The sequence below is a fragment of the Bufo gargarizans genome, chromosome 8, assembly GCF_014858855.1.
Source record: "Bufo gargarizans isolate SCDJY-AF-19 chromosome 8, ASM1485885v1, whole genome shotgun sequence".
Classification (NCBI taxonomy): domain Eukaryota; kingdom Metazoa; phylum Chordata; class Amphibia; order Anura; family Bufonidae; genus Bufo; species Bufo gargarizans.
The window spans coordinates 47,589,683-47,661,026 of NC_058087.1; the positions used below are offsets into that span (position 1 = coordinate 47,589,683).

General features: G+C 44.4%; 1 long non-coding RNA gene across 1 annotated transcript; it reads right to left on the reverse strand.

Annotated features, from left to right (window-relative positions):
- Positions 1–25,458: 25,458 nt before the first annotated feature.
- LOC122945810 lies at positions 25,459–47,041 on the reverse strand. The gene is made up of 4 exons (XR_006391151.1): positions 46,938–47,041; positions 33,979–34,007; positions 29,218–29,528; positions 25,459–25,795 (listed from the first exon to the last, which is right to left on the reverse strand). It is a non-coding gene; the product is annotated as an uncharacterized LOC122945810 (long non-coding RNA).
- Positions 47,042–71,344: the final 24,303 nt, after the last annotated feature.

Sequence of the window (71,344 nt, forward strand, 5' to 3'; positions counted from 1 at the left end):
GAACGCCATACCATTTTAATTTTGCTATGATCAAACAGGAGTGAATCAAGAGATCAAATAAATTCTATGCATTCTATTAAAAATAAACCAACATGCTATGTGTTCAGCACTGTACATTCATTAAGAATCAGGAAAATAGTAAAAATTGTCAGTGCCAGGATTTAACACCAAAATATTTTTTACTATGAAGCACTTTAATAAAAACACCCACATAGGGTAAAAAGAACATGGCACTCACCTCCGGAACTCTTATTAAAGGATCTGTCGAAGATAATAAAAAATCTGGGACAAGTCTTGCAATAGACTAAAATAAAAAGTAACATTATACTCACCCGTTTCTCCAAGCCTATTCTTTGCGGCTTTGGTTCAGTCCTCCTGCCACTGCTTGTTTACAAACTGCAGTAATGATATGGCAAGATACAGCACGTGACCACTGCAGCCATCACTATTCTCAAGGGTCTAACACTGAGGACAATGATTGGCTGCTGTGGTCACGTGTAATACACTAGCACATCCCTGTGCATGTCACCAACAAACACTGTGACATGACCAATGATGATGGTTTTGTTGTTTTAGAGTAGTGACCACTGAGTGTAGTGATTGGCTGCAGTGGCGGTGTGCTCGTTCCCACTGCAGTTTGTAAACAAGCGGCGGCAGGAGGTCCAGACCAGAGCCACAGAGAATGTGCTCAGCGAAAAGGGTGTATAAGATGAATTTTTATTTCAGACTATTGCAGGGCTTGTGTGAAATTTTTCATTATCTCAGACAACCCCTTTAAGGCATTCAAATATCCACTTAGTGGGTACAGACAGTGAGGTAAAAGGCGACGGCCGTTACGCATTATTGCACAATTCCTTGTGTGCTGTAACAGAAACCTTTTTGCACATTGAGCACCCCCCAGGAAGGGAGGGACATTAAAGGATCCCATACAAATAAGTGCAGCAGCAGCCAAACCTGCCGTCGGCAGTCTAATGTGTATCAAGAGTTCCTGATTCTCCCATGGCAGGTGATGTTGGGGGGAGAGAAGTTTTGGGCGAAGTAAATATTTTCACCCGATTCCTTTGCTCCCCCAGAAATGTCTGGCAGTGGCTTTCTTCCCTCTCCCTGTTAACAACACATACACACTTGGTCAAAAAGAGTATGTATGTGTATGGTTGAATCAGGGGGGGTGGCTGTTGGCTAAATGATCGTCCAGATGATGGCTATTAAATTTGCATGGCCATTGGCAAGCTATAGTTCCAGGCCAGTGCCAACCTGCTGTGATCTACAGTATTCCACTCAAATAAGAGACCAACCATTGCTAGAGGAAAGTGTTGAAAAATGCAGATGCTTTTTATGTTTTTTTTTACACAGCCACTGGCTTTGCAAATAATTGCAACACAGCCTTGTTTATCCTTCATTCTCAGATTAAGTGGGGTTACTAACAGTTGTACCCCCACAGTTCAGAAAGGATAACCTACCCAAGGAATGTATCATCACCTTGGAGGATGGGCAAACCGTGAATGCAGTTTTGTTCTGGTATCAGGGTATGCAGCGGTTACAGGTGAAGCACATTATTTAACATGTTTTAAATGTTAAAAATGCAATCACATTACAAACCACAGCAAAATGCATACATTCTGCCACCAATGTACATGACAGAAGTCTCTGATGAGTGTGGATGGCAATGTCTTGTACAAGCAATTAAAGATAATAAACTCGCTACACTCATTACCCTATCGACACCAGTTGCACGTAGAAATACAATGAGGAAGATGCAAAGAATATGCCTTTGGAAATTTATTGAATGTACCTTGAGAAATGATGATAGAGGGCAAAGGAAAATCCTCTCTCCAGCTCTGTGATGCATGTCTGACAAACAGAAAAAGACTGCAGGGCACAGGATATGAGCTCACAGAAAAGGAAGAGTTACGGGGGGGCGTCGCCTGACCGAGCTCGATGGCGGCAGCTTGAGGAAAGAGCTCCTGCCACTAGATCCAGTAATAGCACTTTTCAAAGCATCACCCAGCTTCAGGGATGAAGATTCAACCCAAAGACCCTCCTAGACTCGCTTCTGACCACAAGAAAGACCCGCCACAACAGTCTGATATGGAGAAATTTCTTCAGAAGCCGGCTCCCCAGGCACCCGCGCGCTTGAACAAGATGGCGCTGAAACACGGTGAGGGAGATGTGGCTGAACGAGACGCATGTGGTGCGGCGGCACAGAGCGAAACTGCCGAGGTAAGCAGATCGCATTTGGAGGACGAATCAGCGGTGCTCACCAGAGACTTTTTTGAAAGTGCCCTGCATAGAGCTTTAGCCCCGTTGGCAGCTGACCTCGCTACCATAAAGGAAGAGGTCCGCCATATTGGGGACAGAGTGGAGTCTTTAGAGCAGACCCAGGAAGCTATAATAGCCTTCAATACAGCAGTCAAGAGCTCACTAGGCTCCCATACCAGAGCCATGAACAGCTTACTTCTGCAAATGGAAGATCAAGAAAATAGGAATCGGAGGCGTAATATTAGAATCAGGGGTCTTCCTGAAGCTGAAAACGGAGAAAACCTGTTTGAAGTGATGGACTCGCTATTTGCATCCCTACTAGGCTCAGATAGAGCTAAGGGTATTGTGATTGAGAGAGTTCACCGAGCACTGAGACCAAAACCCGGGCCATCTGAAAACCCGAGAGACATTATTTGTGGCTTACTAAGTTATCGAGACACAGAAGACACCCTACAAGCAGCGAGAGAGAGAAAGGAGGTACTGCTTCATGGCAAGAACATACAGATTTTTCAAGACCTGGCTGCCTCCACACTCCAGAAGCGCAGGTTGCTTAAGCCATTGACTGACCTGCTGCGTTCCTCAAAGATGCCATACAAATGGCTGTTTCCGTTTGGCTTGTTGATCTCTGCGGGCAACCGTCGGTTCACAGTCCGCTCACCTGCTGACCTGATACCCTTTTGGGATATGACTGACCTGCCGCCGGTGGAAGTTCCTTCGTGGCTACCTGTCGCACCAGAGGAAGAGCTGCCACCGCTACCCAAGATTTCGTCCTGGGTGAAGCCGAAGCAACAGAGGCTGGGGCGCAACAGGAAAGCAGCCCACAGAGGACTGGACACTTGAACTCCTGATGGCGTGCTGTTAAGTATGGTTTGAGCATTTCCCAAACAGTTTTGTTGTATACAGTGAATAACTGCTGTTTGGGCTGTTGCTTGGACATCTATGCGAATTGCGGACAGTATTATTGTTCCTCATTGCTTTGTTTAATGTTCCATCCGGTCATTAGTTACCAGATAATGCTCCTTTTTGGAATCTCACCCACTGTCATAGGCACGATCCTCAGGAGAATATGGGTGGTTGACAGACGTGATGGTTTATCCGTCAGGCTAATGGAGGATCTAGGCCGATCAGGATTTACTATTCATCGACCTACCACCCCCCAAATCACTGTACGGTATTATAGCTATGGTGCAGTTATACCTACAATGTCTTGTAGTTCTAAGTTGGTTTCTTGTTCCTTCTCCTTTTATAATTTTAATATTTATTTCTTTTGAAGTACCTGCGGTATGTGCCCTGCCTTTGGGTAGCACCTGTCACCTGCATAACTGTTACCAATGTCTGTCGCATGAATGGCTCCACTAGTACTTAATATTGCAACCTTTAATGTACATGGCTGCAAAGGTCCCGTGAAACGGAACCGTGTATTTCAGTTAATTAAGAAAGCAGCAATAGATATAATAATGCTACAGGAGACACACTTCTCGTCCAGTTGTATACCTAATCTAAACAATTCTTCATTTAGCTACTGGTTTCATTCATGTTTAGACAAGTCGGCTAGTAATGGGGTTAGTATTGGATTAAAAAAGAGTGTACCATTCACATTCCATTCCCAGCTGATAGATCCAGAGGGTAGGTTCTTACTGGTGAATTGTGAGATAGGCTGCACGAAAATTACGTTATGTAACTTATATGCCCCGAATGTTAAACCGGTGGGTTGGATTTTGGAGACTCTGGACAAGATAGCCGCCTTCTCCTTTGGTATGATAGTAATTGGAGGGGATCTTAATTTGACATTAAACCCACTGTTGGACTCCTCATCTCAGAGGTCGGCTATCTCGTTCAGGGCATTGAAGTCTCTGAAAACGCGACTAGGAGATCTCTGTGTGGTGGACGTGTGGCGAGCGGTACATGGAGATAAGAAGGATTTTACCTTCTATTCAAACCCTCATAGGTCTTACCAGAGACTTGATTATCTTTTTATTCCAGAACAACACTTAACCTCAATCAAGTCCGCTGATATCGACAATATAACGGTCTCTGACCACGCCATGATGAGATGTGCCATAATATTCCCTGCTGTAACTGGGAAAAAGTGGTCGTGGAGACTGAACCACACATTATTAGATACACAATCACATGTCGAGGCTATCTCTAAAAAGCTCAGAGATTATTTTGAACTAAATGTAGACACTGCCACGTCACCCACTATCACATGGGAGGCGCACAAAGCGGTGATTCGTGGGGAATTTATAGCACTTGGGTCGCATCTCAAAAAAGTGAGAACAGCCAGAATGACGGAGTTACTGACCAAAATTTCGCAGATAGAGAAGACACACAAAAAATCCCAAGCAGAAAAAGATCTTGAATCTCTGGTAAACCTTAGGCAGGAGCTTAAGTCCTTACTTAACATTAAATCTGCTAATGCATATTTAAGGGTGAAACAAAAACATTATGTTCATGGAAATAGGGGAGGGAAAATAATGTCTGCAATGATTAAAAAGAGGACAGAACAATCCTTTATCAAGCAAATGAAGTCATCTAGTGGCGATTTGACATCTGACCCAGAGGAGATATCTAAGGTATTCACTTCTTACTACCATGATTTATATAATTTAAGGAAGACAGAAACTAGCAGAGATGAGCAGGACAGGAGTAGTATGATAGTGTCTTACTTGGAAAAGCTCACTCTACCTAAATTGTCCGGAGCGGAAAAAGACTCATTATTGACTCCTATAACAATAAGTGAAATAGACAAAGTCCTAAAATCTATTCCTAAGGGCAAAAGCCCGGGCCCAGATGGGCTAACTATAGCTTACTATAAGAAATTCCTTCCCATATTAGGCCCCCAGCTAGTCTCCCTTTTTAACTCCCTACTTCAAGGAGTTCCTCTGCCTAAACAATCACTAGAGGCGCATATCACGGTGCTGCCCAAACCAGGCAAGGATCCGGCCTTACCAGCTAGTTATAGGCCAATCTCACTGCTTAACGCAGACGTTAAACTGTGGGCTAAAATTTTGGCTCAAAGAGTCGCGTCCTTACTCAAGGACTTGATTTCCCCAGAACAATCTGGCTTTGTGGGGGGCAGGGAGTGTAGGGACAGTACATTTAGAGTGATACAAGCTCAACAGTATGCTTTGTCACAGGGTAAAGGGCTCACCCTTCTGAGCACAGATGCCGAAAAGGCATTCGATAGAGTTGATTGGCAGTATATGAAGGCCACTCTATACAAGTTTGGTTTCCCCACACAATTTGTTACCGCTGTACTGTCTCTATACTCCTCACCCACAGCGAAGATACGCACCAATGGCAATCTCACACCATGCTTTGAGATTAAGAACGGGACTCGTCAGGGTTTCCCACTGTCCCCCACCCTATTCATTTTATGCCTAGAAACTTTCCTACAAGCCATCAGACAAGATAAGGACATCAAAGGACTTAGCGTAGGCCCTCAGATACACAAAGTGGCTGCGTTTGCTGATGACATGCTTCTTTTACTGTCTAACCCTCTGGAAGCATTCCCTGCGCTCCTGAGACAATTGGACGCGTTTGGGGCTGTGTCCAATTTTAGAATTAACTTATCTAAATGTGTGGCAATGGGAACTAACACTTCTCAAGCTACCATAGCCTATCTAAAAGCAAACTTTCCCTTTCAATGGGCACAAGATAGTATAGGGTATCTGGGAGTTCGCATAACCAAAGATCCTTCCTAATTGTTCTCATTGAATTATCCCAAACTGTTAGAAGATATCAAAACTCAACTGAGAGAGTTAAAGATCCCCTTTTTGACTTTACTGGGACGGAAGAATGTGCTGAAAACATATATCCTACCTAAATTACTGTATTTAATGCAGACTTTACCGGTAGCCCTGCCCCAACAATACCTGAGTCAAATAGGGAAGACTTTCTCCACGTTTGTTTGGAATAACGCAAAACCTAGACTGGCGTATAAGAGACTGACACTACCTAAACGTAATACTGGAAATAGATTCCGATATGAAGCCGTCGAATATTGAACGGTGGGAAAAAGAGTTGGGTCAATGTATAGACGAAGATAATATAGGCAGGGTTCTTGCCCATTCACATGGATATTCACGGTGTATTAAAATTCAGGAAAATTCCTTTAAAATAGTCACAGGATGGTATAAAACTCCTGATAAGTTGCATGCTATTAACCCATCAATAACAGCAGATTGCTGGATATACAGTGAGGCTAATGGTACAATGTATCATGTGTAGTGGTCGTGTCCGAAGATCACAGAATTCTGGGACCTCATCTCGAAGGAAGTCCAAAAGATATGTAGAACTGGCTCCCCCATCACACCCTTAGTAGCACTCTTAAATTTACCTGACAGCAATTACAAATTAACTAGAAATTCTCTACCTGCTCAACTAATTGCTGCAGCAAAATTACTCATCCCAAAATATTGGCTATCCAAAGAAGTACCCAGTTTGAGAGAATGGGTCAATAAAGTTAGGGAGATCTATCTTTTAGAAGAACTGACTAGTTGGGAAACCATGTCGCATGATAAGTTTCTTCTGACATGGGATAAATGGTCCGAATGGTATAAGAGTGTGACAGATCCATCTGTATAGACCTATATTGCTGGTTCGTCTGTTTGCCCTCATTTCGCTGGATTTCCTGTCCATATGCCCCTGTTCGTGTGTTTCCCCACATACCGATTGGAACTACTGAACAGACGGCCACCCAGGAGAGGAGTGTGTTGCTAGTTAACCCAAATGGCCTCCTTGTTCACAAAGGACTTGAACCAACTTGACCTCCTGGACTAATTTGTGCCATTGTGGGATATGTTAAATGTCTGTGTATTGAAAAGGGTTGTGACATTGTGTGTTTAAATGGTGATGTCTGTTCTGTTGTCCCCACATGTGTATTGGTGATTTCCCTCTGTCTTGGGAGATAATTGGATTATTCCTCGGGTGTCGCCAGGGCAGAGAGGAGAAAACCATAATGCATTGTGGGGATGTATTGTCTCTGTAGTGCTACATGTCTGTCCTGTGTCCCAGTCTCCATTCTGGGCCCCTAGGGGCGTGTCCACCAGATGGGGACCTGCATAAAAATGGGCGGGTAGCCCTCAATAAAACATTCCCTGTTTGACTTTCAAGACGGAGCTTGGTCTCGTTTATGGAGGGATTTATTATGGGGACAGCGCTTTCGTATTTTGCTAGCTGTGGAAGGAGTTCGACTGAATTACTGATCGGGAGTTGCCACGTTCGTATGCTCCATTCGGGGGTTTGATGATCGGCTGGATTAAAAACTGCATTCCTGGAGAAAGGGGTTTATTCCCTAACCAGCGGCGTCATCTACCTGGCGGTGAGTGTCGTAACAATTGGTGGCAAGCAACGGGATGAATCCTACCGCCCAGAAGGCCAGCTACAAATCCCAGGGTGGAGATGCAGTATGAGGAATTAAGGCGTGCTACCCTTAAAGATATATTGGAACGCAGAGGACGATCAGCGAATAATCTCAAGAAGAGAGAGATTATTTCTATATTATTGGAGATGGATGCAGCACAGGGAACGGAGAGCGCTAATGTGCCTGGCATACTGGATTTAACACCCGAGGAGGTACAATTTAACCGGGCAGTCCAGATAAGGCTGGCACACTTTGGCCCCAACCCTGCAGCAGATATTGTGGTCCAGGTGCAAGCAGCAGTAGCAGCACAACAGGGAAGAGGAGCTGCAGCAGCAGAGGTACCCCATAGTAACAATGGAAGGAGAAAGGTACCTTTTGCTGCATTTAGACATTTTGTGGAAGCGGAGGGAGAGATTGACGGGTTCCTGGCCGATTTTGAAAGGCAGTGTGCCTTACACCAGGTACCCGCAGAGGAATGGGTCCCTATCCTCTCTGGGAAATTATCCGGCCGGGCCAGGGAGGCTTTTCGGGCCATCCCAGAGGAGGAACTTACAAGTTACCGGGCAGTAAAAGATGCCCTTTTGGCCAGATATGCTGTCACCCCTGAGGCGTATCGGCGGCGATTCCGGGACACTAACAAGCAGGCTGGTGATTCTTATGTGGAGTGGGCATGCAGGGTACACCGCACCGCAGCCCACTGGATGGCAGGGTGCCAAGCGGTAACTGGGGAAGAGGTGCTGCAAGTATTTTTGTTGGAGCACTGCTTTGATCGGTTACCTGCAGGAGTCAGAGAGTGGGTTAGGGACCGCAAACCCGCTACCTTACCTGAAGCTGCTCGTCTGGCCGATGAATACACAGATGCACGAAGGCTAGACCAGACAGCAGCCAAGGTCCCTACCCGAGTGGAGTACAAACCGGCAGCACCTCCAACCACTACTGTGTATCACCCCCCAGTGCAACGCACCCCCACAATACCACCAGCGAACAATTATGTTCAGCCAGCTCGGTTCAACGCCCGGAATTACTCTCAGCCTATCCGGTGCTATGGGTGCAAACAGTTGGGGCACAAGAGACCGGAGTGCCCATTGAACAATTCCAACCCAGCGCAGTCGTGGAGAAAACCAGCCGGCGGAAATCAGCAGCCACCCCAGCCTTCCGCTCACTGTCTTGAGCAGGAGGAATTTTGGGGTATACTACATGAGGCGGATCCAGTACAAGCCGCCCAGCAGGATAACCGGCAGCAGCACAGGCAGACCGTTAGACTAAACGGTAAAGTGGTCACTGGTCTGAGAGACACCGGGGCCACTATGACCCTGCTCCAAAAGAACCTTGTTTCGGAACACCAACACACTGGAAATACTGTGGCAGTGAGGGTAGCAGGAGGCGCCGTGTTCCGTCTACCTGTTGCCCGGGTTCATTTGGATTGGGGAGTGGGCTCTGGACATGTGAATGTGGGGGTTATGAAAGACTTGCCTGCTGATGTCTTGCTCGGGAATGACCTGGCCCCTTTGGTTTCTGCTTATGCTCCAATGGGACCTGCTGATGTCCACCCAGTGACTACCCGGGCCCAGACCCGTGTTGCTGGAACCAGCCCACCTGCCACCGAGACCCAGGTAAGACCCGATTCCCCGACTGATACCCTAGGAAAGACCTTTGCTAGCTGGGATTCCCCAGAGGAGTTTGGGAGGGAAACTCAGGCAGATCCGACTCTCCAGAAGTATAGAGACAGAGCAGATACTGGAGAGGAAGGAGTAGATGGGGAGCGGTATGAATGGGTGGGGGACAGGTTATATAGGATCCCTAAACCGTCCCAGAAAAGTGTTGCCCATCCGCCGAATCGACAGCTGGTGGTGCCCGCAAAATACCGGCAGGAGATTCTGCGGATAGGGCATGACGTTCCATTAGCCGGACATCTAGGGTCCCGCCGCACAGCCTATAGGATCATGCAGAACTTCTTTTGGCCAAATTTTAATCAGGCTGTGCGGATACATTGTAGTACGTGTGACACTTGTCAACGGGTAGGAAAGCGGGGGGACCACCCAAGAGCTAGGCTTATGTCTATGCCTATCATTGGGGAGCCCTTTGCCCGCATAGCCGTTGACATTGTGGGTCCACTGGCCAGGGCTAGTCCATCCGGTAAGAAGTATATTCTCACCGTGGTGGACTATGCCACTCGCTATCCAGAGGCAGCAGCGCTGTCTAATATAGAGGCAGAGACAGTTGCTGATGCCCTGGTTAGAATTTTTACTAGGGTCGGGTTCCCTAAGGAGATTCTCTCTGACCAGGGAACCCAATTTACCGCTGTGCTCACCCAGCAACTGTGGAGGGTGTGCGGCATTAAACCAATACTTAGTTCCCCGTACCATCCACAGACTAACGGCCTCTGCGAGCGATTTAATGGCACCCTCAAACAGATGTTGAGGACCTTTTCTGACACTTGCAGAGACTGGGAGCGATTCCTGCCTCATCTGTTGTTTTCTTACAGAGAGGTGCCCCAGGAATCTACTGGGTTCTCCCCTTTTGAGTTGCTCTATGGGAGGAGGGTCCGCGGACCCCTAGATCTCATTAGAGGCCACTGGGAGGGGGAGACAGAGCAGGAAGGGACCCCCATAGTACCGTATGTCCTGGAACTCCGGGACCGCATGGAGAAACTGTCCCTGATGGTAAGAGAGAATCTCCAGGTGGCCCAGGGGAGACAGAAGAGATGGTACGATCGGGGTGCCCGGCAGCGAGTCTTCCAGGTTGGGCAGAAAGTGCTAGTGCTCAAACCTGTGAAAGCGAACAAGATGCAAGCATCTTGGCAGGGCCCATATAAGGTGGTAGCTCAGGTGTGTGATACTACCTACCTTATAGCCAGCTGTTCAGATGAAAGGATCCAGCGATCCTTTCATGTGAACATGCTAAAGGAGTATCAGGAGAGACCGGAGGATGTCGCTGCAGTATGTGCCCCTGCTGCAGATGATACAGAGAGTTTACCCTTACCGGATTTGTTAGAGAGGGACTCCCAGACTGACCTTACTAGTCTTGTACAGCTAGGGGATAGATTAAGCCCCACAGAGAAGGGACAGGCAAGACAGCTTCTGTGGGAGAAGCAGGCGACGTTCTCCCAAGAGCCTGGCTACACTACCCTAGCTGTACATAAGGTAGAGACCCCTGGACAGAACCCTCTACGACAGCCCCCGTACCGTATCCCTGAAGCAGTCCGAGAAGGAATGCGGAAGGAGATACAGGAGATGACCCAGCTTGGGGTCATCGAACACTCCGATAGCCCTTGGGCTTCGCCTGTAGTCCTGGTGCCTAAGAAAGATGGGACCACCCGGTTCTGTGTAGACTACAGGCGGCTCAATGAGCGGACCACCACTGACGCCTACCCGATGCCCCGGGTAGACGAATTGTTAGATCGTATTGCCAGGGGACGCTATCTGACCACCATAGACCTGTGTAAAGGTTATTGGCAGATCCCCCTGGCCGAGGATGCTATCCCCAAGTCGGCCTTCGTCACCCCATTTGGCTTGTACCAATTTAAGGTCATGCCATTTGGGATGAAGAATGCCCCGGCTACCTTTCAGCGTATGGTGGATAGACTTCTCGATGGATTCCAGGAATTTGCTTGTGCATACCTGGATGACATTGCGATCTACAGTGGGTCCTGGGAGGAACACCTAGTACATGTAGGGGTAGTTTTGGATAAAATTCGGGCTGCTGGCCTGACATTGAAGCCAGAGAAGTGCCATCTAGGCATGGCTGAAGTGCAATACCTGGGTCACAGAGTGGGGTGTGGGAGCCAGAGACCGGAGCCGGCTAAGATAGAGGCAGTAGCTAACTGGCCCACACCTATCACTAAGACCCAGGTGTTAGCCTTCCTAGGGACAGCAGGGTATTACAGACGCTTTGTCCCAGACTACAGCACTATTGCTAAGCCCCTGACTGACCTGACCAAGAAAAACCTCCCTAAGCAGGTCCTGTGGTCTCCGGCTTGTGAAGCTGCGTTTCAAGCACTCAAACAGGCTCTTGTAAATGCCCCTGTCCTGGCTGCCCCAGTCCCTAACAAACGTTTTCTCGTCCATACGGATGCTTCCATGTATGGACTGGGGGCTGTGCTGAGCCAGGTCGGGGAAGATGGAGGAGAGCACCCTGTCGCATATCTCAGTAGAAAGCTGTTACCCCGAGAAGTGAGTTATGCGGCAGTGGAGAAGGAATGCTTGGCCCTGGTCTGGGCATTGAAAAAGTTAAGCCCTTATTTGTATGGACAGGAATTTTCCCTTGTGACGGACCACAATCCCCTTGTCTGGCTTAACCGGGTCTCAGGAGACAATGGGAGACTGCTGCGGTGGAGTTTAGCTTTACAACCGTATAACTTCACCATCAGCTACCGACCCGGTAAGCAGAATGGGAATGCAGATGGATTGTCCCGGCAAACCGACGTTCTTGCTACCTCCTAGTCCGGTCATCCCCAAGTTGACCCGCTAAAGGGTCAAGCCGGGTCTGCCGGAGTGTCCCACAAGGGGGGAGCCGTGTGACAGATCCATCTGTATAGACCTATATTGCTGGTTCGTCTGTTTGCCCTCATTTCGCTGGATTTCCTGTCCATATGCCCCTGTTCGTGTGTTTCCCCACATACCGATTGGAACTACTGAACAGACGGCCACCCAGGAGAGGAGTGTGTTGCTAGTTAACCCAAATGGCCTCCTTGTTCACAAAGGACTTGAACCAACTTGACCTCCTGGACTAATTTGTGCCATTGTGGGATATGTTAAATGTCTGTGTATTGAAAAGGGTTGTGACATTGTGTGTTTAAATGGTGATGTCTGTTCTGTTGTCCCCACATGTGTATTGGTGATTTCCCTCTGTCTTGGGAGATAATTGGATTATTCCTCGGGTGTCGCCAGGGCAGAGAGGAGAAAACCATAATGCATTGTGGGGATGTATTGTCTCTGTAGTGCTACATGTCTGTCCTGTGTCCCAGTCTCCATTCTGGGCCCCTAGGGGCGTGTCCACCAGATGGGGACCTGCATAAAAATGGGCGGGTAGCCCTCAATAAAACATTCCCTGTTTGACTTTCAAGACGGAGCTTGGTCTCGTTTATGGAGGGATTTATTATGGGGACAGCGCTTTCGTATTTTGCTAGCTGTGGAAGGAGTTCGACTGAATTACTGATCGGGAGTTGCCACGTTCGTATGCTCCATTCGGGGGTTTGATGATCGGCTGGATTAAAAACTGCATTCCTGGAGAAAGGGGTTTATTCCCTAACCAGCGGCGTCATCTACCTGGCGGTGAGTGTCGTAACAAAGAGTTATACAACCGGTTGAGTACAAATCATGCACTGTGCTCTGAATCATCTTCTAACTTGTCATTATTGGTAGCATTCTACATGTTATGTTTGTCATTCTCATAGCTGATTTTTCGAGTCTTTAGATAGTTATGTGACAGATGTTATCGTGATATATGCTTTCCGCAGACTATGGTACTTCTTGATGTTGATAGTTTATTCTACCTGCAACTGTCATGTTGTTTAATGGAAATATTTGCTAAATATTCTGAAAATAAAGATTTTACAAAAAAAAAGAAAAGGAAGAGTTACAAGATGAATGACATAATGAAATACAACTATAGATAACCTACATAAAACCAAATATAACAATGGCCACTAGATGGCAGAAAAAAATAGTGGATAACATGTAACAGGGAATACAGTAAGGAACTATGATTGAACGATATAGATGGGACTATAAGGCATGCATTTTTTCCAGTTCAGTTTTGATTGCGTCTCGACCAGGGTCAGTCTTGAGTTCCTTGGGCCCACCAGAGGAAATTATTCTTGGGGCCTAAACTCCATGTTATTAATAAAATATAATAGGTTTTGATTCAAAGAAATAGACCCTAGTGGCAATTTCCTGGAAGTATTATTTTTTCCTGGATCTTAAGGGCCCACTGGAGGATCCGTTGATCTCCACCACTACATGTGAATCAACCCTGGGGGTATGGCCACACATTCAGGTTTGTTGATGCAGTTTTAGAAGCCAATCCAGGAGGGAATTCAAAAATAGAAAAAGTATCTGTCCTTTATACTTTCTCTACTTTTGAGTCACTCCTGATTTTGGATTCCAAAACTAAATCAAGAAACCTCTTCATTTGGCCATAACCTGAGGAACTTGGGTGGAATGGTGACTCCAATGCTCCATCCTCAGTATTGGAGTACGACCACACGGCTCGTGACCGAGAACGTTTTTGAGATTTAACAAAGGGCCTTCAAGCAGGAGATTGAGAACTAGAGGATCCTGGAAGGTAAAAAAAAATTACAAAGTTTAATACTTTAACATGAACTTCTGATTTACGCAATGAAAATTATAATAATAGGTACATTATGTTTCAAGTTGGTGTTGGCAACCCTACAAGAGGTTATCATGCAACAGGTGAATATTCACAAAGAGACTTTACAGACTGTAGTGCAGTCAGCACTAAGCAGCAACACACTGATAATGAGGCTTTGAAAGCACAGCAAGAGACCAAAAACCTCCCAAAAGATTAGTGTATGCTTTAGGCCTCATGCACACGACCGTGCCGTTTTTTGCGGTACGTAAACCGCAGATCCGCAAAGAACGGAAGCCGCCCGTGTTGCCTTGTGCAATTTGCGGAACGGAACGGGCGCCGGCAATATAAATGCCTATTCTTGTCCGCAAAGCGTGGATAAGAATAGCACGTTATATTTTTTTAGCGGGGCCGCAGAACGGAGCCACAGATGCGGACTGCACACGGAGTGCTGTCCGCATCTTTTGCGGCCCCATTGAAGTGAATGGGTCTGCTTTCGAACCGCCAAAACGGCCGTGTGCATGAGGCCTTAGTCTTTTGCCCACTGTGACGTACTATGACGTCACTTCGCACAATTAGTTAACGTTGAGTACCGAAATAGTGCGACACATCAATAGCTCAGGAGCTGGGTCAGAGAATTCACTTGCTGTGCAAACGGTTTTATACAGATGGCGCCCAGCACTAACTGTCATGGTTGGTGATTACTCTGATCCTAGAAGTTTTACCATCAGATACTGAAGTCAATAGCAAAAGCATCTGAGCAGTGTACTATAGTGTACTCTCTCTGTCCTCCAGCAAGCACCCTGCAAACACAATCACAAGGTGCATATAAGTTGCCATGGCAAGACCCCCCTGCCATGTTCTGACAGCTGTTCCATCCTGCCTGTAAAAATCCTTTTACACCATAATGCAGAAGTATTACGATCGATGTACTATAAATCATAGGTTCAAGCATCTAAAGGGGTCACGGAAAAAAATATATAAAACACCCTGCACGATATGATAATGAATGTTGCGGATGTACATGGCTACATTTATACAGTCACAGAAAATAATGCACTATAATAATACTGTAGATGCAAGCATAACATATGGATTAAGCCCTCACACTGATAAAATCTGAGACACTTGGTCAATACATTTTGATCAAAACACAGTTCAGGTGGGTCCTACGCTAAACCTGCCTATGTTGTTATGCATTTATGTTCAGGAGCGCAGACCCCACACATAGTGCCCCACCTATCTAATAGGCGACCTTGCCCCACCTATCTAATAGGCGACCTTGCCCCACCTATCTAATAGGCGACCTTGCCCCACCTATCTAATAGGCGACCTTGAAGAAGGTGGTACATATAGGTGTGTGTGCTCCTCCTCCCACCGGTTGCTGCTGCACATGGAGGTAACTAGGAGCAACACACTATATGTGTGGGGTCTGCGCTTCTGAACATAAATGCATAACGGCATAGGCAGGTTTAGCGTAGGACCCGCCTTAACTGAGACCACCTTGTCGCTTGGTAGGTGGGCTTAGATGTGTTTTGTCCATATGTTATGCTTGCATCTATTATTATAGTGCATTATTTTCTGTGATTGTATAATTGCAGCCATGTACATCCGCGACATTCATTATCATATCGTGCAGGATGTTTTATATATTTTTTTCCGTGATTTGTTTAACTTGTCTTGAAGGAGTGGCACCTTCATTTGTGAATACGCTTTTATCTTGGGAGTAGTATTCATTTGCACTTTTGCCCCTCCTATCTAATAGACGACCTTGATTAAGATAGTACATATAGTTGTGTGTGCTCCTCCTCCCACCGGTTGCTGCTGCACATGGGGCTAATTAGGAGCAACACACTATATGTGTGGGGTCTGCGTTCCTGAACATAAATGCATAACGGCATAGGGAGGTTTAGCGTAGGACCCGCCTGAACTGAGACCACCTTGTCGCTTGGTAGGTGGGCTTAGATTTGTTTTGATCAAAATGTATTGACCAACTGTCTCAGATTTTATCAATAGAGTAAGGGATCAGTCCATATGTTATGCTTGCATCCATTATTTTCTGTTCAAGCATCTAAAGAGACCGAAAAAAATTAAAGTTGAAAAATATGTAAAAAAAAAAAAGTTAAATATTTAAAAAACCTTTTTCCATTTTGCATATATAGAAAACTAAGCATACCTGGTATAGCTGTTTCTGTAACAACTCAATATATTAAATTATCTTTATTTAACTTGTGCAGTGAATACCATTAAAAAAATCCCCTATGACAGAACTGTCATGTTTTTGTGAACTCGCTAGAATATAGCAATATATGCAGTAAACAATTAGGTGAATATGATAGCCACAATGGCAGAAACCCGACAGACTCTATTAGTATCATATGTTAGTATCGTATGACAGACAGTTGAGCACCATGGCTTCTATTTATAAGAGAACCTGAAGAGTAACAGTAACTTAAAAAAATGTAAAGACCAATACCATAAGGCTATGGTCACATGGTCATGTTTTCTGATGCTGTTTTCGAAGCCAAAACCAGGAGTGAATTCCTTTATACTTTATCTACTTTTTTCTTCTAGCCTCTCAGATTCAGCCACTATTGCCACTGTTTGTTTGGGCACCCGATAGCAGTGAAGTGTTAGGTGGGTGGTTCCCAGCACTGGAACATCATCTCAATGACTGACTTTAAGCACAAAGGATCACCCACCTGATAATTCACTACTATCAGGCACCAAAAATAAGGGTTTATAAGCAGTATATCTGTCAGCATCTGAAGGGCATCTGGGACCAACACAGATGCCTTCACCCACCAAGTGCACCTGCAACAGGTCAGCCAGTTTCATAGGTACAAATCTGCTGACAGATGGCCTTTAACAAAAATCTCTGCTTTTATTGTGATCATTTTGTGTGATTACTTAAGCTTTAGGAGACATGTTGTTCCTACAATTGCTATGTATAGATAGACTTGTAGAGTTTGTCCTCTGGCCTAGCAATATTTCTCTTTCCTGGAGAACATTTTCACACCGCCATGAAAAAATTATATAGATTACTAAAACACATCATATGGCACACATCCCATAGCATACAGTAAAATCACAATCACTTATCTGAGGCAAATGTCACCCATTGTTCACTCTCATTCTGTAATGGAGATACGCACAGGGAACACACCCTGTTCACACAGAGCAGCGGTACACACCCAAGTTTCTAATCTGTCTACTTGTTCATGCTAGAAATATTTTAGACTTTTGAAACACATTCACAAAATGTGTGACATCTTGGGGCATTGGCAAACTTTCAGCAATGCTGCTAACATAATGTCATAGCACCTGCAGAGCACCATGGGGGAGTATGTGGAGGTAAAAGGGAGCGGTAGCGATGGCTTTGAGGGTGGTGGTAGTACTCACAGTTCACAGTAGCATTCTCCCCCCGCCAGCTCTCCCTATGTCTGGGCAGTGACCGGAGAGTACACCATTTCTTCACCCTAGGGCACTCCTTGGAGTTAGGGCTCCTGTGGTAGCTGGGGTGCCCTCGGTCAGGGGCGTAGCTATAGAGGGTGCAGAGGTAGCAGTCGCTACCGGGCCCAGGAGCCTGAGGGGCCCCAAAGACCCTTGTACCACATGAGAAGACACCTGTTTTATAGAAGGTGCATGCTGGTCAAGTTGTACCTCTGGCTGGAGGGAAGGTGTTAGGTCAAGAATTTGGCATGGGGGGGGTGCCGTTTCAATTTTTGCCTCAGGCAGCAGGAAGGCAATGTGCTTCCCTGCCCCTGGCCACAAAGCAATGAGGGAAGGGGGGCCCAAGCATAACTCTTGCACCAGGGCCCATTAACCTTTAGCTACGCCCCTGCCCTCGGTGGTAGATGATTGGCAGGGTAAAAGGCAGGAGTGTGGATGCATGGGCCTGCAGATGCTAAAGTCAATAACCAAGCCGTTGCTTGCAAAGTATAAAGTCTCTTTACTGAAGTTGAGGATAGGGATTGTAATACAAGCAGCAGCAAGGCACAGTTCCAAAGTATATCACAGTGCAATATTCTCTCAATAGCAGCATATGTACAGTGACAATGATGGAGGTTGCAGTACTCCTATCTTTCTATCTAAAGTACCTCAGCAGAACCACAGGTATGCAATGAGATTCTTTTTGAATCGCTCTGCACTTCCCGGACTGAAGGATGCAGAAATGTTATATTCAGATTATATAAAGTTATCCCCACCTACAAGATAGGGGATAGCTATTTCATTGGTGGGGGTCTAATTGCTGTGACCTCACTGATCATGACAATGGGGGCCTCATACCCCATCATGGAGTCCCCATAAATTAACGGAGCAGCTGGTTGGGCATGCTGAGCACTGTGCTCATGTTTCTCCAGAACTCCCATAGAACTGAATAGAGTAGCCATGCCTGACCAGCTACTCAGTTTATTACAGGGGTGTCACCGTCAGTTCTGTGAGGAGATTTGGCAGACGTTCTTCTCTACCTCTTTCATGACATTCTTTGTTTTGGTTTCACTTTGTCATCTCCTTTCCTTCTCCCAGGTGTCACCTATTTAGACTAATTGTCTCCCTTTATATTCCCTCCCATACTGCCTCACTTTGCGGTTTATACTACTTCCTGGATGAGGTGTTCACTGCTGGAGGCTGCTGCTGCTGTTTGCTAAGTTAAGTCTTTTTCTTTATTTGTGTTTCCTTGCTGGCGTGATTCTAGGTGACCCTGACTCCGTCCGTATTAAGTGCAGGGAGCCGGTGGTCGTGTCCCCTCACTATTATAGGGTCTTCAGGTGTCACACAGTCTTAGGTACGTGGGCATGCAATCGTCTACCATTCAGACCCTTGCATGGGCATAGCAGTCAGGGAGAGCTCTTAGGGTTTTATACGGCTCACCCATATGCTCCTTAGTTTGGGATCAAGCCAGTCGGATGTTTATTTATAAGTTCCAGCTATCTGAAACATCATCCGTGACAAGGGGTTTCCATGGGGGGTAGCAGAATGCCAATGTACATAGAGAAGTTTCTGATGAGTGTGAGTGGCAATCTCTTTTACAAGCAATAGAAGATAGTGAACTCGCTACACAAGGCATCCATTTAGTCTTGTTATGCTCCTCTTTTGTTTTAATGACCAAATATAACTAATACGTCTTTATCTATTATTTTGTCTGTGTTTGCAAGTAAGGCACTTCCAACATAGGCAAGATATTAAATTTAGAAATGTAATATTTAATCATAACAGATAAATCACCTCTTTAGCTATACATCTCTGATTGGTCACTTGGATATATGCTTTGATTAGTTATTTTGATGTTTATTAATTTACTAATTTGAATCCTACAGACAAGACAAGCTTAAGTCTTAAAGTTTGGGACTTGTCCTAAAGTTGCAGCAACACCTAGAGACACTAGTCGCATGTAGAATTCCAGTAAGGGTGATGCAATGAATATGCCTTTAGCAGTGGCGTACATACCAGGGTCGCAGGGGTCGCAGTTGCGACCGGGCCCGGCACTCCAGGGGGCCCGGCCGCCTGTGGACCCCCCCCCCCAGGCCGCTGGCAGGGCTCCCGCTGTACTCACATGTAATGGAGCGCTCTGGTGGGGCCCGGCGTGAAGTACAGTGGCAATTTCGGGCCCCATCAGAGCGCTCCATGCCACCATTACATGTATAATATGGGGGGTGGGGGGGCCGGAGGGTCAAGTAAGGGGAGGGGGGGGAGCACGCACTCACACACACACGGCCGGCAGTTCCGTTTCTATAGTGAAGCAGGGAAACCTCTCTGCTCCCTGCTTCACTGATCTTCAGAGCTCAGGAGCTCCCCCTGCTGGCCCCAGATCGCGCTGCTGCCTGTGGGAGGAGACCTAAAAACCCGGCAATCTGCCTACTCTCATCAGGGAAGAAGGTAAGTATGTAAGAATTTTTTTTTCTAACGCTGCAGACTGGGGGCAGGGGGGCAAAGGGGCAGAGGGGGATGGTTGATGGGAACAACTAGAGTGAGGGGGCACAAAAGTTGGCATCTCTACTGAGGGGCACATAATCTGCCATAACTAATTTGAGGGGGCACCTAATCTGCCATAACTACTGTGAGGGGGCACATATAAAGGCATAACTATGAGGGGGCACATATGAAGGCATAACTACTGTGACGGGGCATGTAATCTGGCATAACCAATGTGGGGGCACATATGTGGGCATATCTAATGTGAGGGGCACATAATCTGGCATAACCACTCTGAAGGGACACATATCTGGGCAAATTTACTTTGAGGGGGCACATAACCGGGCATAAATACTGTGAAGGGGCACATAATCTGGCATTATTACTGTGAGAGGACACGTAATCTGGCATAACCACTCTGAGGGGGCACATATGTGGGCATATTTACTTTGAGGGGGCACATAACTGGGCATAAATACTGTGAGGGGCACATAATCTGGCATTACTACTGTAAGGGGCATATAATCTGGCGTTACTAGGTGAGGGGCACATAGTCTGGCATTACTACTGTGAGGGGGCACATAATCTGGCATTACTACTGTAAGGGGACACATATTTGGCATAACTACTATGAGGGGGCACATATCTGGGCATAATTACTGTGACGGGAACAAAGGTGGGCATAACTACTGTGAGGGGCCACAAGGTGGGCATTAGTACCGTGTGGTTGCACTTAGGGGAAATGTCCTAGATTACCCTGCTACACATTGGCATGGCTCAGTGTTACAGGCCAGCACAGCGCCCCCTGCTGGTGATTTCACAGGGGCAGTCACCATCCCTTCCTTATGTGATTATTCTTTTTTTCTCACCACAGGGACTTTGTTCTGGATCCAGCGGACATCACGCCGACGCCAGCGACACCCTGGATGAGGTAGGACCAGATTTTATTAGGACTGGGTGAGTGTAGCCATGCATTGGGCTTAGGGCTCTTTAACACAAGCGGATCCCGTGCGAGGAATCCGCTGCGTAAATGAGAGCCAAGCCCCGTTCCGGACAGCAGAGACACAGAGCATTAACATGATTGATAAGGCTCCATGCCTCTCTGTGATCTCTTTACTACAAAATCACAGAGACATAAAGTTGTCACCATGATTTTGTAGTAAAAAGATCACAGTCAATCATGTTACTGCTCAGTGTCTCTGCTGTCTAGAATGGGGCTTGGCACTTAGTCATGCAGCGGATTAGCCACACGGAAAGAGCCCTTAGTAAGAAAATCTGCCGGTTCTTTGCAAAAATGTTTGCACTGTGGCCCATAACACTATAGTTACACCACTGGTAGGGGAGGTAGTGGGGGGGGCTAAGAGGCAGGTTGGGGGGGGCAACGGGGAGGGGGCCCCATAGATCAGTTTCGCACCGGGGCCCCATGGATTGTGTGTACGCCACTGGCCTTTAGGTATTTAATTAAATGTACCTTGAGAAATTATGTCAAAGGAAAATTTTCTCTCCAGTTCTGTGATGCATAAACTGGCAAGACTGCAGGATACAAGATGTGAGCTCACAGGAGGAGGAGTTAGAAGATGAAAAGCAAAATGAAATTACAACCATAGATAACTTACATAAAACACATAACAATGGCCACTAGATGGCAGTAAAGTGGATAACATATATATAGCGGATAACAGATATAACACTGAATACAATTACATTAATTCTAGTTGAAAGCCATTAGTTGGGACAGCCCAATATCACATATGTATACCATTTACACTGTTTCCAGGAACAATTCCCCCATGACAACCACAATGCATTTAGTACTTCCATGCTGCTACAATTCCCTCCATTGAAGCCACAAAGGCCGCCAGGAAGGTCACAATACCCCACTTGCTAGCTACAGTGCCACCCCATTACAACCACAAAGCCCCAATGTACTTAGAGATAGAAAGGCAGAAGTGAGTTAAAGATCACGGCTGCTTTTACTGCTCGTTTTCAATGATGTCTTAATGACACAGACACAACTGAAACATCTGGGACATTTGGTAAAAGTCTTGTGGCAAATGCCCCTGATGACCAGGTCTAGCTGTGCCACTGTGCAAACAAGCTTCCAAGTCTCAAAACAGCCAAAATTTTTGAAAATATGTATATGTAACTTATAGGCATTCTTCAGTATACAGGGTCATCTGAGTAGAGATGTTTAATCTATTATGTATTTGCTGCTGGTAATATCCAGGATTTTTATATCTGTTATAGAAGGGAAATATTTCAAACATCTAAAACCTTTAGGCCTCTTTCACACAGCAGGACCTGCGCTGACGTCACCATGCTCCCCATGTGGTGAGCACGATTACTTCATCAAAGGTCCTTTTGCAGGTCCTGAAAGAAGAAGAAAGAAGAAATGGCGTCTGCGCAAACAAGAGAATGAGGTGAGTTGTTTTTTTTAACCCCTCAAGCCACATTTTAGTAAGCATTCTGTATTAAGAATGCTATTATTTTCCCTTAAAGCCATGTTATAAGGGAAAATAATAAAATGATTAGAACACCTAACCCAAACCCGAAATTCTGTGAAGAAGTCTGGATTCGGGTCTGGGTACCACATTCAGTTTTTTCCACACGAGTGCAATGCATTTTGCACGCGCGTGCTAAAAAAAACTGAACATCGGAACGCAATCGCAGTCAAAACTGACTGAAATTGCGTGCCTACTCGCGTGGGTTTCCTGCAATGCACATGTGACGTTTCCGGAGCAAATTCAGGACGCCCGTGTGAAAGAGGCCTTAGGGTTTGTTTTTGTAGAAAGTCCAGACAATGATACTTTAACCAGTGAGAATTTCAGTCTTAAAGGGTCACTAACTTTTCGAAAAACTTTTGATATGCCAGAAAGACATAGTAAAAGTTTGTATCACCTTATATCTGAATGCTGAGATCCCCACCAGTCCCTAGAACAAGGAGAGAGAAGTGCAGGCACATCACTCTCATCTCACTGCATGAGACATGCTCCATAGAAGTTCCATCCTCAGCAGTAAGGAAAGAGAGTGCAATATTCATGCTTCTATCCCCTCATTCTAGGGATTGTTGGGGGTCCTCACTGATCTAAACTTTTTATATGTCTCTATGACATATCAAATGTTTTTTTTTTTAAGTTAGTGACCCTTTAAAATAAAGTTTTCTCACACCCTCCTCTATCTTCAGAACAGGGTCCCCCAACCTCCATTCTGCAACAAGCAAAATGTTTGTTTGCATATTTTTGAAAAAAATCTGTTTGATCTCTTCCTAGATCATGCATAGGTCACATTAATTAGAATGTGAACTGAGTATAATACTCACAGTGCAGCATACGGTTGCTTTGATAACTGCACCAACCTGGATCATCTCTCCACTCCAATTTCTGATTGTACAACCCACATATTGGAAACAGCAATGTGTGCAAGTTAATAAATGCTCAACATACACTGTATTTAAAAGGACATTCCAGTAGCTAAAAAGTATTCCCTAGCTACTGGATAGGGGATAACCAGCTGATTGGTGAAGGTCCAAATGCTGGTCCCGTACCCCCATTTGGATGGACTGACAAGTCAAACATGTGTTTTGCCACTCTATTTATTCTCTATTGGACTATCGGGAATAGCTGACCACTGTGCTCTGCTATCTCTAACAGTCCCATACAGAAGAAATGGAATGGCAGGGTGTTAGCTATCAGAATATACCTTTAAAGCGTACCTGAGTTTTTTGGTTTTTTATAAGTTTGCATAATGGTAGAATCATAACTGTGAAGGAACAGGTCTTTTTTAGGCTTACCTAATGTCTTCCACAGCCATATTATTCTACGTTTTAGCTGTACAGCTAGATACATTTCTCTCACAAGCAGTGGGTGTCTCCCTTCTATGGAATCTTCCAATACTGTACTGCAGTGATCGCACTTCCCACTATATTTGTTTTTTGTCTAGAGAGCTCAAAAAGTAGATAAGAAGGGGGAGATCAGATTTATAGGCACACTTTGATGTGACATCAGAGGAGGCAGGAGAAAGACTTGGGAGGTTTGGGGAGGAGAAGACATCTGTGAAGGGAAGTGGGCTTGGGCACATTTAAAAGCGTCCAGCTGGGCACTTGTGAGCTGTTTTTCATAGTAATAAAAGCGCTTTTCCTGGACATGGACAGTAACACCCATAATGGTAAATGTACGGTTATAATGCTTTTACAATGTTCTGATGGCCATTGCTGGTGATTATATTAGTAATATTTATGTGACAGGCTCGCTTTAATGTTAATGACCGGCCAGCTTGTATTTGTGCTTATTCTCTCTCATACATACAGATTTAGGGCTCATGCACATGACCGTGTGCCGGCCGTGCCCTTATTGCGGCTCACAAACAGCAGGTCTGCAATATATGGGCCCCGGCCATTTTTTTTGCACTGCATCACGGATGCGGACCCATTCACTTGAATTGGTTCGCAATCTGGAAGGTCTGGTGTGGAACAGAGGCACGGAACCACTATGGAGAGCTTCCGTGGGGTTTCTCTCCAAGCCTCCGCACTGCAAAAAAGTAATGCAAGTAGTGCATTTAAGTTGAATGGATCTGGATCCATCTGTGTAATCTGCATATATGTTGCACGTACATGGGGAACGCAAATTGTGGTCCCGAATATACGGAACAGCCAAACAACGGCCATGTGCATGAGGCCTTACTCTAAACATAAGTATCTTCTAGGCCAGTGGTGGCAAACCTATGGCACGGGTGCCACAGGCGGCACTCAGAGCCCTCTCTGTGGGCACCCGCACCCTCGATATAGTCTATGGTGCGCCAATATGCATTAGACTTTTTCTGCCATTTTTTTCAGCACAGGGCACGCTATGTACGACACAGGCAGAGCATTGAATGTAGTAGGTTATTATAGCTAAATGATGAAAGATATACTATATTGGTGTTTAGGTTAAATTGCTGTTTTGGCACTTTGCAATAAATAAGTGGGTTTTGGGTTGCCGTTTGGGCACTCGGTCTCTAAAAGGTTCGCCACCACTGTCCTAGGCCAACTCTGTTGAACCTTTAGTAGCATTTAGTAGGATTCACTGTACAGTAGCTGCGACTACAATGTCCGTCACCCTATAATGATGCATCCGATTATAAATCATAAGCACAAAATTAGGTTTTCACCATCAGTACACATTGTTCACTTTATTGCTGCACAATATGGCTTCCATCGAAATGTACAATATTTTTTTTCTGTTGGATTCTTGCGTTTTCCATCAGAACAAAAAAATTCGGTATGCCTCCGTGTGAAATGGAGGCAGAGGCAATTAGAGAAGGAACTCACTTGTGCCATGTTACATCCGTACATACAACACAGAGTTTATAGAGAACTGTAATAAGGTATTTTCCAGTAGACATCACATTTCAGTAGTTCTCGAGTGTCGACTAACAGGTATTTTGAAGGGGTTCAAGGAGAAAATGTACCTGCTCATAGATTATAATAAAAATTTACATTTTGCAACTAATAGCTTTTTCTAGCGGAGGTCAGGATAATTTTCTTTGTAACATGAGCTCTCCAAAGTGTTTTTCTGTCCCCAGCTCGCAAAGCGATAGCACAATGAATATAAAATATGTATAAAATAACATTTTGGAAAGAATTACTTTATTCAACCACACAGCAAATGATCACACCACTTGTATGTCAATATATTGAGGGTTACAGACACGATAAAAGGTTCTGTGGAGCAGCACCACAACAAGAAGAGAGCATATTTATTCTGGATACACAGGAATTACAAAATGATTTTGAGATGAGCGTTGTTGTATTAATTTATTGTTCTCTCCTACGTTTCTTATTATCATGTTGTAGGATACATGTGATTTACGTATACTGTATTTAGAAAATTTGATGGGTCAGATTCATAATAGCCATCCTGAAGCCATTTAGTCTGAGTCAGAACTGCTAGAAGATCCACCTCCGTGCTGTAATGAGAAAAACAGGGCGTTTACTTATACTACTGACATAGTAATCCGTTATCTCATGAGGATAGATAGATTTGTCTATTTGTCCCGACCACCCTAGAGAAACACAGCCGAGCATGCATTCTGAATACACAGACACCTTTGGTGATGTTTTATTTACCCTGAAAAGAAAAGGATCAGGCATTTTAAAAATCTAACCACCCGATCCCTCTCTTCTTCAACATCTGCTCTCGAGGGAAAGTCAGGAGAGTTGGGTTCAGCGGACATTTATCTAATATATTTTGCCAGCTGTCACTAACCTGTCAACAAACTTTGCATTAATCAATAGTACAGTGTGTGTACATGAGGAGCAACACCATTTCTGGCCATTATATCATTTGTCTCTGCCCTTTTTTTTTAGCAGTTTTCCTCTGTGTGTAGTGAATTCCTAATTTGCCAGATATGGTGGGTAGAGGCTAGTTGCTATCCACTGCATACAGAAAGTAGACTACACCTATAAATGAGGGCCAATAACATTCCTGACAAGCAGGTGCAAATATTTCAATAGACACCGATATATAACCTCTAGCACAACATTTTATATGAAAAAATATCAATATTTTATTAAATATGAGTTAGAAAAATACAAACATATGATATCGAGAAATCAGCCACATGGAGCTGCCACTATATTGGTCACATAGACACTATTGGTAGTAAGTAATGGCAGTAAATGTAAATACAGACCAAAGTACTGCAAATAGTATATAACAGTATACAGACCAAAAAGTAAGCGGCTCCTAAACACCCCAACACGTGTTTCATGTCAGCTTCCTAAGTGGAAATCAATCATTTATTTCCCCTGAGGAAGCTGATGCGAAACACTTCTTGGGGTGTTTACTTTTTGGTCTGTATACCGTTATGTACTATTTGCAATGCCATACTTTGGTTTCTATTTACATTTACTGCCATTAGTTACTACCAATAGTGTCTATGTGTATGCAGTGTGCTTGAGGTTATTTATCGGTGTCTATCTATCTATCTACACAGAGAGTAGAGCAGAATGTCCTTCCTAACCCGCTCTTACGTGGAAGTAGCCCAAGGATCATGAAGGATATTACAGAGAAGTAATGACCTGTATGATTGTGAATAAAGCACTTGTATTCATCAGCCCATGTAGCTCCAGCACTCTGCTTGTCTGTGTGTGCTCCTGCTCATTCCTCCTCCCTCCCCACTTCATATACTTGCATTGACATGTAATATGACCCTCATGTGGCTCTGCTCCTATCTCAGACATATTTAAGGAATTTTTCAAAGTGAAAAGCAATTAGTAAGGGAAGGGGGTATAAACAGCTGATAACATGAGAACTAGACTTTTCTCACTAAGACATATTATACAAAGTTTCTTGTGGTCACTTGTACTATTGCTTTATGCAAAATTGTGTGAAAAGTTAGTTTGCATTAAGGAAGTATAGCAACACGCAATATTTTCCCATACTATGAAGCCGTAGGTACTTCCTGTACATGGGTGTGCCTTCAAATCTAATGGAATCCATAGGGGATCAGAGAGAGAGAAAAATTGCAACATTTCATTGGCTGATGAAAGATATGTCTATAATACGTTGCTGTATATAGAGAGGTACAGTATGGTCCTGTAGACTTTAATAGACACCGTATTACTGCTACATACATCTCAGAACAAGTACTGTATATCCATGAGTCCTTACTTTTTTATCAGTTCAACTCACACACTATATGGATAAAAGTATTAAGATACACCTCTTATTCAGAGGTTTCATTCAGTGCCAACGACACAAGTGTATAAAATCCAGCCTCTAGCCATGCAGTCTGCCTTTACAAACATTTGTGAAAGAATAACACATTCTGAAGGGATCACCGAATTCCAGCGTGGTCCTGTAATAGGATGCCACCATTTCTAGATATTTATAACTGTGAATTGTATTATTGCAAAGCGTTTAGGAACCACAGCATCTCAGACACAAAGTGACAGACCACGTAAATTTACAGACTGGGGTCATCAAGTGCTGAGGTGCATAGTGCATAAAAGTTACCAATGCTCTCCAAAACTCAATAACTGCAAAGTTCCAAACCTTCTCTGTTATTAACATCAGCACAAAAACTGTGCACCAGGAGCTTCATGACATGGGTTTCCATAGCTGAGCAGCTGCATGCAAGCCTTACATCACCAAGCATAATGCCAAGCATCAGATGGAGTGGTGTAAAGTACATTGCCGCTGGACTCTGAAACAGTCGAAATGTGTTCTGTGGAGCGACCGATCACACTTCTGTAACTGGCAGTCTGATGGATGGGTCTGGGTTTTGATGAATGCCAGGAGAATGTTACCTGCCTTCGTTGTGCTAACTGCAAAGTTTTTAGGAGGATAATTATATGGGGTTGTTTTACAGGGGTTGGCCTAGGCCCATTAGTTCCAGTGAAGGAAAATGTTTATGCTTCAGCATACCAAACCAAGGTCCATAAATACATGGTTAGTTGCATTTGGTGTGGAAAAACTTGACTGTTAGCACAAAGCTTGACCTCAACTCCATCGAACACCCTTGGAATGAACTATAATGTACAGTAGATTGTCCAACATCATTCTCTGACCTCACAAATGCTCTTTCTGGATAGATGGGCAAAAAGTTCCACAGACCGTATTAATATCTATGAACTTAGAATTGGATGTCATAAAAGCTCCTGTAGGTGTAATGTAAGTGTCCCAATACTTTTTTCCATATAGTGTATATGCTTCACTTTATGTGTAAAGATATCATAACGTGTAAAGTAGAATGCCTAATATGAAAAGACCGGAAGTTCCGTTGTGAGGAATATTTATCATTACAGATAACTTTTTAAGGTTTGGGGGGTACTATCTCTCTTTGGGGAGAGCTCTTTAATTGGCGTGAGGAGGCTTATAGGCCATACATGCTCCTCTGGAATTCTGAGAAGAAGGTATGCAAATGAGCTCTTAGCAAGCTTTGCCTCTAATGCCACCAGATGTAAGGCAACTATCCTATAAGTCAATGTTTGAACCTGGTGGCATCAGAGGCAGAGATTGCTAAGAGCTTATTTGCATACCTTCTTTCCAGATAACTTTTTGCAAATGAAGCAGGAAGCAGCTGGTGCAACAGAATTCTGGACATACTTCTGTGATACATAATATTAAGTCATTTACACCAGCATTTTGTACCCAGGTATGATGAAAATCCATAATAATTTTGACACAGCTCTAGTGAGTTTATTAGCCATACTATTTTGATCCATGTGTTTTTTTAACAAATCATACAGGTTTTAAAACAAGTTTAAAATAAAAAATATTTTATAGCTATGCTATTTTTTATTTTATTTCATGTCACTTTTAATAAATGTGCCCCAGTGTCTTTTAAATGATGATAGGTAATTCATGATACATTATGATCCCTACCTTCTTATGCCCATGTCCGTGTCCATGTCCATGTTTTTTGTGTTTCTTATGATGATCTCCATGTTGATGGGGAGGGCAGCCAGGTGCACCATAGCCAGGTTGACCATGTTGACCATGTTGACCGTGATGGCCATGGGATCCATGTCCTGGCTGAGGGGCATATCCACCAGGGTATCCACCTGTTGGTGGTGGGTAAGTAGGCCCAGGATATCCTGGATATGGGTTAGTGCCTGGAGGGCATTGGCCTGGATAAGGTCCTTGTTGAGGAGGACAACCTGGTGCTGGGTATCCAGGCTGCCCATAAGGTGTCCCTGAAATATAAAATAGAATTTTAAGTTAAGGAAACTATTAAAACACATGGAGCCTATTCCAGTAAAAGATAAAAAATGTTTATGACAAAGTGTAGATATGTAAAAGGAGATTTTTATCAGTTGACGTATTAGCATAATATCCTGAAAGACCTTTCACAGGCCAACAGAGCACTGATCAGAGAAGAGGCAGTAGATATCCAAACATTGCCTGATTGCATTTACAGTGTTGCTTGAAAGTCTGTGAACCCTAAAAAAATGTATTTTATTTCTGTATAAATGTGAGCTAAAACTATATCAGATTTTCACACAAATCTTAATAGAGATAGAGATGACCAAATCAAAGAAATGAGTCAAAAATGTTAGATTTGGCCATTTATGTATTGAGTAGGTGAACCTTTAGGATTGCCAAATAATTTAAAGGCAAAATTATATGTGTTTTCAACCAATGGGATAACAATCAGGGGTGACTGGGCAATCTTTTTGTGAGGGGTTTTCTGATATTTTAATACTGATCAGCTGACCAAGGACCCTCGCCGATCAGCTGTTTGAAAAGGCACTGCATCTGCTGTTAGCGCTTCACAGTCCCATAGAAGGGAATGGGACTGAGAAGCTATACTATGTATGGCGCTGTGCTTGGTAAGCTGTGAGGAGGCCACAGAGCCCACAGGAGCGCCAGTGCCTTCTCAAACAGCTGATCGGGTCCTGGGTGTTGGACCTCCACAGATCAGATACTGATGACCTATCCAGGGATTAGGTTATTCAGTTATAAAATCTCAGAAAACCCTTTTAAAGAACAGCACTCTATCAAAGTCTGATCTTCACAACACGCTTGTGGAAGTGTATCATGGCACAAACATGGAGCTTTCTAAGGACCTCAGAAGATGAGTTATTTATGCTTATCAGGCTGAAAAACATTACAAAACTCCACCAATCCAGAGTCAGACAGATAGTGTACAAATGGAAGAATTTCAAGACCATCATTACCCTCCCTAGGTCAACAAACAAAGATCACACCAAGAGCAAGACGTAATAGTCCGCAAGGTCATGAAGGACCAAACGTAACCTCTAAGCAACTAAAGGCCTTTCTCACATTAGCTAATATTAAATGTTCATGAGCCCACCATCAGGAGGACACTGAATAACAATGGTGTGCATGGCAGGATTGCAAGCAGAAATCCACTGCTCTCCAAAAAGAACATTGCTGCCCATCTGCAGTTTTATAAAGATCAATTGGACAAGCCAGAAGGTTATTGGAAAAATGTTTTGCAGATGGAAGAGACCGAATGAGAACTTTTTGGTTTAAAAGGGTTATATCTGGAGAAAGGAAACCATAGCACTCCAGCATAAAAACCTCATCCTATCTGTGAAGCACGGTGATGGTAGTATCATGGTTTCGTCCTGCATCTGGGCCAGGGAGGCTTGCCATCATTGATAGCAAAAGATTCTGAATTATACCAGAAAATACTAAAGGAAAATGTCAGAACATCTGTCTATGAGCTGATTCTCAAGAGAATGTGGGTCATGCAGCAAAACAACTAGTCGCTCTACTAAAATAAAAATTAAAGAAGAATAAAGTTAACATTTTTGAATGACCAAATCAAAGTCCTGACCTTAATCCAATAGAAATGTGGTGGAAGGACCTGAAACGAGCAGTTCATTGGAGGAAACCTGCCAACATTGCAGAGCTGAAGCTGTTTTATACAGAGGAATGGTCTAAAATTCCTCCAAGCCGATGTGCAGGACTAATTAACAATTACTGGAAATGTTTTATTGCAGTTATTGCTCACAAGTGGGTCACACCAGATACTGAAAGCAAAGGTTCTCATACTTTTGACACTTACAGACATGTGATATTGGGGCATTTTCCTCAATAAATAAATGACTAAGTCTAAGGCCTCCTGCACACGACCGTTGTGTGCACCCGTGGCCGTTGTGCCGTTTTCCTTTTTTTTTCGCGGACCCATTGACTTTCAATGGGTCCGTGGAAAAATCGGAAAATGCACCGTTTTGCAGCCGAGGCCGTGATCCGTGTATCCTGTCCGTCAAAAAAATATGACCTGTCCTATTTTTTTGACGGACAACGGTTCACGGACCCATTCAAGTCAATGGGTCCGTGAAAGAACACGGATGCACACAAGATTGGCATCCATGTCCGTGATCCGTGGCCGTAGGTTGCTTTCATACAGACGGATCCGAAGATCCGTCTGCATAAAAGCTTTTTCTGATCTAAGTTTTCACTTCGTGAAAACTCATTTCCGACAGTATATTCTAACACAGAAGCGTTCCCATGGTGATGGGGACGCTTCTAGTTAGAATACACTGCAAACTTTGTACAAGACTGCCCCCTGCTGCCTGGCAGCACCCGATCTCTTACAGGGGGATATGATAGCACAATTAACCTCTTCAGGTGCGGCACCTAAAGGGGTTAATTGTACTATCATATTCCCCTGTAAGAGATCAGGGCTGCCAGGCAGCAGGGGGCAGACCCCCCCCCCCCCCTCCCCAGTTTGAATATCGTTGGTGGCACAGTGTGTGCCCACCATCGCCCCCCCTCCCTCCCTCTATTGTATTAAATCGTTGGTGGCACAGTGTGCCAACCACCATCGGCCCCCCTCCCTCCCTCTATTGTAATAAATCGTTGGTGGCACAGTGTGCCAACCACCATCGCCCCCCCCCCTCCCTCTATAGCAGTAACATTGGTGACAGTGTGCGGCCTCCCATTCCCCCCCCCCATCATTGGTGGCAGCGGAGTTCCGATCGGAGTCCCAGTTTAATCGCTGGGGCTCCGATCGGTAACCATGGCAACCAGGAAGCTACTGCAGCCCTGGTTGCCATGGTTACTTAGCAATAGTACAACAGTATAAGATTCATACTTACCTGCTTGCTGCTGCGATGTCTGTGAACGGCCAATGATGGGGGGGGGAATGGGAGACCGCACACTGCCACCAATGTTACTGCTATAGAGGGAGGGGGGGGCGATGGTGGTTGGCACACTGTGCCACCAACGATTTAATACAATAGAGGGAGGGAGGGGGGCCGATGGTGGTTGGCACACTGTGCCACCAACGATTTATTACAATAGAGGGAGGGAGGGGGGGCGATGGTGGGCGCACACTGTGCCACCAACGATATTCAAACTGGGGAGGGGGGGGGCTGCCCCCTGCTGCCTGGCAGCCCTGATCTCTTACAGGGGAATATGATAGTACAATTAACCCCTTTAGGTGCCGCACCTGAAGGGGTTAATTGTGCTATCATATCCCCCTGTAAGAGATCGGGTGCTGCCAGGCAGCAGGGGGCAGTCTTGTACAAAGTTTGTAGTGTATTCTAACCTGAAGCGTCCCCATCACCATGGGAACGCCTCTGTGTTAGAATATACTGTCGGATCTGAGGTTCACGAAGTAGCTCATATCCGACAGTATATTCTAACATAGAGGTGTTCCCATGGTGATGGGGACGCTTCAAGTTAAAATATACCATCGGATTGGAGAAAACTCCAATCCGATGGTATAAAAGAACTCCAGACTTTACATTGAAAGTCAATGGGGACGGATCCGTTTGAAATGGCACCATATTGTGTCAACATCAAACGGATCCGTCCCCATTGACTTGCATTGTAATTCAGGACGGATCCGTTTGGCTCCGCACGGCCAGGCGGACACCAAAACGACTTTTTTTTCATGTCCGTGGATCCTCCAAAAATCAAAGAAGACCCACGGACGAAAAAACGGTCACGGATCACGGACCCACGGACCCCGTTTTTGCGGACCGTGAAAAAAAACTGTCGTGTGCAGGAGGCCTAATACTTTTTCCTCATTTGTTTGCCTTTGTTAACTTTATCTACTTTTAGTACTCTGGAGGGTTCACAGACATTCAAGCACCACTGTATATGCAGCAATGATCAGTAATGTATGGGGTGTATGGGGATGAATAATTGTTGCTATAATCACTCATCACCTTACAGTTTCCTTGATGGTTGGCAGCGCACCCAGGTTTACACAGGGTCACGTGCTGCCAAAAATGAGGATATTGGGTGACTCATGAAAAAAGCAATCACCTGACAAGCAAGCTTTTCCTTTGACTAGTGATCGCTGGGTACCTTTAAACAGGCCAATTATCAGGAATGAATACTTGTACATACATGTATCCCCGATAACTCTCCCAATCTTCAGCCAATGTAAAAGGCCCCATAAGGGGCTTTTCCTACAATGAAAACATTTTTCCCTATCCACATACTGTATAAGGGGATAAGCATCTGATTGTGAACATCTCACTGCTGGCACCCCTACTGATCACGAGAACCAGTTCCCATTGCTCCCGTATAAATGGAGCGGCAGGTCAAACATGATTTTTAAACTCATACAAAATATAAAGTTAGTCTTTAATGGCTGAAGTTGATCACTTATAAGAAATGTTCCTAACTAGGTTTAGCTTTGTAAATATGTTAATTTACCTTGGTTTGGGTTCCACATCGTGCAGTTTCTAGTAAGAAATAAAAATGATAATTATTAAAGATCTATTAATCTTTATAAGAATAGTAGTGAAAATAACTAATTGAAGCTACAGTTATATTTTCACATTATAATACATTTGTTACCTTAAAGAGCTACTGTACTTTCGCACAATTTTATTGGGGGTGGGAGGTCAAAGTTAGCTGAGATTGTGAGCCTGAAAAAACAACTGCTTCTGAATTCACAGGATACATGTGCCTTTCTCCAATTGTGATTTACCCCTCCTTATCTGTTCTGAAAGTATGTCACAGCAGTACAGCAGTATTTCACAGAAGGGGTACACCCCCTGCTTCTGAGTGAAATGTTTCTAGCTGTGCAGGTAGTGAAACAGGGAATAATATGGCTAAAGACTTTAGGGAAGCCCGAAAAAACATCTGTTCCTTCACAGTTATGATTGTACAGTCATGGTCAAAAGTTTTGAGAATTACATAAATATTGGAAATTGGAAAAGTTGCTGCTTAAGTTTTTATAATAGCAATTTGCATATACTCCAGAATGTTATGAAGAGTGATCAGATGAATTGCATAGTCATTCTTTGCCATGAAAATTTACTTAATCCCCAAAAAACCTTTCCACTGCATTTCATTGCTTTCATTAAATGACCTGCTGAAATCATTTCAGTAATCGTCTTGTTAACTCAGGTGAGAATGTTGACGAGCACAAGGCTGGAGATCATTATGTCAGGCTGATTGGGTTAAAATGGCAGACTTGACCTGTTAAAAGGAGGGTGATGCTTGAAATCATTGTTCTTCCATTGTTAACCATGGTGACCTGCAAAGAAACGCGTGCAGCCATCATTGCGTTGCATAAAAATGGCTTCACAGGCAAGGATATTGTGGCTACTAAGATTGCACCAGGAAAGTCCAGCAAGCGCCAGGATTGTCTCCTAAAGAGGATTCAGCTGCAGGATCGGAGTGCCACCAGTGCAGAGCTTGCTCAGGAATGGCATCAGGCAGGTGTGAGCGCATCTGCACGCACAGTGAGGCGAAGACTTTTGGAAGATGGCCTGGTGTCAAGAAGGGCAGCAAAGAAGGCACTTCTCTCCAAAAAAAACATCAGGGACAGATTGATCTTCTGCAGAAAATATGGTGAATGGACTGCTGAGGACTGGGGCAAAGTCATATTCTCCGATGAAGCCTCTTTCCGATTGTTTGGGGCATCAGGAAAAAGGCTTGTCCGGAGAAGAAAAGGTGAGCGCTACCATCAGTCCTGTGTCATGCCAACAGTAAAGCATCCTGAGACCATAAATGTGTGGGGTTGCTTCTCATCCAAGGGAGTGGGCTCACTCACAATTTTGCCCAAAAACACAGCCATGAATAAAGAATGGTACCAAAACACCCTCCAACAGCAACTTCTTACAACAATCCAACAACAGTTTGGTGAAGAACAATACATTTTCCGGCACGATGGAGCACCGTGCCATAAGGCAAAAGTGATAACTAAGTGGCTCGGGGACCAAAACGTTGACATTTTGGGTCCATGGCCTGGAAACTCCCCAGATCTTAATCCCATTGAGAACTTGTGGTCAATCCTCAAGAGGCGGGTGGACAAACAAACACCCACTTATTCTGACAAACTCCAAGAAGTGATTATGAAAGAATTGGGTTGCTATCAGTCAGGAATTGGCCCAGAAGTTGATTGAGAGCATGCCCAGTCGAATTGCAGAGATCCTGAAAAAAAAGGGCTAACACTGCAAATACTGACTCTTTGCATAAATGTCAGCCTTAGAAACGTATGAAGTGCGTGTAATTATATTTCACTACATCACAGAAACAACTGAAACAAAGATCTAAAAGCAGTTTAGCAGCAAACTTTGTGAAAACTAATATTTGTGTCATTCTCAAAACTTTTGGCCACAACTGTACAAAGAAGCACAGCCATTATTCAAACTTTTTTTTTTTTTTTTTAACTCAGGTACGCTTTAGGCTACTTTCACATCAGCGTTTTCCTTCATTGTCAATGGGGACAAAGCTAAACTGAATAGAGTGCATTCGTTGGAACTGAAGTAGAGTTCGGATCCAAGTTTTAAAGTGGTTTTCCACTTTAAATATCAAATACCGAAGTTATTTGCGAGACTTTGGGAACAACTGACTTCGCCTTATTGGAGGCAATACATTTTAATGCTGTACTGAGACAGATCACCGTACAGCATTAATCCGAAGTTTTGAGCGAAGCAACTTCGAATCTAGGCTCTGAAGCTTACTATGCTCACCACTAGTTGCATCCTTTGTCCCACTGGCATTTTTTTTTTTTTTTATCAACACAGCAGGTTATGGCATATACTCATCTCCTCTACTGGAAAAAACACCATTATAAAACGATTAAAATGCATGTGGGATGGAAAAAAAAACCCTGCAGTTTCAATGGTATTTTTTTGGGACCAAATTCATGTGTATACAGGTCCTAAAAGAGGCTGTTTTTTGTAACTCTTATAGTCCTTTTAAATAGGATGTGAGGACACTATTTCAGGATGAGAGCCATGTCAGTCATCTCCTCTTCTTGGATTGATGGATTGGTATTGCCAGCTATAGGAGCACATATAGGAAGTAAGCAGCTGACAGAAAGGGCTTTTCTGGGTTGTCCCATTATGGGGTACATGTACCATGGAATCTGTAGGGGAAAACACACAGCCGCCTGTATCCTCACCAGGCAAAGTCAGTTGTTTGCCTTGGATGATGATTCAACCTCTTTATAATAATGAGCATGAACAGTAGCAAAAAGAAATACTGACTTTATTAGGATTTTGTTCTGAATTAAATTTTCCAAGAAGGTACCATAAGCTTAATCTTTCTTGTGGACAGCCATACAGAATCACCCACTCCTCGGTCCGGACCATTCATACGTCTTCTGTCAGCCACACGCTTATACCTGTTGCCCATTTTTTTCAGGTTATTTAGAATTTTCAGCCAAATCGAAGACAAAGAAGAGGAAAATCGTTCCTCCTCAGGAATACCGGAAGTTTGAGAACTAGAAAATGTGCCAAAATGCGTATGGAATCCATATGCCCCAAAAAATAGCAACTTATCAGTGGACTCCTGTCTACGGTTATTAATGGCAAACTCAGCTAACAACAAGAATGAAGACCACCCCTCCTGGTTCTCCGAAACAAAACATCTCAAGTAAGTCTGTCCGTTCGACTGAGGATGAAAAGCTGAAGAAAAGGACAATTGTACCCCCAGTCGAGTACAGAACGCTTTCCAGAATCTGGCAACAAACTGAGTCCCCCGATCAGACACCACATCAGAGGGAATGCCATGTAGTTTCACGATGTTATCAACAAACACCTGTGCAAGAGTTTTGGCATTAGGTAGAGCAGGCAATGCTATAAAATGCACCATTTTGCTAAACCGATCAACTACCAACTGGATCACTTTTTTCCCCAAAAGATTTTGGTAAATCCGTGATAAAGTCCATGGACAAATGCATCCAAGGTCTGGACGGGATGGGTAATTTCTTTCAGCAGTCGACAGTTTTTTAGAGAAAAAAGCACATAGGTGCCATTTACAAGGTGAAGGACCTTGCGACAAAACTGCTCCCACCTCTACCTCGGATGCGTCAACCTCTACAATAAATGGCTGAGACACATCCGGTTGCACCAGAACAGGGGCTAAAGCAAAGCATTCCTTCAAAGCAGAAAAGGCTTGTAATGCCGCCTCAGACCAAACAGAGAAATTGACCCCCTTCGTAGTCATGTTTGTTAAAGGTTTAACCACAGTAGAATAGTTCAAGATTAATTTACGGTAGTAGTTGGTGAATCCCCAAAAAACAGCATAAGCGCTTTCAGATTTTCGGGTCGATCCCAGTCCAACACCGCACGGACTTTCTTGGGATCCATACGAAAACCTGAGGATGAGAGCAGGTAACCCAGGAATTGCACTTCCTGAACAGCAAAAACAAATTTTTCCATCTTCGCATACAATTTATTCTCTCTTAGGACCTGTAACACCTGTCTCACATGATCCTGATGAGTCTCCATGTCTGGAGAATAAATTAGTATGTCATTCAGATATACAACAACAAATCTCCCCACCAGATGATAAAAGATGTCATTGACAAAGTGTTAAAAAACCGCTGGAGCATTGGTTAACCCAAAAGGCATGACCAGATTCTCAAAATGACCCTCAGGGGTATTAAAGGCCATCTTCCATTTGTCCCCCTCTTTGATCCTTACCAAATTATATGGTGGTACCCACCATCGGAACCAGCCGCCTGTAGTGTGTGAATTCGTAAGACTGTCGTGACAGTGTCGTGCGGAGGTCAGCTACCTCCAATGACATTCTCTGCAGATGTTCGACCAGTACAGACATAGGATCCATTGCTGCACTGGCCTGAACGAAATGGCGTTTTTTTGGGGCGGTAGATAATGTCACAATCAGTGTAGGGAAAAACGACCACACTGAATACAGAAGGGAAGGTTAACAGTAACTGGGCCTGGAAAATAGGGAAGGAACAATCCTGAACAATCCTGATCCGGGCCCTAACTACCTATCAATATCAATAGACCTTGAAGGTAGGAATATTCATATGCAGGATACCTAGGCCCTTATTTCCTTATAAGGCCTGGAATAAGGTTAGGACCAGAGACAACCCATTCCTCCCCAGATAGACTTATGGAAATATCTGTCTCAGATCTAGATACAAACAACAGGGAATAATACAAAACACAAACAAACGCGACACTTAACTTCTGAAGAGAGGGACGAGCAGGAACACCAGAGATGACCTCACACCAGCTCAACCAAACTCAAATGAAACTATTTACCGCATAGTCAGAAGGGAGGGGTCAGACTATAAAGGGTAGAAGTGATGACCACTGAGCAACAGCTAAGAAAAGGGAAGTGGTCATTGACCCTGTCAATACTAAATCAAGAGAAATCAAGGAGGCTTTTAGATTCCTCCACGTTCAGCCAGTCTTCTTGTGGCTAAAAGTATATTAGACAGTCAGTGGATAACAATTTTACTGTAGGCCAGTGGAGTACAGGCCCCAAAAATTATGCATTCATCTGACAGAAAAGAACAAGTGATTATGTGGCTGGAGGTATATTAGGCGGTTAGCGGATAACAATTTTATTACAGGCCAGTGGAGTACAGGCCCCAAACATTAGGCATTCACCTGACAGAAAAGGCCTTTTATGCCGCTGTATATAAAAGGACCATTCTTTGTCCTGGGTGGTGGCAGATATGTGTGGGCTGGCATGAGGAAATTCAATTACACGTGGTCATCACAGGTGTTGAATTCCTCCAAGAGCCATGCCTCATTCATTTTTAGAAATGTGAGGTAGTGCACACTGTCGTGAGCTAGGCGAGAGCACTTATCGGTCACGATCCCCCCCCTGCTTCGCTGAACGTCCTTTCGGACAGTACACTTGATGAGTTAGAAAGTATTTAATAGGTATATCACACCCTCAATTAGTTTTATTGGGGGCAACAGGTATATCACACCAGTTGCAATTAGTTATTCCAATAGCATTTGTCCCTGCTGCACAATACAAATGCACTATAACAGGGATGCTCAACCTGCAGACCTCCGGCTGTTGTAAAACTACAACTCCCACCGTGCCCTTCTGTAGGCTGATAGCTGTTGGCTGTCCAGGAATGATGGGAGTTGAAGTTTTGCAACAGCTGGAGGGCCGCAGGTTGAGCCTGCCTGCACTATAATATACTTTCTATGTTAGAAAGCATATTATAAGTAGATTACACCCCTCAGTATGTCACACCTATCGATAGCACAACTATACCAGTCCTTAAAATTACTTTTGTGGCCCTATTAGCTAGCGTTTGGTGTCCCTAACAGTCTGTCCCTGCTCCACAAAGCAAGCTCTCCCTACACTGGCAAAACACAGAATGTAAAATGGCTGCCAGATCGGGTTCTGTCCATGTGCTGAAACGTCTTAATTGGCTGTCCTGTCCCACCTGATAGATGTGTCATGGGTCAAAGTTCAGCATAATGCAAAAATATGGCGCCAATAGATATCACCATGTGTTCGGCGAACCGCGAAAGAGCAAAGTTTGCCGCGAAACGACCCCTGGGCGAACCGCATCGCCATCTCTAATTATCAGCACTAGTGTTATCTGAGCTGTTACATAGGACTGCAGATAACATCTACTATAGTATCTGTACTCAGAGATTTATCACTGTGTTACCTGTGGTGTTACATAGGACACAGGTGATATCAATAACATTATCTGTACTTGTACCACCCCAGATCTTGCAGGGCAGTCTCGGATTTCGGTGGCTACTCCAGGGAGTTATTCTGATTGCCTGATTGGAGTCGGGAAGGAATTTTGGCTTCTACCTCCCAGTTTTTATTTTGGCCTTCCTCTGGATCAACTTGCAGGATGGGAGGCCGAACTGGATGGACAAATGTCTTTTTTCGGTACTATGTTACTATGTTACTTGGCTTTCATACCAATTTTTTATGGGAGGGGGCGCCATTTAAATTTTTGCCTCAGGCAGCAGAAGAGCTAGAATCGGCCCTGCAGACATCCAATATTTTTTTAGGGACAAATTATAAAACCATAATGAATGATAAGGATAATAAGTAATTCATGTCTATAGCTCAATATACTGATAAGAACTCATTACCAGCATTTACTGTGAGTTGTAAAATGATAACTACCACTAAAACAGTCTAGTCATGTACCACCAGTCTAAAAAAAAAAAAAATCACAGACACAATTTTTTTTTACGAACTGTCCAGACATTTCTGGATGGTTGGCAACCCTGCTTAGGGGGGAGGGTGGCCCGTTCAAAAATTTGCTGAGTCAGCCCAGTCAGTTCTAGTTACACTACTGGGTGTGACAAGTATAAAAGTATACTTTTTCCAATTCAAGTCACATTTAAGCTTCATTTATACAGTCAGATATCGAATCAGAAATTATTTTAGCTTCACTTACTTTTCTTTTACTAAATATAAACTAAACTATTGTATATGATACTGGAGAGCTGTGTAAAAGCACATATCTTGTATGAGCCAGCAGAAGTCTTACCTTCGAGGCATTTAGGCTTTAATGATCCCTGGCCAAACCAGTTTGTTCTCTGTCTAATCCTCACCTTTGCAATGCAATAAATTTGTATACAAACCCACCCATAAAACGAGGCATACTGGTTTCATTCCTTTAGCATAAAACATAAGGAAACCCCCTTCTCTTCAGTACATAGCCAGGAGGAGTATAGGGATGGGCTGCACATACCATGTTAATAGCTATAGATTATCAGTGTGAAAATGAGGCTACATCCAAAGTCGCTTCGTTCTAAACTTTGGATGAATACTGTACGAAGATCCATCGCTATACGGTATTAAAATGTACGGGCTCTGATGAGCTGAAGTTAGTTATTCGCTAACTCGCGCAAGACTTCGTTGATAAACTTCAGTAGTTGATTTTTAAAGTGGAGTTAAAGTGGAAAAGCACTTGAAAACTTGGAACCAAAGTCGGCTTCGGTTCCGAAGTACCAGTTGGAACCGAATATAAGTTTAAATTGGTTTTCCTACTTTAAAAATCAACAACCAAAGTTATTCAATGAAGTCTTATTCAACAAAGTCTCCTGGCCCCCGCCACTTCTTTGTGTCGAATACAGTGGAAAAACACCTGGGTGTTTAAAAGAATTGCAAAAAAAAGGGATTGTGCAACAAGTTTATGCCAAAAATAGGCATGAAACTGTTTGTATTGGAACATGTCCCCACAGAAATAACTCAGGGTGCCAGTATAAAATCTGAGTACAAGGACCTAGCCGACTGTGCGTGCCTTAAGCCTCATTCACACTTCCATGTCCGTGATCAAATCCATGAAAACATGGTCAGTGATGCATCCGTGAAGATGTCTGTGAAGGATCCGTGTTTGGTCCAAGTGTCTGTCCAATAATTTTCAAAGCATCTCATCCTAATGATCCGTGAAACACAGATGGCATCTATGGTTTTCACGGACCCATAGACTATAATTTGTGATGAGTAAATCGAAATCCACAAAGTGGACTTCAATGTAAATTTCAGGATAAATGCAATTTGCCGCAAAGCCGAATTTCCTCTGAAATAGTGTGAAAAACAAACAAGAAAAATACCTACCTGATCCATTTGCTCACGACAGGCCAGCCGCCACCATCATGGCTGACATCTCTGCACAGTGACGTATGGCGTCACCACGCCAGCCAGCTTGATTATGTCATCTTGGGCAGCGCAAGATTTCGCGCCAGACCTTCAAGCAAGATGGCGGCGGCCAGCCTGTTGTGCGCAATTGGATCAGGTAATTATTTTTTTCATTTTACACTGTATTATTGCTGTCAGATGCCACGATCAGCTTTGAACGCGGCATCTGAGGGGTACAATGACGGAGCGTGGCGCAATAGCCACTTCCTGTCATTGTATCCACTACTTACAAATAAATGCGCTTCTTGACAAAGTAAAGTTGAATGTAAAATTCAGCGAAGAAGCCGAATCGAATTTTATAAAACGTTGCTCATCTCTAGCTATAATGAACGTGATGGATCCGTGAACAAAATAGAGCATGTCTCCATGCTAAAACCATGGACCGTGCTAAAACACAGATGTGTGCATACACATAATAAAATGAATGGGTACATGTGCAACGGAGGCGATGGAGGCCAAGAAGGTGGAAGGGTCCCTTTAAGAAAAGGCTTAAGTACCCAGGTGTAGGAATGTCCGAGTGGTATAGGGTGGCCTAAAATGTCCCTTTATGTTGAATGAGAGTGTCACAGTGCTCCTACCTGGATATAGCTGGACCCCAGGCGTTGGCTCCGAAGCAGACAAATAGGGGGGGGAATAGTTAAGGAATTTGAAGAAATAATTGAGTCCAGACCTTGTGAGGAAGTTGTATAGCAGCTTTACTTTACATAAACGTTTCTCCAAACCGTTTCAGGCTTTGTCTTGGTCCCAACAGGCTTTGGCATTAAAACTCTGGCAGGCAAACTGAACTCTGCTACATCTGTTGCTCTCTGGCTCTGCTGTACTGACAGGCTTGCTGTATAACTCAGCTTCTTCTTTATGCTGCAACTTCTTTCTTTGTAGTCTATCTCTTGATTACGCCAGGGAACTCTGCTCCTGACTCCTGAGGCTCTAAGCTGTGGCCTCTACATCCAGCAGAGCTGAAGGTGCTCTGGCTGCCTTGGCTTGGCCTGGGCACGTCCACTCCTCCACAGAGGGGGGTTAGAATGGAATGGAAAGCCCCATTCTACCTAAATGTAGCTCTGCGTATTTGCTACCACCTGCTGGTGAACCAGGCACAATACATTTAAACACAACAGTTACATAAAAATAGAAATGCACATTGTGAAGGACTTGGAATAAATGCATAAGATGACATGAGGTTAACCAATAAAGACAGTAGCGGGGTGAAGAAATGGTAATGACACTCTGGGGCGTTACACATGTGCTGTCCATGGAGAACACGTACAGTACATGTCCGTGAATCACTGACGTGTGAGTGAGGCTTTAATAGGCATCTGTAAAATGGTCATGAGGACTTCTTGGACCATACACATTGGTATATGGTATTTCTGTCTGCAATGCCTTCAAACCACTGCCATATCATGTTCATTTGATAAAATTTGCATTAGCAGAGATTACAAAGTGCCAAAGTACATTACATGTGCAAAGAAATGTATGATATCATGGAAAAGTCTGACATTTGAAAGCTATAAGGACAAAGTCCATTATTTAGTTATATATCCCATTAAAAAAAATATATATTTATTCATCTTCATACAGCACAATGTTTGTCCCATCAGCTGTGTTGATTCTTTCCGGTTTTGGTTGGGTGCGGTCATTTCCCAACGCAAGCCTCATTCACACGTCAGTGTTCAGTCAGTGATTTCTGTAACAGCCCAGGGTGGTGTTCCCACTCCTTCACCCGGCTTCTGTGTCTACTAACATTAACCCCTTGGCTACCGGAGGTTTTATCATTTTTGTGTTTTCATTTTTCTTCCCTATTTTCCGTGAGCCATAACTTTTTTATATTTCCAGTCACATAGCTGTATGAGGGCTTATTTTTTCGGGACAAGTTGTACTTTCTAATGCCACCTTTAATTATGGCATTAAATGTAGTGGGAAAAAATTCCAAATGAGGTGGAATTGGAAAAAAACCGCAATCCCTCCACCGTTTTGCGGGTTTTGGTCCCACAGCGTCTCGTTTACGGCAAAACTGACCTATGCCCTTCATTTTCTGGGCCAGTACGATTGCAACTATACCCAATATGTATAGGTTTTTTATGTCTAAATAGTGTAAAAATACATTTAAACTTTGAGATTTTTTTTTTTAACCCACCATATTCTGACCCCCATAACTTTTTTATACTTATGTCTACTGAGCTGTTGAGGGGCTCATTTTTTATTTATACCATTTTGGAGTGTGTGTTACTTTTTGATCACATTTTATAAAAATTTTGGGGGGGAAGAGAAGCAATGAAAAAATGGCAAATCGTCCATTTTAACCCTTTTTTCTGTTACACTATTCGCCATAGTGGACTTTTTTTTCCCATTTAAATAGTATAGGTGGTTTCGTTTGCAGTGATACCCATGATGTTTATATTTATTGTTATTTAGCTATTTATTTTTTTATTATACGCAAAGGGGGGTGATTTAAACTCCTGAGGAAGCGATCACGCGCGAAACGCGCATCGAGGAGCGCCACCACCCTGTCTTTACCTTTCTTTCCATTGGTATGTTGCCATTCATGTCGCATTTGTAGGTTAGCGAGTATAATTGTTTGTTATTTCGCTGCTCTTAATATGCACTAGTCACTTTTTGGCACATTTTCTAATGCATATGCACTTTATATAAACTTGACCGCTTTACCCTGTATTGGGATCTGTTATTAACATCTTTAGAGGTCATCTTCATTGTTGCAACTTGTTATAGCTGAGAGTCCACAATTGAGGTGGTGTGTTTTTGTCCCTGCTCATTCACAAGCTAGTATTGTGAATATCATTTTTTAACTATTGTTATCAATAAATATTACATTTTATGATTCATTAATGGTGTGTTTTGCGGAGTGTACCGTTTATCTGAGACCGTATGGTGATTTAATTTTTTTACATTTTTTATATATTTTTTAGCCATTTTTAATTTTTTTGTGATCATTCTGTGGCTCGTATATGAGCTTATTAATTATTATTTTTAAATTTTCCATTTTGTTCTTTCAGGGATTTTTAAATTGCCATTGAAAGTCAATTTTGCTAATTTCTTATCCTGGCCTGCCATCTGGTGGCCAAAATAAGAATTGCAGCATGAACACTTTCAGCCTCATCAGCGAGGCTGAAAGTGTTCAGCGCAAGTACCGATGCCCCATTTGGCCACACAGGTTTTTGCGCATTTAGATGCCATGACCTCACTTAGTCACGGCATCTAAAGCATTTAATTACCGCGATCAGCATTATTGCCGTTCACGGTAATTAGCCGCAGGTCTCTGCTATATGAAAAAGCAGAGATCTTCTGGCCCTGACGCCCGCTGCACGTGCGAGTGGGCGCCATGTTCGCACATCGCTCCAGCACCACACATGTATGGCGCTGGTAGCAAATGGGTTAATGTCATCTATGCATTCTATTCCAGGTTCACCACACTGTGCAGTTCTAATGTTTGCAAGTGTTTATATGTAATGTGCCTGGTTCCCCAGCAGGTGGCAGCATAAATGGCAGAGCTATCTTAGATAGAATGGAACCTTCCATTCCATTCTAACCCCCCCCCCCCCCCCCTACCCCTTCCCCTTTGGAGAGGTGTGGGCGAGTACCACTACCTGCAGGAAAGGTGAGGACTAGTGAGTGTTAGTCTAACTTACCCCCTGCTAGGGGAAGGTGTGCAGGGCACATCTCTGCTGGACGTGTCCAAGCCAGCCAGAGCACCCTCAGCTCTGCTGGCAATCAATGCCAAAGCTTAGAGCCTCAGGAGCCAGGAGGAAAGTTCCCTGGCCTAAATTTAGAAACAGACCCTACAAAGAGAGAAGTGCAGCATACAGCAGAAGCAAAGTCATACAGTCAGCCTGTCAGCACAGCAGAGCCAGAGAGAAACAGAGTTGAGTTTGCCTGACAGTTTCATGCTAAAGCCTGCTGGAACCAAGACAAAGCCTGTAAACCATTTTGGAGAACATTTATGCAAAGTAAAGCTGCTGTTCAACTACATACAAGGTCTGGACTCAATGTTTCTTTCAAATCCCTCAATTATTCCTCCTATTTAATTTCTTTGGAGCCAAAGCCTGGGGTCCAGCCGTATCCAGGTAGGAGCACTGTGACACACATAAAGAGACATTTTAGGCGGCACTATACCACTCAGCATTTCCTATACTTGGGTCTCATTACATAGAGGGCCCTAGGGGGAGGCACCTGTTGCATTTACATCAGTGATTTTGAGCCAAAACCAGGTGCAGCTGTAAACACAGAACAGGTGCAGATCTTTCCCCTACACCTTATGTCTGTGGAGGCTCCAATCCTGGTTTTGGCTCACAATTACTGATGGGAAAAAACTGACATGTGAATGAGGCTTTAAACGCATGCTCAAGTCTCTTGTGTCACTGAAGCCAAGGGACACAGCAATCTATCAATAGTCAGCGAGCCATCATGTAATCTACAGCTTTTTCTACTGGATCAACAAACTTCACAAACTAACCTTGAACAAGTCATTCAGTAACTGGTTGTCTGAAATCTCTAGCCACATAAAGTATAGTTCATAGGATTAAAGATTCAGTAGATTTTTTTTTTTTAAATTTAGGAAATATATGGTACACAACATAATTGAGCAAGACTCCCTGCAGGAATTCACATGCACTTCTTGTACAAAATAAGAATTTGGTCTGCGTTTCGTAGAGCAGTCCACATAAATTGTAAGTTACTGATAAGTAGTCTGCATTCCAGTAGCTCACACCCTGCATGCATATCGGAGTACCATGTATACATACCGCTCACAGGAGTCAAGAGGTTCTGTTTCCTATTGAAGTAAACCTGCTACTTATATAATACTAATAGGATCCAAGGTGGGGGGAGGAGACACGGAACAGGTTCTATGGCAATTCTGAGTCATCTAGGAAGGAATGGCACGACACTCCCTGTTACAGCATCTAATACATGTCAAAACATATACAAATAGGACAACACATAAAAACCACAATAAAACAGGTGATATTCATAGTGTATACATTGCAATAAAAGGGGTTATTTCATAAGTGACGTAAAAAATTTAAATCAGACATCACATAGTACATGGCATCGGGGGTCATTTACCAAAGACCAACATTTTACTCCCGTCTTAGCAAAATCTTACGGCAGCGCAAGGGGAGTAGTTTTCTCCTACATATACACCAGGAAAAGAGGTTCAAATGTTAGAAAATTTGCCAGGATCTATGTGCCAGCCCCTGTCTCTCCAAAGTGTCGAATAAATAGCAAAAACACCCTTGCAACAAAATATTGTCAGACTGGTTTTTCAACCTTTCTTTACTTCTAAAACAGGCATAGCATGCTTCCTAAATGACACCCGATCTCTTTCGAACAAACCCAGAACCAGCCCTGTACCTCACATGGCTCCAGAGATCTCCCCATTTATTGTTCTGCTAGATATTTTTCAGGCTGGCAGCTCAGGAGGCGAGTCCTGTCTTCTGCAGCTTTCTCCCTGTAACTGTCACAGCTTAGCTTCTAACAGTAGATACTGCTGGTGACAGTTGAAGGATAGTACTGAGCATATGCGACCACCTCAGTGAGGTGGACAGATAAATAAGGAAAAGAGCACACACCAGGTGGTGCTAGACAGATAGCTGTTATAACTCAGTGACTAAGGGTACTATCACACTTGCGCCAGAGGATTCCGGCAGGCAATTCCGTCGCTCCGGCAATCTGGATGCAAACTGATGGCATTTGTTAGACGGATCCGGATGCATTAGGATAAAACTGATCAGTTTTTTTCCGGTATTGAGCCCCTGTGACAGAACTCAATACCGGAAGAGAAAAACGCTAGCGTGAAAGTACCCCAAGTTAAATTTTTGTGTTTGTCGTGACACCAGTTGCATTGAAGCAACAAGGGCACAGGGCCCCTTTTAGTGAAATGAATGGTACCCAGGGTAGGAATGCCAGAGTGGTGTAGGGTGGCCTAATGTCCCTTAATCATGTTGCACTTGTTACGGTGCTCCTACCTAGATACACTGAAACCCTAGGCACGGCCGTCCGTTGCAAAAAAGGGGGTAGTTGGTGTAGCTGGCCAGCTAAGACCTGTCCTAGGTTGCTAATATGGCTTTTATGTGTATACAGCTAGATAACAATAACCTTAATACAGTTCATATGTTTATATGTTAAAGACAGAGAGTTATTTACAGTGACTTTATAGTTTGGATTTCATTGAACAGTTACTGTATATATTGTGTTCGCAGAAAAGATTCAGTAAAATGAATGTAAGGAAAGCTCAATGACACAGCAGAATTATCAACAGAAAGCATAGAGTTAAACTGTTACTGCCCAGGAGTCTTGACCAATTACAGCCAGCCTCACACTGAGCAGGAGTCTTAATTAATCACAGCCAGCCTCACACTGAGCCTGTGTGGGAAATCCCCTAGCAGAAGCTGCTAGAATCATTTCACCAGAGGAGAGGAGCTGAACAGACATTCACTCCACTAAGAGATGACTTTTATGGGAACAAGAGGCCAAATAGGCATTTAGTACGGTTATGTGAGGTTCCTATTGTTAGTATTGTGAGTAGAACTGTATACTGAACCAGTTGTATATGTTTGTTCACAGTTCCATCAAACTGAACTGCTCATACCAGATCATACTGAGCCATTAAAGCAAACTGTTAACAAACTGTGCAAATCATATTACAAACTGCGTACAAAAAAACCAATAGCAAATCTCAGATATGCCTCTCAGAGAGAATACAGTGCTTGAATAACTTAAAGTGAGAGTACAGATACTGAAGAGAGAACTATATCCACAATTTATGTTGAATGACAAGATTGGACAGTTAAACCACCATCTTATGCATGCCGCCATTTTGTGATACTTTGTGCAACACTTGTTTGTACATGGACTATCTGCTGCGGAGGTATATGAAGAAAAAGTTATTTTAAGCATTTGATGTGCTCTTTAAGCCTACTGTTTCCATAGAACAGCGCTAAAAGAATTAAAGCAGAGTAACAGACAGTTTGGTTGGACTAAAAAGTTAGAGATATAGAAATCGGATGATGATGAAAAAAATTGAGTCCAGATCTTGTGATAAATATGATAACAGCTTTACTTAAATAAACTTTCATCGGGAACGAATCTTCCAACTTTGTCTTAGTCATCAGCAGGCTTTGGCATTAATTCTGGCAGGCAAACACACTCGGCTCTGCTACATCAGTTACTCTCTGGCTCTGCTGTGCTGTCAGGATTAAATAGGAAGTTTTCCTTTGCTGTGCTGTATGCTGCAACTTAACTTTTGTAAACTGGTCTGTCTCTCACTTCATCCAGGGAACTTTCTCCTTGGCTTCTGAGGCTTCAGGCATTGGCCTCAGTGTCCAGCAGAGCTGAAGGTGCTCTAGCTGGCCTAGGCAAGGCTCGCCCAGCAGGGATGAGCTCCTGCCACACAGCCTCCCTTGGCAGGGGGGTAGGCTAGACTCTCACTGACCTTCACTTCACTGAACTAAACTGCTCCCCAGAAGGTTCCATCCTCTGTCCCTGTAGCTCTGCCATGTATGCTGCCATCTGCTGGTGAATCAGGTACATTACATTAAACATAGTTTCATAGAAATAAATATACACATTTTGCAGGACCTGGACATAAGTGCATAGATGATGTTATATTAACCATAACAGATAGTGGAGAAGTGTAAAAGGTGGTAATGCACCTCTGGGGCGTTACATTCCCCGGTACTTAAGAAGCAAGCCGCCCTTGGCTTTTGCTTAGGGTAAACATATAAATATGATCTCAGGGTACCTGGGAAAATACTAAGTGCTGCATGAGAATACACTGAAACAGACTAACATATAAGATGGCTAGAAGGCCTCTAGGTTCCTGCCAGTATGAGTAGGGTGTCTACTTTGTCCTTCTAGGTAAAACCAGTGATCCAACAAGTCTGCACCAAGCGCTCAAATACTCCACACAGGACTTTGGCTATAGTCGTATATGGAGCGTGGAAGTGTCATGTACTGTAATCCCTCCACGATGCTATGAGACGTCCGCAAATAAAAGGGTGGCTTCATCCTGTATTCCCTTACTAGCACCGAGACCTTATAATGCTTTACACTTTGTCACCTTGATGACTGAACAGGTTGCTACACACAATTTCCCTAAGGCGGTGCCCCATACCTTAGGACATAAATAGACTAGGAGAAGGAGCCGGTTCTCTCCCATATCTCAATGAGGGTTATTACCTCCAAACATACATTAGCAGCAAGGTTACCCTTCACGATCTTAGATCTGCTTGTGACGTATGTTAACGTCCTCAGAGGCAGTCCATAATAACTAAGCAATAAGGTGCTGACTATCTGGTTAAAAGTATTAAGTGAAAAGTCCAGGCAAAAATGCATAGTATCACATTGTTGTACCTGCAAAAGAATACACACAATGGGCAAAAGTGCTTAAACGTTGCTGAAAATGTAAAGGGTTAGTGCAAATATTTAAGGCAAATAGATAAGGCGCATTTTTAATGCAAGAAAACAGTGCAATAATAAAACCACATTAGAGTCTCTTTTCTTAATGTTTGAATGTACACCAAACTGGAACTTTCAGTGCAACAACGTCTATCAAGTACAACAGAGTCCCTTGTAATCCATAGGATATAAGGCAACGTCATTATTTGTAATCCATGGGAAATAATGTCATTTGTAATCCAAATGAGGTAGTAAAAGTCACTTGTAATCCACATAAGCCAATAAGGTCATTTGTAATCCACATGGGTAACAATGTAGTATAGCAGCACAGGTTGAGTAGAGATGGCCTAGCGGTTCGCTCGGCTGTCATTTCACGGCGAACCTTGCACATTCACGGTTTGCCAAACAGGCAAATATATGACGATGTCCGCCAGCGCCATATTCTTAGCATTGTGAAGAACTTTGACCCATGACACATCCATCAGGTGGGACAGGACAGCCAATTGAGACGTTTCAGCACATGAACACACCCCCTACCCTATAAATAAGCCCGATCTGGCAGCCATTTTACATTCAGTTTTTTGCCATTGTAGGGAGAGGTTGCTGTGGGGAGCAGGGACAGACTGTTAGGGACACCATGTACAAGATGGATGGCTGACACTTTTCATGTCTTCACTCGGTGCTCTGTGATGGGAAGATGTCCCAATAATTGTATAAATCAATTCACGGCACTCAAAAATTGCAAAATGAAACTTAAATATTTATTTATGCCACCAGTGGTTTTCTGTTTAATTAGGTCAATGTTTCGGTCCTCTCATCATTCATGATTTACCTCATTAAATGCCCTTGCGGTCTCGCATACATTGGGGAGACTTCCCAGTGTGTGCGAGACTGCATTTGTAAACATAAATCCGATATACGTTGTACCAAATCCGAACTCCCTATACCTTATCATTTCATTTAAGCTGGTCACCGTATCAGCCAACTCTGATTTCAAATAATTGAACATGTCCCTATTCCACGTCGAGGGGTAATCAGAAATGACTACTCCAAAAACGTGAATCCTATTGGATACACGAACTAAGGACACTATCCCCAATGGGGTTGAATCGAGATTTTGAGCTACATATACAGTGATTCTATAACAGTTTCTTTTGTTTATATCCCCTACAGACTAAATGATCTCACATATACAGGTATGGTCATTTATATAATAAGTATTGTCCCTAACATATATTCTATGTAATAAGTGGTATCCCTAACACATATTCTATATATTAACATATATCCGGTAGTCTAATATACTAACTTTGTAGTGTCCCTCTTTTGTGATGTCATGCCTATGTCTATATTAATCACTATGTTAACAATTCTATTATGTATACTAATGGCATGTATAATGCTTATTGATGTGGAGTAAACTGTATGAGTCCTTCTATATATTATTGCAATGATTTGCCCATATTACTATATACATTTCTATACACATCGATGTTAGCCCACTTATTATCTGTTTCACTATTTCTGGACACTTCATGCCTCTATTGCGCGTCAAGCTCTCAGGCGCATGCGCCGATCCATCCCCAGGTACATGTGACACAGTGCCAATCACATGATCGGACTTCTTTGTCAGGATTTCCTTTATAGCACGCAGAATAACACTGCGCATGCGTGCGTATCTATGAGGTCAGACGAGCCTCGTACTATCACGCAATTAGAATTCCTTTTATACCGGACATGTGCAGTCCGGGAGGACCGAAACGTTGGCCTAATTAAACAGAAAACCACTGGTGGCTAAATAAATACTTAAGCTTCATTTTGCAATTTTCGAGTGCCGTGAATTGATTTATACTGTTAGGCCCCTTTCACACGGGCGAGTTTTCCGTGCGGGTGCGATGCGTGCGGTGAACGCATTGCACCCGCACTGAATCCTGACCCATTCATTTCTATGGGGCTGTGCACATGAGCGGGGATTTTCACGCATCACTTGTGCGTTGAGTGAAAATCGCAGCATGTTCTATATTGTCCGATTTTCACGCGACGAAGGCCCCTTAGAAGTGAATGGGAAGTGTAAAAATCGCATAGCATTTGCAAGCAAGTGCGGATGCGGTGCGATTTTCACGCACGGTTGCTAGGAGACGATCGGGATCGAGACCCTATCATTATTATTTTCCCTTATAACATGGTTATAAGGGAAAATAATAGCATTCTGAATACAGAATGCATAGTAAAAGAGCGCTAGAAGGGTTAAAAAAATAAAATTTAAATTTAACTCACCTTAGTCCACTTGATCGCGAAGCCCGGCATCTCCTTGTGTCTCCTTTGTTGAATAGGACCTGTGGTGAGCATTAAATACAGGTCAAGGACCTTTGATGACGTCACTCCGGTCATCACATGGTACGTCACATGATCTTTTACCATGGTGATTCACCATAGGTAAAAGACCATGTGATGACCTGAGTGACGTCATCAAAGGTCCTTGACCTATATTTAATGCTCACCACAGGTCCTATTCAACAAAGGAGACACAAGGAGATGCCGGGCTTCGCGATCAAGTGGACTAAGGTGAGTTAACTTTTTATTTTTTATTTTTTTAACCCTTCTAGCGCTCTATTACTATGCATTCTGTATTCAGAATGCTATTAATTTCCCTTATAACCATGTTATAAGGGAAAATAATACAATCTACAAAACACCGATCCCAAGCCTGAACTTCTGTGAAGAAGTTCTGGTTTGGGTACCAAACATGCGCGATTTTTCTCACGCGAGTGCAAAATGCATGACAATGTTTTGCACTCGCGCGGAAAAATCGCGCATTTTCCCGCAACGCAACCGCCTCTTATCCAGGCCAAAAATAAGACGCCCGTGTGAAAGAGGCCTTAGAGACACCAAACGCTAGCTAATAGGGACCACAAAAGTCCTTTTAAGGACTGGTATAGGTGTGCTATTGATAGGTGTGACATACTGAGGGGTGTGATATACTTATAATATTCTTTCTAACATAGAAAGTATATTATAGTGCATTTGTATTGTGCAGCAGTTGTGTGTGGTTCTGCTGAGATACCGCAGATAGATAGAGACAAACGCTATTGGAATAAGCAATTGCAACTGGTGTGATATACCTTTTTCCCCCCAAAAAAAACTGCTTGAGGGGTGTGATATACCTTTAATATACCTTCTAACATAGAAAGTATATTTATAGTGCATTTGTATTGTGCAGCAGTTGTGAGCAGTTCTGCCGAGATACTGCAGCTATACAGAGAGACAAATGCTATTGGAATAACTAATTGCAACTGGTGTTATATACCTGTTGCCCCCCCAAAAAAGTGATTAAGGGGTGCGATATACCTGCTTCCTCAAAATACTGATTGAGGGGTGTGATACACCGGCTTTCACCAAATATAGATTGAGGCCTGCGATACACCAGCTTCCACCAAATATTGATTAAGGAGTTTGATTTATCGCCTTCCAGCAAATACTCATTATTGGGTTCTATATACCTGTTTCCACCAAATACTGATAGAGGGAATTAATATACTGGCTTCTACCAAATATGGATTGAGGCCTGAGATACACAGCTTCCACCAAATATTGAATAAGGTGTTTGATTTACCGGCTTCCAGCAAATACTCATTTTTGGGTTCTATATACCGGTTTCCACAAAATACTGATAGAGGGAATTAATATACCGGCTTCCACCAAATATTGATTAAAGGGGTTGTCCGAGTTATGAAAAAAAAATATATAGCACTGAAAATCTGATATATAACTGAGCTAAGCAAGTTTTATGCAAAAAAATATATATATTTCCTCATTTCCCTGGTTCTTTTCTGGCCCTTTGTTTACATGCAATAAAAACAATCTCTGCCCCTCCCCCTGCTCTGCTAAGGGAGTGAATACAAGAGCTGCCCTGAGTGCAGGGGCGGGCTGGGCCGGGGGGCAGGCAGGCAATTGCCCCCTAGGCCGCCCTAAAAAAAGGCCCATCTTTAACAAAAATTATTTATATTTTTTATTCTTCAGGGCCGCACCGCCAATCACCACAGGCGGCGCGGCCCTGGATATAATTGCGGTGGCGGCGGGGTGGTGCTGTGTGCTGTGGGGCAGGGGAGGGACTCAGGGAGAGGCGTGTCCCTCCCCTGTTCTTCTGATAGGCTGCAGGCACTAATGCCTGCAGCCTATCAGAGGCCGGCTCAGGCAGCGCGATGACGTCATTATCATCGCGCCGTCTGAGTCGGGCGGCACACAGCAGGGACACAGACCGCAAGAGGCCTGCATCGCTGCTGATGGAGGTAAGTATTTGTTTTTTGCTGTTTTTTTCTTTGCAGGGGGGGGGGGAGCTGGCACTATGTGGGGGGGGAGATGGCACTATGTGGGGGGGGAGATGGCACTATGTGGGGGAGGGGAGCTGGCACTATGTGGGGGAGGGGAGCTGGCACTATGGGGGGGCTTGCACTATAAGGGGGCTGGCACTATTGGGGGGGATCTGGCACTATTCGGGGGGATCTGGCACTATGAGGGCTTGCACTATAGGGGGGACTGGCACTATGGGGGAGCTAGCACTATAGGGGGGCTGGCACTATGGGGGAGCTAGCACTATGGGGGGCTGGCACTATAAGGGGGCTGGCACTATTGGGGGGGATCTGGCACTATGGGGGGCTTGCACTATAGGGGGGCTGGCACTATGGGGGAGCTAGCACTATGGGGGCTGGCACTATAAGGGGGCTAACACTATTGGGGGATCTGGCACTATTGGGGGGATCTGGCACTATGGGGGGCTTGCACTATAGGGGGGCTAGCACTATGGGGGGGAGCTGGCGCTATGGGGGGGAGCTGGCACTATGGGGGGGAGCTGACACTATTGGAGGAGCTGGCACTATGGGGGCATTTCTTACTGGCACATTATGGGGGGGCACCATGGGAAAGAGGAGCACTATGGGGGTATCTTGGGGCTCTAAAGTGGCTTTTTTTAATTATTAGCACATTCTGGGGGGTACTATAGGGGAGAGCAGCACTATGGGGCATCTGGTGTTACTATAGGGGCATTATTTGGGGGCACTATGGGGAAGTGGGGGCTCTAAAGGGGCCTTTTGTTTTGGAACATTATAGGGGGCACTATGGCATTTGGTGGCACTAAGGGGGCATTTTTTACTGGCACATTATGGGAGGCACTATAGGGGAGAGCAGCACTATGGGGCATTATTTGAGGGCACTATGGGGGAGTAGAGCTCTATTGGGGCATATGGTGACACTTAAAAGGGGCATTTTTTTAATGGCACATTGTGGGGGAGAGGAGCACTATAGGGGCATCTGCTGGGGCACTAAGAAGGGGCATTTTTTTACTGGCATATTATGGGGGACACTATGGGGAAGGGGGAGAGGAGCACTATGAGGGCATTTACTGGGGCACTATATAGGGGTATTTTATACTGGCATACATTATGGAGACATTAGCTCAACTGCGGGCACTAAGCGGGGGTATTTCATGTACTGTCATATTATAGGGAGAATTAGTACTACTAGGGGGTATTATGGGGAGCTTTACTACTACTGGGGGGCTATGAGGAACATGATTACTAGGGCACTAAAGGGGCATTATTACTACTAAGTGTGCTCTGGCAGAGAATTATTTCTATTGGTGGGATTTTGGGGAGCACTGTTACTTTGGGAGGCATCGTGGCATAGTATCAGCTTAGCACAATTATTTTTGGGGAACATTATCTTTATACTATTAGTGTCTGGGCGCAGTTATTTTTTAGAGCACTGTGTGCCAATAATTGTTTAAGGGGGCACTATCTGTGTGGTAGTAGTATTCCCAGGGGTACTGTTTCTGCAGTATAGTATTGGGGGCACAGCGGGCACAGTATTGGGGGCACTATCTGTGTGGTAGTAGTATTTCCAGGGGGACTGTTTCTGCAGTATAGTATTGGGGGCACAGTATTGGGGGCACTATCTGTGTGGTAGTAGTATTTCCAGGGGGACTGTTTCTGCAGTATAGTATTGGGGCACAGCGGGGCACAGTATTGGGGGCACTATTTGTGTGGTAGTAGTATTTCCAGGGGGACTGTTTCTGCAGTATAGTATTAGGGGTGGCAGGAAAGGGTGTTCAGAATATGTGAAGATGATGGAAATGTGGGAAACTAATGTCTGTTTCTCAATCTCTGCAGAGACGGGAGATGGCAGAAAAATCATCATGGCGGTCTGGTCTGAATGGAGAAGATAAAGAAAGAGAACGTCTACAACAAAGGTGACATCACTGGATGTAAGAGGTATGTGGCGCTATAAAGCAGAGGAGATGCTCCAGCTCCTTCCCCTGCCATTTGCAGAAGGAGGATTCAGAGCTGGGTGAGGATGACGAAAGGGGGCAGCAGGCCACGGGCGGGTGACAGATGGTGGGGGGAACCACAAGCCTTGAGCAGGATCTGGGGAGGGAGGAGAGCGGAGGAGCTTCCTGGCTGTAGCCTGCTGTTTATTGTATGATGTGAAGCAGGCAGTGCAGCCAGGACAGGTCTCCCCTCTCCGTATGATGTGTAGAGACAGGCCGCAACTATAGAATGTCAGCGGTACAGTGTTTGTTGGGAGTGGCCTATTATATGTAGGAGGGGCTTTAATAATGGGCGGGGCTAAAATGGCCCACTTGACTGGATTTGCCCCCCAGGACTAAAGCTGCCAGCCCTCCCCTGCCTGAGTGACATGTCTGCCTGCTGGGAGACTCTGCAGCATGTTGTATGTGTAGGACTACAAGTCCCATCTGTATAATGACACTGCTAAGGGAGTGGATACAAGAGCTGCCCTCAGTGACATGTCTGCCTGCTGGGAGAGACTGCAGCATGTTGTATGTATAGGACTACAAGTCCCAGCTGTATAATGACACTGCTAAGGGAGTGGATACCAGAGCTGCCCTGAGTGCTGGGAGACTCTTCAGCATGTTGCATGAGTAGGACTACATGTCCCACCTCTATAATGACACTGCTAATACACACAGGCTCTTCCCCCTACCTTCTTGTGCAATGCTCTCTCTAGTAGGTCAACTCCAGTGCCCCGCATTGTCTCCTCACTGCCTGCAGAGCTGTGCAGCTGAAGGGGTTAAGAATCCTAGCAGAGAGTAGATGGCAGTGAAGGGGGGTGTGGCCAGCATAGTGACGTCTCGTTTACAGGCTTGTAAAAGACCTTTATCATAGCAGGGAGAGAAGCTGACATCACAGGTCATGTGACCCTCAGTGGAATCTAAGAAACCAGCAACCGGAGATAAAGTGAGTGAATTGGAAAGCTATTACATTTGCTTAGTTCGGAACATAGAAAGAACAAAAAAATAACTTGGATAACCTCTTTAAGGGGTTTGATTTGCTGGCTTCCAGCAAATTTTCATTATTGAATTATATACAGGTCCTTCTAAAAAAATTAGCATATTGTGATAAAGTTCATTATTTTCTGTAATGTACTGATAAACATTAGACTTTCATATATTTTAGATTCATTACACACCAACTGAAGTAGTTCAAGCCTTTTATTGTTTAAATATTGATGATTTTGGCATACAGCTCATGAAAACCCAAATTTCCTATCTAAAAAAATTAGCATATTTCATCCGACCAATAAAAGAAAAGTGTTTTTAATACAAAAAAAAGTCAACCTTCAAATAATTATGTTCAGTTATGCACTCAATACTTGGTCGGGAATCCTTTTGCAGAAATGACTGCTTCAATGCGGCGTGGCATGGAGGCAATCAGCCTGTGGCACTGCTGAGGTGTTATGGAGGCCCAGGATGCTTCGATAGCGGCCTTAAGCTCATCCAGAGTGTTGGGTCTTGCGTCTCTCAACTTTCTCTTCCCAATATCCCACAGATTCTCTATGGGGTTCAGGTCAGGAGAGTTGGCAGGCCAATTGAGCACAGTAATACCATGGTCAGTAAACCATTTACCAGTGGTTTTGGCACTGTGAGCCGGTGCCAGGTCGTGCTGAAAAATGACATCTTCATCTCCATAAAGCTTTTCAGCAGATGGAAGCATGAAGTGCTCCAAAATCTCCTGATAGCGGCTGCATTGACCCTGCCCTTGATAAAACACAGTGGACCAACACCAGCAGCTGACATGGCACCCCAGACCATCACTGACTGTGGGTACTTGACACTGGACTTCAGGCATTTTGGCATTTCCCTCTCCCCAGTCTTCCTCCAGACTCTGGCACCTTGATTTCCGAATGACATGCAAAATTTGCTTTCACCCGAAAAAAGTACTTTGGACCACTGAGCAACAGTCCAGTACTGCTTCTCTGTAGCCCAGGTCAGGCGCTTCTGCCGCTGTTTCTGGTTCAAAAGTGGCTTGACCTTGGGAATGTGGCACCTGTAGCCCCATTTCATGCACACGTTTGTACACGGTGGCTCTGGATGTTTCTACTCCAGACTCAGTCCACTGCTTCCGCAGGTCCCCCAAGGTCTGGAATCGGTCCTTCTCCACAATCTTCCTCAGGGTCCGGTCACCTCTTCTCGTTGTGCAGCGTTTTCTGCCACACTTTTTCCTTCCCACAGACTTCCCACTGAGGTGCCTTGATACAGCACTCTGGGAACAGCCTATTCGTTCAGAAATTTCTTTCTGTGTCTTACCCTCTTGCTTGAGGGTTTCAATGATGGCCTTCTGGACAGCAGTCAGGTCGGCAGTCTTACCCATGATTGCGGTTTTGAGTAATGAACCAGGCTGGGAGTTTTTAAAAGCCTCAGGAATATTTTGCAGGTGGTTAGAGTTAATTAGTTGATTCAGATGATTAGGTTAATAGCTCGTTTAGAGAACCTTTTCATGATATGCTAATTTTTTGAGATAGGAAATTTGGGTTTTCATGAGCTGTATGCCAAAATCATCAATATTAAAACAATAAAAGGCTTGAACTACTTCAGTTGGTGTGTAATGAATCTAAAATATATGAAAGTCTAATGTTTATCAGTACATTACAGAAAATAATGAACTTTATCACAATATGCTTATTTTTTGAGAAGGACCTGTATAACCGTTTGCACAAAATACTGATAGGGATTGATAAGCCAGCTTCCACCAAATATTGATTGAGGCCTGTGATACACCAGCTTCCACCAAATATTGATTAAAGGGTTTGATTTACCAGCTTCCAGCAAATACTCATTATTGGGTTCTATATACCGGTTTCCACAAAATACTGATACAGGATATTGATATACCGACTTCCTCCAAATACTGATTAAGAGGTTTGATTTACTGGCTTCCATCAAGTACTCATTATTGGGTTCTCTATACCTGTTTCCACAAAATACTGCTAGAGTGGATTGATATACCGGCTTGCACAAAATATTGATTGAGGCCTGCGATACACCAGCTTCCACCAAATATTAATTAAGGGGTTTGATTTACCAGCGTCCAGCAAATACTCATTATTGGGTTCTATATACCTGTTTCCACAAAATACTGATACAGGGTATTGATATACCAGCTTCCACCAAATATTGATTGAGGCCTGAGATACACCGACTTTCACCAAATATTGATTAAGGGGTGTAATATACCAGCTTCCAGCAAGTACGTATTATTTGGTTCTATATACCTGTTTCCACAAAATACTAATAGAGGGTATTGATATACTAGCTTCCACCAAATATTGATTGAGGCCTGCGATACACCAACTTCCACCAAATATTGATTAAGGAGTTTGATTTACCGGCCTCCAGCAAATACTCATTATTAGGTTCTAAATCCCTTATCTACAAAATGCTGATATAGGGTATTGATATACCTGCTTCCACAAAATATTGATTGAGGCCTGCGATATTCCTGGTTCGACAAATACTGCTCTTCTATAGGGACTTTGTCACAGGGTCATTTTGAAAATGGCAGGCAGAGGAAGAGGCAGGCCATTCAACAGGGGTGGTAGGGGTCGGGCAGGTGAACCAGGCTGGAGCCTAAGTGGGAAGTTGGAGAAGGTGCGTGCGATTACGTCAAAGGATGCACCAGAGTTGCTTGAGTGGCTCACTCAGCCCTCCGCTTCTGCACCATCTTCATCCTTTGTATCAGAACCCTCCTCACTCTCTGTTGTGTGCAACCCCAAAGACACCACCACCACCACCATAGCCCCTCCACTAGAGTCAGAGGAATTATTTTCCCATCCATTCCCAGACCTTACCGATGCGCAGCCATTCTTGGCATCGGATGAGGAAGAGGAGGTAGCAACGGCCGCGACCCAGCGGTCTGACGACAGTACACAGATCAGCCCAAGGAGGGTGGTCCTCTCTTTTGCTGCCTACTCTGTCAGTGGTGGTGAAGGTAACAATGATGACGTGTCAATGGACGTCACGTGGGTGCCCAGAAGAGAGGAAGAGGAGGGGAGTTCAGAGGGAGAGATGGAGCAGCAGATAGGGAGGAGAAGCAGGCAGAACTCGCAGTGCACAGGAGGCAAAAATCAGACTGCAAATGTATCTAGAGCGAGCCATCCACCGCAGTGTGGGCTTTTTTTAACGTGTCAGCTACTGACAATAGTGTTGCCATCTGCAGCCTGTGCTGTCAACGCATAAGTTGCGGATAAGCCCAACACTCACCTAGGGACAACCGCCTTAAGAAGGCACCTGGCCTCCCATCACCGAGCCCAGTGGGAGCAACAACGTCAGAACCCACAAAGCCACACTCCCGATGCTCCATGTCCTGCCTATTCTCCTTCTCCTCTCTCCTCCCATTTGTTCTCCAATCCACCTTCATCCGTGCCGTCGTCGCATTCATCTGGCAAAAGGCAGGCTTCCGCGGCCCAAATGTTTGAATGTAAAAAGTTGATGATGCCAGATAACCCTCTTGCCCAACAGCTGACCGCCGGCTTGTAGGAACTGCTAGCCCGCCAACTACTGCCATTTAAACTGGTGGACTTGGAGGCCTTTAGAAAATTTGTGGCCATTGGCACACCACAATGGAAGGTCCCCGGAAGGAAATATTTCTCCCAGAAGGGCATCCCAGAGCTATATGGCCATGTTCAGCGGCAAGTGAATGTATCTCTGGCACACAGTGTCAGTGCCGAGATACATCTGACCACAGAAACGTGGTCTAGCAAACACGGGCAGGGAAGGTGTGACAACCACCCGCCAATCCCGTCGTACTAAGCCACAGTTGCCATACAGGTCTCCACTAGAGACTTCTGGAGGCGAATCCACTGTGAGCACAGGAGACGTTTAAGATTGGTTGGTGGGCCCAGACCGGATGCAATCACGATTGTATGTACAATCGGTAAAAATAAAATTACTGATTTCACGCTGGAAATCAAATTAATTTTGCTGCCACCACTCTTCGTATTGAATCGGGGCGAAGAGACCCCGGCTAGCTAATCCTAAAGGGACGAAACGGTTATTTGCAACCTAGCTAGTACATTAGCAATTTATAAAAAATAAAACTATTTGGTAGTATGTCTTCTGAGGACAGAGTTCTTAGCATAGATCAGGTCATCAAGTAACAAGGGCAAAACTGGAACGATTAAATCGTTAGTTTTTATTCTAAAACTACACACAAAAATATATATATTAAAGCTGACAGATAAATATACCTGCCAGTTGAACAGATTGGTTTGGATAGAAATAGGTAAGAGGTGGAAGGGAATAGAATGTCTGTAAGTTCAGAATTACCGTGGTAGTGTCCAGTAATAGGCAAAGTCTTTGTAGAATAATCCAAGATGGTGGGGTGTGCCCGTGTCCCGCGGGCGGTCGTGATGTTAGTCGACGTCAGATGGTAGGTGAAGCACGCAGGACCTGAGTGTGTCACTGTTTTTACCTACTCTGAAGCGGGGAGTGGTTATGACACGTTCAGGTCCAGCCTTGTGTAATTGGAACAGGGGCAGTCCTTTGCCCCATAGGGAGAAAATCTGGCAGAATCTTTGCTTTGCCCATTTCTCCATATCCCGTAAGTCCAATCAAGAAATATAGTTGATATTGATAATCAGTACAATTTTACGCATCATCTGATAACAAATACGACTAAAAGATAATACAGGGTGCCTGAGAACCTTTATATCTCAGAGCGGGAATCTCTGATTTGCCCGCGGGTTTCCTAGAAGGTGGCTTAGATTAACCAAAACCATCTCTGAAAAAATGGTTCCTTTCACATTTCCATAACCCATGAAATATTAGGAAAATATGGGAAAAATATGAAGCTTATGGATTGAAGGGGACTTTCAGGTCATCTTCCTTCCTGTACCAACCAGCTGTGTGATAAGGATCTGTCCTTTTCTTCTGAAGCTCGCTGCCCAGGCTAAAGGTGTGAGACCCCTGCTGGTATTGGAGACACTATGGCTGCAGAAAGACCAGGTTTATGAGGTTCTGTCATAAGGGAACTAGATGGATGGGTACTCAACTTGGCATGGGCAGGAAAGGTTTGTCACAAGGTGGTGATAATGGCACCTCTGCTCTGTGAATTACTTTTTTAGTCAAAAGAGAAGATTCTTAGTGAAGGCTCTTTTGTCTTTGTGATTGTGAAATAAGATAGGGCCAGGGGCTATCCATAGTATTCAATATATTGTGCAGACTAGATAGGCCAAATGGTTCTTATCTGCCGACACATTCTATGTTTCTATATTTCTATGTTGATATGGCGCATTTGCGATTTCCTAGTATCCATAAAACATACATCAAAAATTATAATAAAATTTGGTTATGCGATATGCAGCAATCAAATGCAATGCTAACACCAGAATAACGCCAATGTCCCACTGGTAGATGTAACAATTGCTGTCGTGTTGTTAGTACACGATATGGTGGTAATATGACCTATAATATTCCATTTGGGAATTTATGGCGTCAAACTTATTGATAATAGGTGTCCCTCACTATAGATGTAGCACTCTAGCCCCTTAGAGCTGATGTTATAGAGCCCACACCGTGCTATGTCTCAGGACAATGTTCCAACTGGAGATTAGGTATCTCAGCGTTAAAGTCCTGTGCCTTTGAATACGTATGGCACTCCGTTCACTTAAGATGTTAATAGTGATCCGGATCAGATGTCAAAGTCCAGTGTATAAGTTATACAGAGATGCGTGTATACCCTCCAAGTTACTTACTAGTTCTTCGCCGCTGTGTCTTTCTATTCTTACCCCTTCTTGCTGCGTGGCTGCAGCGCTGATCTCCCAGGTAGCCGTACACGGCCGTGGCGTCCCACGTGACCTGGTCTCTGGGGTTCCGGGTAGACGCTTGGATGTGACGTCACTAGTATGCGGCAGTAACTTTGGTAATGGAGGTCAATCACTTTCGTTTTAAGATCACTGATGTTCTTCGATCTTTGTTGGTATCCAGCTTCTTTTATATGTTGTTAGGAATCCACGCTCACTCTGATATGCCAGACGCGTTTCAAGGTATTACACCTCTTCCTCAGTGGCCACTGAGGAAGAGGTGTAATACCTTGAAACGCGTCTGGCATATCAGAGTGAGCGTGGATTCCTAACAACATATAAAAGAAGCTGGATACCAACAAAGATCGAAGAACATCAGTGATCTTAAAACGAAAGTGATTGACCTCCATTACCAAAGTTACTGCCGCATACTAGTGACGTCACATCCAAGCGTCTACCCGGAACCCCAGAGACCAGGTCACGTGGGACGCCACGGCCGTGTACGGCTACCTGGGAGATCAGCGCTGCAGCCACGCAGCAAGAAGGGGTAAGAATAGAAAGACACAGCGGCGAAGAACTAGTAAGTAACTTGGAGGGTATACACGCATCTCTGTATAACTTATACACTGGACTTTGACATCTGATCCGGATCACTATTAACATCTTAAGTGAACGGAGTGCCATACGTATTCAAAGGCACAGGACTTTAACGCTGAGATACCTAATCTCCAGTTGGAACATTGTCCTGAGACATAGCACGGTGTGGGCTCTATAACATCAGCTCTAAGGGGCTAGAGTGCTACATCTATAGTGAGGGACACCTATTATCAATAAGTTTGACGCCATAAATTCCCAAATGGAATATTATAGGTCATATTACCACCATATCGTGTACTAACAACACGACAGCAATTGTTACATCTACCAGTGGGACATTGGCGTTATTCTGGTGTTAGCATTGCATTTGATTGCTGCATATCGCATATCCAAATTTTATTATAATTTTTGATGTATGTTTTATGTGTATTTTAGGGGTTTGTTTTTATTGTCTATTAAATTTAGTTTACATCATCCTATAAGTGTTCTTCTTATGAGTGTGCCCCCTCATCCTTATATACATTATACCATTTTCTTTGGTCCTGAGGGTAGGACCTGAGGGTGAGCACCTCTCCATACAAATTAATAGTGAGCCGCTGTATTCTTTTTACTGCATTGATTTCCTAGTATCGCAAAGCGTCACAGAAGGTACATAACTTTTACTGCCCACTGGGTGAAACTTCTGACGGCTGTCAATCATGCAACCCGTGGCACCCGTGTGGATTTTGTGTTACCGCCACAGATTGCATGCAGACCTGCCTTTTCTTCTTCTCCTCCTACTCCCTCCTCTGTCATCTCCTCTGCTTACCACTCCTTTTCCACTGCTACCGCCTCTTCCGCTGCTCCCCCCAAGCTCCTCAGAATCTATTCGACGTGTCAGGTGAGACGTTGCCATGCTGTGCTGCGGCTGTTGTGCCTGGAAGCCAAGAGCCACACCAGTCCTGCACTCCAGCTCTGCGATAACAGGCCGATCAGTGGCTAACCCTGCTAAACTTGACAGTTGGTAAAGTGGTGTGCGACAATGGTGCCAATCTGCTGAGCGTGCTGAAACTGGGCAAAATGACACACGTGCCGCGCATGGCACACGTCCTAAACTTAGTCGTGCAGCGATTCGTTGCTCAATATACTGGAGTCCAGGATGTCTCGCGGCAGGCCAGGAAAATCTCTGGGCATTTTAGAAGATCTTACACAGCCATGGCTCACCTTGCTGACGTTCAGCGGCGAAACCACTCGCCCATCATACATCTGATTTGTGACAGCCCGACACGCTGGAACTCCACCTTGTATATGCTTGATAGGCTGCCCCAGCAGAAACATTTGTATTTGCCATTAACGATTACCTGTACGAACTCTGCGGCAGGACAGGTTCTGGGGAGCTTGTTTTTTTTTTCACCACGCCAGTGGCTGCTCATGCACGACGCATGCAGACTTCTGAGGCCATTTGATGAGATCACCAAACTGGTCAGTTGCAGCCAGAGCACCATCAGTGACATCGTACCTCACGCCTTCTTTCTGGCGCATGCATTGTGTCGTGTCATTGATCAAGCCGTCGAGGAGCAGGAACAGGAAGATGAGAAAGTCGCAATGCTGAATGAATTCCCAGGGGGAACTACTCCATCTGAGACAAGTCAGCAGGAGTCTGAAGAGGAGTCAGAGGAGGAGCAAGAAGAGCAGGCTTAAAACTTTTCTGGGATCCCTGGTGTTGTCCGTGGATAGGGGGAGAAGAGCGAGGTCGACATTCTCCTGGGCGATGAACAGGAACCAGGGCGCTCCACCGCTTCCAATTTAGTGCAAATGGGGGCCTTCATGCTCCAGTGTTTGAAGAGGGACCCCCGTATAAAAAGCATAAAGGGCAAGGACCAGTACTGGGTGGCAACATACTTAAAGCCCTGGTACAAACACAAAATTGTAAACATGTTACCAGCATCACAGAGGGCTGTCAGAATGCAGCATTTCCAGGCCTTGCTCCAAGAGATGGTGCATTCTGCTTTTGCGGGCGCTGGCAGAGGAATTTCTACCCACAGAGAAACTGTTGGAGGTACCAATCCAACAGCGCATGCAAGAAGAGGGTGGTTTGAAGATGTGTTGGTCACTTCGGATATGAGATCATTCTTGCAACCAACCCATCGACAGCCGTCCTCCAGATCCAGACACAGTGAACGCCAAGACCAACAGGTGTCCGACTACATCGGGTTAACAGCCGATGTGGACACTCTGAGAAGTGAGGAACCCCTTGACTACTGGGTGTGCAGGCTTGACCTGTAGCCAGAGCTGGCACAATATGGCAAGGAACTCTTGGCTTGCTCCTCATCGAGTTTCATTTCCGAAAGGACGTTCAGCGCAGCAGGGGGGAACGTGACCGATAATCGCACTCGCCTAGCTCAAGACAGTGTGGACTACCTCACATTTCTAAAAATGAATGAGGCATGGATCTCAGAGGAATTCAACACCTGTGAAGATCATATTTAATTGAATTTCCTCATGCCAGCCCAAAACATATCCGTCACCACCCATTACAAATAATGGTCTCTGTCTTTTGTAAATACAGAGTCATAAAAGGCTCTTTCTGTCCGGTGAATGCCTAATGTTTGCGGCCACAGAGGAATTGAACACCTGTGACGACCACGGGTTATCGAATTTCAACTATTATCATTTGGGTTTTTTTCAAGAGGGGGATTTTGTTAGCCATGTTTTTAATCCAATTTTATATTTTTAGTTCTTTTAAACATTTGTATTTGACATGTATTTGTACTGGCCTGCAGTAAAATTGATATCCAATGACCGTCTACTATACCTCCAGCCACATAATCACTTGATCTTTTCTATACGGTGAATGCCTAATGTTTGGGGCCTGTACTCCACTGGCCCGCATTAAAATTGATATTAAATGACCATCTAATATACAGTACCTCCAGCCACATAATTACTTGATCTTTTCTGTACGGTGAATGCATAATTTTTGGGGCCTGTAATCTAACTGGCCAACAGTAAAATTGTTATACGGTGACACCTTATGTACTTCCAGCCACATTATCAATTGTTCTTTTCTGTGTGATGAATGAATAATTTTTTGGGCCTGTAGTTCACTGGCCTGCAGTAAAATTGATATCCATTGACCGTCTAATATACCTCTAGCCACATAATCACTTGTTGTTTTCTGTCCAGTGAATGCCTAATGTTTGGGGCCTGTACTCCCGTGGTCTAAAATAAAAATTTTCTAGGCTTCAGCAGGGCACATTTTTGACTGTTTCCCTTTAAGATGCATAAAAATGGCCCCCTCTGGTATGTCACTGTCCATGTTGTGGGATTATTTGTGCATTTCTAGTAAGTATTTGGTGGCTGCAAATATGGCCTGAAGGTTTTGAAGGTTCGCCTGCCATTAAAGTGAATGGGGCCCGCCACGAACTTGTGGTTCGCGAACATTTGATCGTGTTCGTCCCAGCTGATGTTCGTCCATCACTAGTTATGATAACCATTAGGCAAAAGGGGGCTCCCAAATAACCTGAAAAAGGGGGGGGGGGGGGAAGTAATTTTGCAACTTGGAGATTAGTGAAGATAGGGGGAGTCCTTACTCACATAGCCATCTGGGCGATGGCTGAAAACAGGGCAACCTGGAACATAAAAACAGACAACCAATAGGCCCTCACCCTTGAGGTCCATTCCACAAAATGGCTCCCAGTAGTCACTGTTCTTTTTAAATGGTAGTCTCTTGGTAGTGTCCTGGTGGTGGTACTCCGCATTGCTGCTGTGACTTTGTGTCTGATTGGAACGGATGCTCTTGCCATTCCTAGAGTATCCAGGATCTCTGGCTTCAGAGGTGTCGGCAAATAGGTCTCCACTCTAGGGGGCCAAATAGACAACTCTGGAGGCTCCTTTTTCATTAATTGTGGCTCGGCTTTCCAGGGTAGCTGATACGCCGCTATGGTTGGGCTGTAGACGAGGGGTGCCTGGGCCATACTCCCTATCTGCTGGCCAATGGTTGGAGATGTGGCTGTCCGGGTATAAAGGGACACTGGCTCTGGTTCCGGCTTCCCTGGTACCTCAATACTCCATTGTCTGCCTCTTGCAGGCAGCCAATGCATCCCTAGGCAGCTGGGTCGTCCTGCCAGTGCTCCGGAGTGGGCACTGGGACCAGTGGCTTGGACAGCAAACTCACCCCCGTAGCAAAGGGGCCTTTAGGGGACCACATGGGGGTATACTCAACCTGCTCCCCTTTGTAGAGGCTATGCCTAGTGTGACGCTTTGCGATCCACAGCGATACTAGGAAATCACAAATGCGCCATATTTCTCAATCACAAAGACAAAAGAGCCTTCACTAAGAATCTTCTCTTTCACTAAAGGAGTAACTCACAGATCAGAGGTACAATTAGCACCTTCTTGCTAAAGAATCTTCCTGCCCCATGCCAGGTTTAAGTACCCATCACTCTGGTATTCTCTTGACAGAACCTCATAAACCTGGTCTCTCTGCAGCCATAGTGTCTCCAATACCAGCAGGGGTCTCACACCTTTAGCCTGGGCAGCGAGCTTCAGAAGAAAAGGACAGATCCTTATCACACAGCTGGTTGGTACAGGAGGAAAGATGACCTGAAAGTCACCTCCAATCCATAAACTTCATATTCTTCCCATATTTTCCTAATATTTCATGGGTTATGGAAATGGGAAAGGAACCATCTTTTCAGAGATGGTTTTGGTTCTCCTAACCCACCTTCTAGGAAACCCGCGGACAAATCAGAGATTCCCGCTCTGAGATATAAAGGTTCTCGGGCACCCTGTATTATCTTCTAGTCGTATTTGTTATCAGATGATGCGTAAAATTGTACTGATTATCAATATCTACTATATTTCTTGATTGGACTTACGGGATATGGAGAAATGGGCAAAGCAAAGATGCTGCCAGGTTTTCTCCCTATGGGGCAAAGGACTGCCCCTGTTCCAATTACCCAAGGCTGGACCTGAACGTGTCATAACCACTCCCCGCTTCAGAGTAGGTAAAAACAGTGACACACTCAGGTCCTGGGTCCTTCATCTACCATCTGACGTCGTCTAACATCTCGACCGCCCGCAGGGACACGGGCACCCCACCATCTTGGATTATTATTTCAAAGACTTTGCCTATTACTGGACACTACCACGGTAATTCTGAACTTACAGACATTCTATTCCCTTCCACCTCTAACTATTTCTATCCAAACCAATCTGTTCACCTGGCAGGTATATTTATCTGTCAGCTTTAATATATATATTTTTGTGTGTAGTTTTAGAATAAAAACTAACGATTTCATCGTTCCAGTTTTGCCCTTGTTACTTGATGACCTGATCTATGCTAAGAGCTCTGTCCTCAGAAGACATACTACCAAATTGTGTTATTTTTATAAATTGTTAATGTACTAGCTAGGTTGCAAATAACCGTTTCGTCCCTTTAGGATTAGCTAGCCGGGGTCTCTTCGCCCCGATTCAATACGAAGAGTGGTGGCAGCAAATTAATTTGATTTCCAGCGTGAAATCAGTCATTTTATTTTTACCGATTGTACATACAATCGTGATTGCATCCTTTCTGGGCCCACCAACCAATCTTACACGTCTTCTGTGCTCACAGTGGATTCGCCTCCAGGAGTCTCTAGTTGACGAGACCTGTATGGCAACTGTGGCATAGTACGACGGGATTGGCGGGTGGTCGTCACATTGGTGGCAGCTAGTGGGATAGCAGAACCCAAAACCAGGCAGAAGTCAGCTTTTGGGAGATCAGAGCACAAAGAACTGACAAGTGCAGCTTTTTGCGCAATCATAACAATAGGACAGTGGTTACTTAGTATCCTGTCCTGCGGAACTTGAGTTCCGGGTGCAAAACGGTACACATTGATAGGAATAGATTGGTTTACATTTTCCACCTTTTCCTTGCTATATCCTATTCTTTTTCTCTTCTTTTCTGAATGTCTGATTCAGTTCCAAATTACCTAAGTTGGTCTGTCGCCGACTTACAAGCCGTGTGTGAGTCGCAAGGCATTGCCATTCTGAACAAAAATCGATCACAGCTGATCAAAGCTTTGACGGAGAGAGACGGCCAAGCGATGGAGGATTCCAATCCCGTGCGGGAGGCTTCGCTGCCCCTTCGTTCAACGTCACCCAGCATCGCCAGCTATGGGAGTGCTGATGTTGCTACTTTAGCTCCGGGTGATGTGGATACCCTGGATTACGCTATGTCCACAGCTCCTGCTAACCCTCAGCAAGGAACAAGCAGCTCTGGACTGAACTTCACTGCCTTGGGCCCTATGAGCCAGCAGTTGATGCCAGGCCTGACTGGCGCGGATTTACGTTTTTACCTGGAGATACAGCAACAGCAGCAAAGAGAGGAGCGGCAGTTCCAGCTTCAGAGAGAAGTGCTGCAGCACCAGCGTGCACTAGAACTGGCCCAAGTGAGACAGGCCGAGCGGTCTGCCTCTCCTAACACTCCTGCTGCAGGAGGCATTCCTCTACCCGGGGTCCCCAAAGCAAGGTTTCCAGTTATGGAGAAAAACGGGGACATTGATTTATATTTACGCTCGTTTGAGAGAGCGTGCCGCCAGTTCTGCATCCCTGAGGATCAGTGGGCTCTACACCTGACGCCTCAGCTGACTGGTAAAGCGCTGGATGCTTTTGCGGAACTACCCACAGACCAAGATTGCGATTATCAGACTATCAAGGATGCCATAATTGCTAAGTTCCAGTTAACCCCTGAGGTTTACCGGAGAAAGTTCCGTGCCATCCTGAAAGGATCCACAGACTCTTACGCGGATGTGGCTAGCCGCTTATGCACCACATTCCGCCAATGGACTAGAATTCTTAAAGAAAAGACTTATGCTACCCTTGAGGATTTGATGATCCATGACCAACTCCTTGCAATATGCCCTACAGATGTGAGACAGTTTGTGCTGGAGCGCAAGCCCCAGTCTGTGAAAGAAGCTGCTGAGCTGGCAGACATGTTTGTCGCAACCCGGGTACCGGACATTCGCAAACCTGTGATGACGGACATCCGCAGGCCGGTGGTATCAGACATCCGCAAACCCCTGGTACCTGACAGCCGCAA